Raw genomic sequence first — 69,915 nt, 5'->3', positions numbered from 1 at the left:
TAAAATAATTTCAAAATATTAAGAAAAATATCATTCATAAAAATTATAATCCCACATGGATTAGGAGAAATCAAGATAAACGTTATTTGTAAAAATTTTAATTCTAACAAGATCAGGAAAAATCAATATAAACATTATTTATAATAATCATAATTCTTAATTAATTAAAATTATTTTATATTTATTTATAAATAAGCAGATGCTTATTTTTTTAGAAATACTTCTCTAATATTAATTTTATCATTTTTAGTGACTGAATTAAGTATCAGAGTATTTGTACAGAGATCTTCTTACTTATTTTGATTGTTTTCTTATTTTTATAGATTTAGATAATTTGACGACGACTTGTCAGTCAAATAAATTTATTGTTATATTTAGATAATAAAAAAAATTATAATAAATTTATACCATTTTTAAATAAATAATTATTAAGTTACCAAATTAAATAGAGCTCAGTATTCCCGTACTCAGCCGAGCTGATCCATCGGATCCAGATCCAGCGGTGAGAACCCCGACTACCAATTTCTCACCGTCGGATAATCCGAGCGGAAGATCCAACGGCCAGGAGTACTCTCAAGAGGCTTTAAAGTCAATACGGAGCCTCACTGCTTTCTTTCTCTCTCTCGCTCTCTCGCGTTAGGAAAGGCTTCTCAGGGTTCGTATTCTTCTTCTCTCCGCGTCCACCGATCCGGCTCGCGTGATTTCTGGCCTTCCGACCGGTTCAGTTCGTCGTATGTTAGGGCTTCAAGCAGGGTTCTCCACCTGAATACGCGTCGAGCTTCGATTTGGTTGGAGTTAATTGATCAACGGTTTCATTGTCGGTACACGCGTTCGACTTGCTGGCTGTGTTGTATTACTTGTTTTGTGTGAACTTTCGTTACTCGGTGGCATTTATCCTCGCTTTGGACGCTGATTGGCTAAGTGATTACGCTGTTTGAAACTCCAGGACGGTTTTTGGGTCGGGATTTCAAGGTTAGGGTTTATGTGAATTTCTACTAGTTGCTTTCAGTGTTTTATTGCTAATGGGTTTATCTGCGTGTATTGGGGTTTCGCAAAAACCAGAGGACGCAGAGGCCGTATTTGAGACGTGAGACCTACTCGTTGATTCATTGAATTTTCCAAACCATATTAGTCACTTATAATTCAGAGAATGCATGCGTTTTCGTCTTAGTTTTATCAGATTCGCCTTAAAATAGAGAAGTGAGGGAGAAAACAACAGAAATATTGTATGGATTTATTACTAACTCTAAACCCTAAAGTATTTATTTACGTTATTACATGTTATTATGAGGTATACTGAAGTATGCAGTTTCACCTTAAGCTTCCCACAATCTAAATCTGCAGAATTAAGCAAGTTATGCAGAAGTTTACTGCATAGTCAGACTGGGAATTGAGTTACGAGTGGATAATGGCAAAGAAGGATAGGTTTCCTGGAGTATGTGCTCCTGGTTTTGCTCCTAACTGTGAGTCGGAAGGCTCTGGTAGCTCTGGACAGGTTGACACAGAGATCACTGCTTCAGAGGATTCAAGTGCTCCAAGGAGGAAATGCATTAATTTGAATTTTGCCACGCACGATGGCTTTGGTGTTCCTTTTCAAGTCCTCCCTTTATCAAAAATGGCACCTTCGGAGAGAAGGGATTTAGTAAAGAGATTGAGAGCTGAACTTGAGCAGATTCGTATCCTCCAAAAAAGAGTTGAGTTGCAACGAACAAGTGTTGTCGCACTATCATCATCAAGTGATATTCTTAGTTGTAGTAACGCACAAAATGGGACTGCGGTAGATAACTTGAAGAAACCATCAGGGTTGAATTCAGGGCCAGGGAAGAAAGGACAGCCTCCAGGACAGAAGGGGCGTGGCTGGAAGCGTGGTACTTCGGGGAGGTTTGAGTCTGCAGGTCAGGCATCGAGGACAACCACTCCAAGTACACTTTTGCTTAAACAGTGTGGGGAATTGCTGAAAAAGTTAATGCAACATCAGCATGCTTGGGTTTTCAATTCTCCTGTTGATGTAGTAAGGCTGAACATCCCTGATTATTTCACTGTTATAAAGCATCCAATGGATTTAGGGACAATAAGGAGCAAACTTGCTTCAAGTGTGTACTCTAGTCCATTGGACTTTGCCACTGATGTCAGACTAACCTTCTCCAATGCCATGACTTACAATCCTCCTGAAAATGATGTGCACCTTATGGCTGATACTCTTAGTAAATTTTTTGAAATAAGATGGAAAGTTATTGAAAAGAAACTTCCTAAAGATTCCCAGTTGTTTCCAGAAAAATTAGGTATACATGAAGAAAAGGAGAGAAGACAGCCAATGCCTCCATCAAAAAAGGCAAAAATCATGTCAATGCACCATAAAGTCATGCGAGACCCTGTTAAACAGATTATGACAGATGAGGAGAAACATAAGTTAAGTAGAGAACTGGAGGCTCAGCTGGAGGAGTTGCCAGATAGCATTGTTGAGTTTCTGAGAGAGCGGATTTCAAATGAAAAGGTAACTGGAGAGGATGAGATTGAAATTGATATTAATGATCTCAGTCACGATGCCTTGTTCACATTGCGGAAGCTTCTTGATGATTATCTGAAAGAAAAACAACAGCACCAGGCAAAAGCTGAACCTTGTGAAATAGAGGTATGCACTTATATGCCCTCTAAAATGAAAGTCAATACCTCTGACTAAGAGTACTTCTATGTTCTATCATGAGATATCTGTTCTCCACTTTGGTTGCAGTTACTTCATGAATCTGGGCCTAGCAATTCATCCATGCAATTGTGCAAAGGTCATCACCATTTCTTTTGGTTAGGACTGAATTGCTGACATCTTTATTGCCAGTGCCACTATCATTGTAGCTGATATTGTGATTTTTCAGGGAATGATCCTATTGATGAAGATATTGATGTTGGTGGGAGTGAGCCTCCTGTCTCTAGCTGTCCGCTAGTAGAGATTAAAAAAGTTACAGGCCCTAGAAGCAGTAAATGTGTCAGTTCAGGCAGCCCCAGAGGCAATTCTGGTTTGTTTTCCCACATTCTATTTGACTCTTGATTCCCCTCCGCAGCTAAGTAAAGAGCTCTTTGTGAAAATATATACTGCTATTTGAGCTTTTCTAGGGGACAATATTACTGTGATCTTTTAAATCTTTCTGTTATGCCTTGGAAACCAACTCAACAGCTGCAAATATCTTATTTGTTTTGTATAACCCTTTTCAATTGTTGTCATGTATGTTCGTATAGTTTTCAAAACAGTAATTAGCCTTCCTGCACTCTGTTTGTGCATGTCAAAGCCCATATTGTCCACAGTGGAATGGTGCATCGGGCTCCCCCACTATTTGCACATATATAAAAAAGGGCCACCCTGGTGCATGAAGCTCCTCAGTTTGCAAGGATTAGGGAAGGGTTGTTTTTGTCAACCTTACACTTGTTTTTAAAAGAGTTGGTTTCCACAATGCAGACCTATGATGTTAGTATCATTACTATTGCTACCAAGGCTCACCTTCTTATTTGTACGCATAAAAGTGGAAAAAGAAAATCAGAACATACTCATATCTGATATCCTGTCAAAGAGTTTGCTACGGGGGCAGCACCTTGCATCCTCAGTAGTGTCATTCCCATTGGGTCTCATAGGGTCTCCATAAGTGCTTTAATTATGCAGGCTGATACTTGGGATGCTATTTCCCCACTGACCATCTCCTTCAACCACCCCAATCCAATTGTTCAATGGCAACAGGCTGCCCATGATCCAAGTGAGCCCCTGCAATGACATCTCACTTGGCCACCCCAGCTAACACTAGACAAAACCAAGAATTGGCATATAAATTATAATGCTATTCTGTGATCTAAAAGAGTGATTGGGTGAATAGGAACCTTTGAGATCCGGGTAGGAATTAATTTAATATTGTGAAAAGAGTGGTTGGGCCAAGAATACATGTGCACACACTTTTTGCAAATAGATACATTGATGAATTACACGCCTGTGTTTATGTATCCCTTATTCCCGTACTTGGGGAGGGGGGATGCGGATGTTATATTCATGTTTAGTTCTTTTGTGATGATTATTCTGGCAAGAAGCAACTGATCAAGTAATTATGGTGGCGCCAAAAAGGACTACTAGAGCAGTGGCTGTGGGGGTAGGAAATTTTTTCTTTTTGAACAGTGGGTACTTTAGACAAGGATCATTTCAGTACACTGAATCCACAGTGGGTCATCTAAGTGCTCTGCATTTGTAGCTGGCGGGTGTTGGTTAGGGCTAGTTTCTTAAAATCTTAGTCTTCATCCATACCTGAACCTGATAGGTTTCCTATGTTTCTCCCCCAGCCCACCCCTAATTTTTTATTGCTACTCTGGATCTATACTAGGTCATTTTAGGGCATTGTATCTATAGTGGGCTGGTGTGGGGTAACTCAGGGTTCTTAAATTTTAGTCTTGGTCCTTGCCTGAACCAAATGGGTTCTTATGTTTCTTCTGCAGACCCATCCTTAAAAGTATTTATTGCATTCCAACCATTCTACTGGGGCGGGCTTCCCTATTTCTTGTTGTTCCAATGAATATTTTATTAACTTCCACTGATAACAACTCCCAGCCTTAATTCCCATGTTTGCCACTCAAAATTTAATTTCTCTATAAATTATGATGAACAAACATGAAATTTTCTTTTTTGTTTTTTTGGGTGTGAGCTTCATTGTCATTCAAAACCTTGTTGTTTTAGCTTTAGAATGCTTTCTAGTCATGATTCATGAATTCCTTCTGTTTGGGCTTACCCCTTGTGTCTTTGTTTACTGTCGTGTTTTACTTTTTTCAGCTCCTTCCAAGCCTTACTATCCGAGGATGGGTTGTTACATATAAATGGCAGCACTTCGTATGTTTTAATATGTCATATAATACATTAGAGTTTTTTTGTTTTGGAGAGAGGGGGGTGGGGGTGGGGTGGGGGGGGTCTAAACTTGTATGACATGTATCATGCAACGGCCATTATCATTATTGGGGCTTATAGACTGGTTCTTTCATCTTGTCAATGCTGACTCTCTTGGGAGAAAGGCCCTTGCTGTTTATATATCCTTTTTTGTTGAAATTAGGACTGTCAAACAAAGAGCAACCCGAAGAGAATTCCTAGTCGAATTCTTGCACACTCACAGAACTTAGAAACCAATTAAGAAAACAGACAAAACGGAAATTGCAGAAAGATAAAACAAACCAACAAGGAGACGAGATTTATCCTGGTTCGGAATGCCTTTGGCAAACCTACATCCAGCAGTCAACACCCACACAGAGCAGCCTTTTATTAGGATGAAAACGATCAGTACATCAAGCCTCTAAACCCTCATCTATATCCCCGAGTACATGCACACATTCTCCCAAGAATGCACAAGACTAAACTCAGCCTTTCTCTTCTCAAGAATGAAAAACCAGCACTCGATCATAGACAATATTAGAAGCTCTCTCGGAATGATTCTCGACTGCCTCCCATGCCCTCTTATTTATAGAATGGGCGGACATCCCAATATAACTAACTACTATTGGGATATTACAATTAGACTCTCTAAATTACTAAGTAATTACACTTGGTAATTTTAACCCTAATTGTTCTAATCTTCCAGCCGAAGAATCTTCAACACTTTACTGATCTTCTACTGCATAAACTCTAAGCAAACTCAACATTTTTAAATTGTTTCACACTACGTTTTTGACTACCCTGCCCTTCGTATAATGAATGCCATGAAATGTTAGGATTATAAACTTAAAGCATGTTTGTGAGTCTTGAAATATCAGGATTCTAAAAATAAATCATGGTTATGAATGATACACCTTTTCCATCTTTATTGATTTTTTCAATAACTTGCTTGGGCTCTATTTGTGAGAGCGTTAGTAATGGAATGGAAAAGATGAAATGGAATGTAAAATGTTTTACCTTATTTGGGAGAGGATGGGATGAAAAGTAATGTAAATATTTTCTCTTGCTTGAGATAGCAATGGGAATGAATGAAATAAAAAATAAATAAATTAAACAACGAATGACATGTAGTCCCCTCTTAATCGAAATATAGAGTTTTGTCAAGTCAAGTCAAAGGCAAATTTTAACTTTTGTAAAGTTATTAAGGTTAAAATGTTGCCAATACACAAAAAATAAACTTTTATATCAATTTTCATTCCATCCATTCTCTATTTAGGGGAGACAAAAAAATAGTGTTTGGAGGAAAATGGATGGAAAGTATATTCATATTACTATTATTATTTCTCTGAAATGGGAGAGTTCTTGCCCACTCATTTCCATTCCAATCCCCATCTTCCATGCGCATTGTTAGAGAATATGTTAGGAATTTTTGCTGTTGCATTCTAGATTTCATTATGCCGTGTTGGCATTTGTCTTGATCTGCTCATAGGTAGTACAAGCTTATGATATTTGTATGGTAACTTGAATGGTCTGGCTTTGGTTTATCACATCTGATATCCAACATAAACAAGAAGGAATTTAATTGATTTGATTAGATGTGATGAGCCTTGAAGACTATACTTACTCCACAGTTAGGCAATTCCCCCTCCTGCTTCCCTAGCTTTTTTTTTTGGGGGGGATGGGGGGTGGGGGGAGAGGAAAAAAAGGGAGGAAAAAGAATGTTGGAAAGGGTAGTGTCTGCTGATTGAGCTATTGGCCTTTCTCTGGATAAACTATGTTGGTTGCTTATTGAGCTGGAAAAGAATGCTGGGATGGAATTAACATAATACTGCCTTGTGCCAACTACCGAGTTTTTCTAGCTTTTCTGTTTAAGGGGATAGCTTATGATTGATGTTGAAAAGGGATCCTGCATGGCCTTGTTAACATTTCCAAAGATGTGCTACTAAAGCAGTGTCCTGTATACAAACTGCTTCAAGTCTATCAAGTGTGCTTCATAAATGTTCACTCTTTTGGGGATTACTTTTTCACCTTAAAATTCAAATCATGGCTTATTAAGGTGGAATCTATGTTATGGATAGATGTATAAATTTATTGGTAGAGGTTAGGATACTAGTGTGGTACAAAGTTTCATGGAAATTTCAATCATCCAGGAAAAAACACTGCAATTTTTTTGATTAAAAAACCTATCAAAGTTTAATATAAGTGTTTATATATTCTTGAGTTCAATGGTGATAGGTAATTGGGAGATACAAAGCCTTAGGTCATAGTTTATTGATTTCTTATTAAGATGGATTTTTTTTTTCTCTATTTGCATAGGTTAAGCCTCTTTAGTTCAGCTAATCTTTTATTCAAAAAATTTAAGTTTGTTTGTTTGTTTCTGTCATTTTTGCCAAGTTGATATGTTTATTTTTATTTTCTTGTTGATATCTAGTTAATTGATGTCAATTGTTATAATTGCCTGTTTGCTTCCTTATATTACATCTATACTGTTCTTTTTGTCTTATTAATTATCACTGTTTTCGTGTGTTTGTTACATTTGCAGATTCAGATTCTAGGAGTTCTTCTGAAAGTGAATCAGATGGTGACAAAGCTTCTACTCCAGTAAAACTACCAAAGGTAAGGGTTGAATTTATTTAGCTGTTGTTATTATGACATGTTATTTGATCTCAGTTATGGTGTCCTTACTCCATGACTACTTGCTTACAGGACAGCTCAGGTCCTGGCACAGATCTAGATGAAAAGGCAGGTGCGATTGACTTGCTAGATGAAAATCGTGAGTGACTTCAAAATTTTCTGATTCCTATTGTGATGGTGCTTTATTGTGTTTGTCTGCTGTGTAGAAGTTTGTGTCACCTGTTGGGTTTTTTTGCATGATTTTGGCTTCCACATTTTACTGCAACAATTTGTCATGGTTTTGATGTCTATAAAGAAATGGCTCTGCATTCCCTTGCAAGAAGACTCTAATTCAAGTTTGATTAATTTAGCTAATGAAAAGACATGTACTAATTACTGGAAGTATTGGACAACCAATTTCTGTAGTCCTATAAACTCTTAACTGTTGGAAAAAATTATAAATTGCTTCATAAATTATTTGATAATAAGTTTATTCTTGATTTTCGATTACTATCACTATCTTGTGACTTCTGGAAGAATGATAGGACATCCATACTTATGGTGAATGGGTCATTTATCTTCTCCAGAATAAGTTATATACTGTTTTTGATGTGAGTAATTGCTGTGGAGCTCCATTTCCTTACTAGTATTTTACTGCCAGGACGCAGTCCTTGATACAATGCACATTCATCTTTATGTTCTTACTTCAATAATTTTTGTAGTTTATAAAATTTGATTAATTATTTAGTACTAGAATTATGTATACAAACCAAAAGAACAAAGTTGCTTTTCATTAGAAGAATACTAATTAATAGAGATTTTAAGTTGGTCAAAATGTACTGTCAAGAGGGCCAAGTTATATAACATGAACATCTACTACAAACTCCAATTACTGGCCCACTTATCTCTGACTGCATGTCTTGTGAGAAATTAGTTTGAGATCTTGTTAGTGCACGGGAGATGATGAGGCATTGTTGCTTCCCTACTTTTTTCCTTCTCCTTGGTATAAGCTTTTAGATTCTCAGTATGGCTTAGAAATGTTGTCTTGCTTAAGGAGCCCCTTGCCCATACCTGTGCAGAATCTGTCAGTGGTCTGGATCAACTCGGACAAATTTCCCAGAAGCCAGACTCTGTTGATTCAGATTGCCGCCAGGATGGTAAGCATGATGTGCATGCAATGGATTGTTGCTTTCTTTTTATACTAGAGGTAGTATCTTACCTATTCTCGTGATATTTAGGGGAGGCTGGCCCGGGTGAAAGACAAGTTTCACCTGAGAGGCTCTACAGGGCTGCTGTATTGAAAAACCGATTTGCTGATACCATATTGAAAGCTCGGGAAAAGACACTTGGCCAGGTTGATTGAATGATTATGTTTATTATAATTTATGATATTTGGACCAGTTTATTCTTTCAGTGTGTTATCTTTTGTGGATAATGGGGGTGCACAATTTGCTTTGGCTGAAATTAGCGGGAAAAGGGGGATCCTGAGAAACAATGTCGTGAGAGAGAGGAACTTGAAATGCAGAAAAGGAAAGGTATAGAACTGTGAAATCTTACTGTTTTTTTTTCCCCTTATTATTTCGTTTAAATCAGTATGTTCGTTCATGAAGGTGGATGGATTGGATGATCATCATTCTTAGCATCTGTTTTAATGTGTCACCAGAAAAGGCTCGATTGCAGGCTGAAGCGAAGGCTGCCGAAGATGCTCGTAGGCAAGCTGAAGCTAAAGCAGCAGCTGAAGCCAAACGAAAGAGAGAGCTTGAAAGAGAGGCAGCTAGGCAGGCACTACTGAAGGTAAATAGAATATATTGGTTTAGAAAACTATACCACCTAAGGCTCAGTCCTCCATGCATCTCATATTGGACTTTTGTGCCCGTGTGCAGATGGAAAAGACTGTTGAAATTAATGAGAATTCTAGGTTTCTTGAAGACTTGGAGATGTTAAGTGCTGCCCCTGCTGAACAATTGCCAAGCTCTGTGGACGAGACGAGCCCTGATCATTCCGTAGATGGACTGGGCAGTTTCAAGTTCCGGTGTAGTAATCCTTTGGAACAACTTGGATTGTTTATGAAATTGGACGAGGAGGAAGAAGAAGTCGATCCACCGAATGCTCCAAACATTGTTGATGATGTAGAGGAAGGACAAATTGATTAATTCCGTGGCTGTTGCTGCCTCAATCTATGGAGCAAAAACTGAATATGATTCAGTCATGACTGTGTTGCATCGGCATGCATCTTATGTAATGTTCTACATACAGGCGACGTGACGTTTCCAGAAAACCTTAAAACTAGTCTAGTATGATTTCGGTGGAGTGCTGGAGCGACCTGGTTGGTATAAGAGTGTGATGGGCTCCTGCATTCATAGTAGACGAAAGTGTTTAGAATGTCAGAACTAGTTGTTTCTATCAAAGCCTTTCTAAATCAACAGCAGCAGATCTGTAGTGTCAAGGCGCATGGATTTCTCATTTTCTAGTATAGGATTTCTTGCCCTTGCCCTTGCCCTCACTAGTATACCAGGATTAATGCATGTTACATTCAGAGAAAAAAAAAGAAAAAAGAAAGGGAAGTTTGTGCTTGTGCTTGAGGTGGTGTTTGGGTGGACGCTAATTTGTTAAGAGTATCATTAATCTTGTGGTGTACTTGCATAATGTATTATGTTTTGACTGCTATTAGCTGTCCTGTCATAATCATCTTACCAGTTCTTCGTCTTGTGTTGTACTCCATTTATATTATTTTTATCCTTGCTGCTGCAATCATGTCTGGATGGAGAGAGGGATGAGGGTTTAAAATTTATCACACTTGTTGAGATTAAGACACTGTTGTAGTGTGTTTACCTTCTTCTTCTGGATTTTGAGGTATGATGATCAATATATTATTGTTCTAATTTGTCTTCACAAGGTTTCAGAGTTGAACCAACATTCTTATTGCTGGATTGCTCCCGGAATAAATTGTCTCCTTATTAGCTTAATTACAGGACTTTTATAAAAATGTATGTTAAGACTATTATTGCAACAATTTAACCCAAAAAACTCACCCACCCTCTCCTGCCCCCCCTCAGATAGATGGTTGTGTTCTTGGCCTCCTATAAAGCCTCTCCCTCCATAAAAACAGTATTAATTTTGAGGTTGGCCACATGTTTTTTTTTTTTTTTTTTATGTTATTTGATATCATCATGTTTTGGGATGAACAACAAAGTTGGTTATTATTACTAAAAATATTTTATAATTTTACTTATATTATCGATGAATGGGATATCATCAACAGACTTTTAAGCTTCATTCTAACACTAATAGAAGAGGTAGGTATGAGATTATACCATACAAAATCTGGTTATAAGACCACCCATAATATATATCAAGTGATGGAAGTTGGTACTAAAATTAATCAAGAGTGTTAATAAAATCCAGTGCAAGTTTAGAATTGGGTTTAGGCTTAACATATTTTTTTAATAGCTCAATTAAACATCTATTTATAAAATTATGTTAAATATCCAAAACGAATATATTTCGCAGGAATGTTCCCCTACCTCAAATCACATGCTAAATACTGATTTTTTTTTTTAATTTTGTAGATATATATATATATATTTTTAGATTACGCGTTATCACTCGTGCTCCCGCTACTTGACTCCACAATTTCAACAAGAGAGGTAAATCAGGGGATCCAGCAGGCAAATTTCGACCCTTAGTACAACTGCAAATATGAGTGGCAAGCATTTTTCATATTCAGGGTCGCTCCTTATCTACTGAACTATCTCCTAACTAGGGGTCGAACACGGGATCTGAGAGCCCAAAGAGCAACACCCCAGCGAGTTATTCCTTTGCCAGTCGATCTACGCCCGGAGGGCAATTTTGTAGATATTCTTATATATATGTTACATGTATATATATATATATATATAGTTTTGATTTTTAAAATAATGTTGGTTAGTTTATACTTTTATATTAAACGACACTAATGTGATAATTTAAATATAATAATTATGTAGAACCCATTCTATCAAATTGTTACATTGAAAGAATTATATGGATGACTCTCACATAATCATTATATTTGAGTTGGTATATCAACATTATTTAAGAGATCAAAACTCTAATATATATACATATATATTTATTTATGTAGCATGCTCAAAAGTTATTAAACATGTTTATTTTTCTTTTTATTTATTACAAAATACCATCTGTTTTAGAACTTTTTTTTCCCCTACGTCTTTTACCCGCAATGCCAACTTTTCAACCTTTATTTTGTTAAATAATGAAATATGCAAAACTAAATATTTAAATTATCTTAAAAAGGCAATTACATGATAGTTGAGAAAGCATCGTATTTATACATAATTGATTTTCTTTATTTGAAAAATAATGAAAATGGATGGAATGAAATAGAGTATTAAACAACAAATGAGAGAGAGTATAATGAAGTGAAGGGTAAACTTGAAATTTTATAAAATATTAAAGTTAATTTTAAAAAATAAGAAATAAATTTCCAATTTATTTTTCATTCTATGGAAATGCTCTTTCTACACTCAAAAAATTACTAGCATAATATTTACAACAAAAATTAGTAAAATTTTTATGCAAAATTAGTTGATAATTTTGTGAAGGAAAGAAATGACATTAGCTTCTTAATTATATCTATTTCGTGTACAAATAACATTATTGTTCATTATTTATTCTATCTAATTCTCTTGGACTTCGAGGGAGACAAAAAAAAAAAAAAAGGTCCTTGAAATAAAATAGATAATAAATGTTTTTATTGTTTCCATTCCATTCAGTTCTGTTACTGTTGCCATTTTCAAACAAATATTTCATTGTACTAATGATACTATATTATTTTACTAACCCAACATCACTAACTAATTATATCATGATATATGTGATATCATTTAGATTTTCCAGATACAATACGATGCTATTTCCAATGTTTTGTTTTCCATGGAAAAATTTCCCGGGAAACAGGTCCTTGTTTTACACAACTGAAACAGCCCCAAGCCCCAAATAGTAAAAGAAACAGACGCAGAAATCAGCAAACTTGCAGAAAATGAGGTGCTTCTATTTAAAATGACTTGGAAAATTGCATCACAACAGCCAAACTTCAGACAGAAAGTTAAGCAGCAACCATCAGAAGTAAAAAAACAAAAGATAGAAAGCAAACTACATAACTTGTTGACCTGCAGAAAGAGGCTGCCTTGGCATTCTGTTCCCTTAATAACCCCAAGGCTCATACATACTTATGCAATCTAATTGTTCATACATGCCACAGACATGGCAGGACCCTAGTAGTAACTTTCTCTGGCTCTTGCATGCAATCTGGTATTTTCACAAATAGGCCTGATTAAGGACTGGTTCATCAATCAGGCTCTTCTTGAAATAACCTTGTTTCTGAATCAATTTTCTGTTCCATCGATGGAGATTTGATTGGTGGAAGATGGTCCTGCAATATCATTCTCAATATAGATACCTTTCTGTTTGTCCAAGGAATTTGGTGAGGGCACTGGCGACTTTGAGAATGATCTAGAATGCGACCGAGATGGAACAGAAACGTGCGGCGTGGCCAGCATAACACCATGCAGTAATCCTGATGCAAACTTCTTCTTTGCATTTGGACTTGGAAGGTTGCTTCTTACTGCAAGTGTTCTCTTGTTGTTTGGAAGACAAGAGGGCTTCAGAAACTTTTGCCGGAGTGATACTGGAGTTCCAGCTGAACTTCCATCGGTCATTCTGTTCATCCTCTCGTTCTTTCTATCTTTCGTCTTGGGCCAAAGGAGCAGGCGTTTCAAATGCTTTGCGGCATGATTTAGAGAAGCTGGCTTTTTGTAGTTTGATTTCGATGCTTTGTTGTTTTCCATGGTTGAGTCATGTGTACTCGGTTCAGCTGATGAGCTTGACCCGGGACTGCTACTGTTATCTGATGCCTTTTCCATGCCTGTGTGTAGAAATATTTCTGTATCAGAGATCTTAAAAGAAGTTCCAGGACTTCCCATAGTTGTCATCCTTAAGTTGGAGGCTATGGTTTTTCTTGCTGTATCGTCCTGACAACTGAAGATTCCACCAGCCGAAATCAACTGTCTGGTCAGTGTGTCTGATGATGCAGAACTTGGCCGCTGCTTGAGGATATCAAGTGCCGTCATGCCATTTGAATCCCGGTTGTTCACATCAATTGAGCGGACACTCATCAGTTGCTCTACTAGATCAGAATGAATGTTGGCAGTAACAGCCAAATGAAGAGCAGTTCTACCGCCATTGTTTTTGGCATTTATGATGTCTTCTGTTTTGAACAGTTTTCCACATACTAACTGCTTCATTAGCTCAACTTGTTTATCCAATCTGCGGAAACTTGGAGCTTGAAAGCCCAACACAGCCATATGCAGGAAAGTTTCTCCAGCATTATTTCTTAGATAAATGGATGAGGGAGATGCAAGAATTAGAGCTTCAACCACAGCTAATTGGCCTCTGTGGGCAGCTACATGCAATGCTGTGTTTCCATGGTGGTCGGTGGAGTTGATGATATCAAAGGATGCTATAAGATCTTTCGCTACCTGCACGGACAACAAAATCAGTTATAACGGAAAATCTGATCAAGTTAGTCTTCTTCCTTTGGGAGAATAGCCAATGAGAATTCCGGATGTACAATCTCACAGATTTTGATGCTTTTATTTTTTAACATGGTATCATCCTGCAAAAAGTGAAGATGAATGAACTATATCTTCTCTAACAGACATCTATACAATTATGCAATATGACCATTTGCAAGACCATAACCTCAAATCAACACTACAACCTTCTCTTCGATTTGATTTTCAACCTAGAGTAGGCCCACCGAAGAACCCACTGAATAGTGAATATTGGTCAAAAATAAATATGACACCCTATATTTTCAAAAAAGGAGCATAGGCTAGGAAGGATGCAAGTGTCAACATAAAGACGGAACAGGACTTTAACTTATCGAATATCCAGGTAAACAACTATTTAGCTGATCCTAATACAACAACAGATGAATCAAATTCTTAGGATGGCCTCAAGACGCGTCTCATTTCATTCTCAATGTGCAGGAATTTCACATCTATTACTCCAACTGCACCAAAAATTAGCTCCTAAAGTCTAGTAGTAGATTCATTAGTAATATGACAGTGTTATGTAGAAACGGAATAGAACAAGCAGTATATGCGTTTGCAAAATAAAATCATAGTTGGCCGGTGCATAAACAGTGGGATGACCATCACCAGCTTCTTCAGATCCTAGTATACAAAAGGCATCCCAATGCTACCTGCTTTGCAATAGTCGGGGTGATGTATTTTTATTTTATACAGAGGCAATTTCCACATCTCGAACTAATGACCTTCCAGCCACAAAGGAGCAGCTCAGGGTTGCTTGCCCTCAAATACTACTACTACATTGGACCAAAATCATAACTAGGAAATATTGGAGAGCTTAATCATACAGCAAATTTAAGTAAAGAAACAGAGTGGGAATCTTAAAATTGGATGGTAATGAAAATCCCAATTTTTGATGTGCCATTGCCAAACAAAAACTGAGGATTTCAAGATTTTGAGGCCAAAGAGTGGAAGGGTGAAATTCCATGAACCACATGTTACAGGATCTCACCTCAGTCTGACCTCTGCTAGCTGCAGCATGCAAGATAGTTGATCCCTGAGTATCTCTATAAGCCAAAACATCAGAGCAATCAACAAGAAGCTCCTTCAAGATCTTCAAATTCCCTCCTCTTGCAGCAGCATGAACAGCTCTATTCATCATCTCCCACTTATAACCAGAAGGGATCTCTCCAATTTGCTCCTCCAACTCTACGCCATCGTCGCCGCCCAAAAACCTCGGCGACACTGCAAAATAAAAAATAAGCCTGAAAACCTCAGGATTCTTACTCCTGGCGGCGGCATAGAGTATATCAGTGACACCATATTCCCCTTCACCAAATATAAGCAGAGGGTCTCTCTCGAGCAGTTCCTGGATAAAACCCAAGTCCCCAGCAGAGGCTGCAGTGTACAAAAGCCACCCGCCATAGCCACCTTGGATGAGCGAGTTTTTGCCCCTCTTGGCTTCACACTCAGAAAAGAGCTTCCTGGCAACCTGAGAGCGGCACTGGGAGGAATCATCGAGCAGTTGATGGTCATCCCAGACTGTCTCAAGGCGCCGTATTCGCCGGAGAGAGGTGAGCTTGATGAGGTGATTGCCGTCGAGTCGGAGCAGCTCCCTGACCAAATCGTAGTGGCCATTGGCGGCTGCCCAATCTATCGGCGAAGCGTACCACCACTGGTCTCCGGTGCTTTCCCATCTCAGAGGGAAGTATGAAGGCGGCATTGGCAACCGCAATGGAGGATAGTCAAGTCACTTTGGATTGGGTTCTGAATCCGAAAGCAAATGGGGCAATGGCGCCGCTGGAATCTAATCTATTGCTCTGGGGGGAATTCAAGAAGGTGGTAAAGCGCACAATATTATCCTTACTTTGGAAAAGTAAACCACCAACTTGTTTGGATCCGGTTTCGGTCAGTTCGATTCAGTTAAATTCGGTTCAAGTAGATCCGAGACATACCTTTTTGAGGAAAAAAATATTCAGTCTACAGGAAAAGGGAGAAGACAACCCCACTCTGTCAAATCTTACAGAAAGCACTATTAGACAATTCAAAGTGGACTATTGCATCTGTATGTATATATATATATATATATATATAGGCACCACAGTCATCTCAAAATAGTTTTAAGGTATAGAGCTAGAGATAGAGAAGATGCCAAAACTTTTTATATTTTCTTTTTATCAATTTTGAAGACAACACACAATCATAAGCGTTTCTTGGTGTCTCAAATGCATGTTACAGATTTTTAGGGGTTTATTTTTTTTTATTTATTTTATTTACTCATTTATTTAATAAATTTTTCATGTATATTTTATGTCGAAAGTTTATTTTAACAAACACTACTTAAATAAATTTTATTTCTATGTTTCAAAATATCATTTTTTCAAAATTATCTGAACTTTAAATGAGTAAATAACATCATCCATTTATTAACTCATTGTCATTCCTTTACATTATAAATATACTGTTTTTAATGATTTTTATTTTTATCTCAAAATACTTTTTTTGCAATTAATTTTTAATGATTTTTACAACGAGCTACTATGTTGCTTACATCAAGTCGAGCAACAGTGGGTGGATGTGTGGGTCCCACTGCCCTCATAAGGTCCGTGCCTCCCTCTCAATTTGTCCATATCAAACAAATGTTATGTTGTATCAAACAAATGTTATGTTGTTAAAGAATGGTATATGTATAGCCAATGCCACCATTATCAAGTTTTGGATGAGAGAGCTCTGCAAGCTTTTTTGCTCACTGGAAAACACTGCTTCAGGCAGAGGCAGTCCAAGACCAAAACAGACAGAGACAGGCATGTGGGAAGTGGCCTTCAAACAAAACTTTTAATAAGCACTGCATTTGGCCTGCATGCCTGGTGGTGGTGGTGGTGGGTTGCATCCTCTTGCTTTAAGAGCAATTTTGCATTATTTGATGTCGACATCCTTCTGTCTCCACTACCTCTTTTTTCTTCTTCTTTCATGTGGGACAACACTGTTGACCTATTAAAAGACTATCTTTAATATACGAGACTCTGAAAGCTGGGAGAGAGTCATTTTCAATTTATAAAAAAAAAAATTTAAAAAATCATAGATAAAAATGAGTGAGAAAAATGGAATAATTGCAAATGGGATAGAGTTTGATGGAAGGAGTGGGAAGTTGGGTGGGAGGCAGGGAGATGTGGCTGTGGACCCAACTGAATAATTCAATGGGCTCTTGTGTTTTGCATGATGAAAGAGTATCAACATGTTGAACATTCACAATTCTCACATAAAATAATGACACCAAGAAAAGTCCCTAAAAGAACTTAATAATTATAAAATATAATGATCATGTCATTCTATATGAATATGAATTCTCTGTGCAAATGTCACTTATCCTGTAAATATATAACTTCCCTCTTCCTATCTCTATATGTGCACTTGCTTTGTCTTGCTGTTCCCAGTGACTTCCTACAAGGCTGGATAATTCCCCCAGAAGATATCAGTTATATGAATGAAACCAAGAGGTGCAGGTGGAACAGATGCAAATAGTAGGATCAATTCATGATTATGAATGATATCTAGACTTGCAATTTGAGAGTATAAGGATCAAATATTAACCAAAACAAGGTGAAAGGAAACAGGAACTTAGCTCTCCATTTGGCAGATACAGATTCTACCCACCAGTGACAACCTAGTCAGCTTTAAAGAAGTGACTTAAATAGAAAATATCTTGAACACTTCAAAAATATATAGTAAAATACCCCTGTTATCTGAAAGTTGTATCAAATTCTCTTCTATTCATTTTTATATTCAGTTTTATATCCTGACAAAGCTAACAGGCACATAATTTTGCCATCTTCCCTTTTTACATTATCAAATTTATATTTCTTCTTTTATATTCTCTGGCCAGCAACAGTCAACAGGTGAGCTCTCATAGGGGAGGCCGGGTTTTCAGCCCAAATATCAATATGGGTTAGGCGTGAATCCATATATAGGTTAGCTGAACCCAGATCTTCATTTTAGTTTGGTGAATCAAGACGTTGGTTTGTGAAAAATCCAAACACCCATTTGGTAGTGGTCACAGGGTAAAGATAAAGAAGAAAAAACTAAAGAAGAGGTCGTCAATCTTGTTGGTCAATGGTGCACCCAGATGATGGAGAAGAAACACCAGATTTGAGTTCAATCAAATCCAAATCTGAGAAGGATCAGATCTGGGTTCAATCCAACCTGAATCTAGAGGACCCAAAAAAAGAAGCATCACATTTGGGTTTGGGAGAAAAAAAGAAGTGAAGAAGACGATGATAATTGAGTCAGCTGGACAAAAGAGTTATTGTTGGAAGTATTGTCTGGCCAGCAGTGGAAGATTTTGTTCAACAAGGGAAAAGAACCTAGTAAAGAAAAAGAGGGAAAGGATGATATTTTGATCTTTTTACATTTGGATTCTCTAGTCCCTAGAACATAAGCCCAAGGGAAAATTAGACAAATTGATGCATACTAGGATTAAATTTGTATTCCATCTTCAAACATGTTGACATCAATACGTTTCTATTCAAAATTATAACAATAGTCAAATGGTAAGGAGAACTCAATATAACTTTCAAGAAGGGTAATTAGTATAGATTTCTGAAATATAAAAGATATTTGCCATTTAGGGAGCATTTGGTACGGGAGAAGTTTTTAAATTCCTAAAATTCATGATTCTTGGAAATGCTCATGGAAATCTTTGATTCTCAAGATTTATGCAATTCTATGTTTGGATAGATTTAAACATTCTCAGGAATGTTGAGTATTTTTTTCTGAGAATCTTATATTACTATGTTTGGTTTAAATGTAACATTCTTAAAAATTCATATTCTTTTTTCAAAATTATCTTTATTTAATTTTTTATTTAAAAATGATAATTTTTTTTTACTATATAAAATATTGGGACCACAATATCTTTAGAAAATAAAAAAATATTATTTTTTTACACATTATGTATATATATATATATGCATGTGTATATATATATACAATATATATACATAATATATATGTTTTTGTGAATATCTACTTTAATATATATAATATTTTATAATAAATAATATAAATATATTATAATATATTTTTATATTTAATATATAAATATATTATATATATATAATATGTTTGTATGAGGTTATAAAAAAATAAGAGTGTTTTAATTTTTTTATTTGTTAAAAACATTTCTAAGTCCATGAAAAACTTGAATTCCCAACCCCCATGAAAATCTTTTTGTGAAAAAATTACTTAAAAATCATTCTCGAGAATCCTATTTCTCAGGATTCTTTTTATAAAAAAGTTGTACCAAATATATAAATAGAAATTCCCAACCTAACATTCTTAAGAATCTTAAAATTTCTCCTGTACCAATCGGCCCTTAAGGTCTTAATAAGTAGTGCCAAGTGTAAATTTACCCTAGAACATAATTAAGAAACTAGTGGAGTAGACACCACGCCTCTTGCTAGTCAAGAATACACTCTCATCAATACCAAAACACTACTAAGCAGTAGCCAACCAAATACTTATTTTCCTGGCATAAAAAACAACTAATCAATTTATGAGATCATATCTTCTCTGTCATCACTTTCATTTATGACTAAACCACCAAAAGATCATAGCTCTAGCATTAATGACAGAGAAGCATCCCAAAAATAGTAAAACACAGAGCTTGCACAAGAAAATTTTCCAAGAAAAAATCATTGCTAAAAGCCTCTGATTAGTTTTTTGCCTTCATAGAATTATTTTCCTTGATCCTGGCTCGGTTGTCCAACTTAACAAAGCGCTTGAGATCTTCATACGGGAGAGTTTCAATGTTTTTCCTTCTTAACTCACTCAGTGCTGGGCGTTTGTCAAGAAGATGCCACAGCCATTCAGGGTACTCTGAGTCAGGCAAGATTTTGGGATCCACACCATCCTTGAGGATATTGGCACCAACAACTGTAGTGGACTTGACTTCTTTGCTTAGTGTTGATGCTTTTGGGGCATCAGCAGCTGCACCTCCTTTAGAGCCCTTCTTTGCCTTGCCACCCCCCGCAGCAAACATTCTGCGCCCTTCCACCCTGATTACCTCCTTCACAACACTTCTCATTTTGATGTGGTTCATTGCCATCTTGGTATCCCAGCAACAGAAATGCTAATGGCTAGAATGAAAAATCAGATGCATAAATAAGTACTTGGGCAGGAGAAAACATTGCTCTACACTTCTGCCATTATATATATTAGAGACTCTTGTGTATGATATGAATTATAAGAGCCTTACAAAAGATAAAACCAAAAATAAAAGTGATTAGCAAGCTAGAATTCATGTATGTGGGGGATTAAAGGTTGATATGTTGTTTTATTAGTTTCGGAAAGAAAAACTAGAGAATATGAAAGCTGGTTTTACTCCTACACATACAACTATCAAATACACAAGAACATTGGAAAGTTTATCATCAAAAAACATGCATATGAACATATGTTGTTTTATTAGTTTCAGAAAGAAAGACTAGAGAATATGAAAGTTAGTTTTACTCCTACATACAACTATCAAATACACAAGAACATTGGAAGCTTTTCCTACAAAATACATGAATATGAACATATGCAATTCTTCCCCAACAACTGAACAACATAAATTCCAATAAGCAGGTTGCTAGAAACAACTTGCCATTTCCATAAGACATACACAGTGTCAATAAGAGAAAGAAAAATTGAGAATCTGTAAACAGTCCTACTTATAAGTCCCATATTATTCACAAAAACTCTACTTTGACTTCTGACCAAATATATAATTATCTATACAAGCAACGAGAACTAGGGGGGCATGCAATGGGTGTTTGGGTGCTTTGGAAGGTGTTTTTCAAATTGTAACGACCCTAGGGTTTGGCTAGGGTTTAGGGAGTAAAATTGGTAAGAGTGTGGAAAAGAAAGAGCAGAAAGGGAGGGAGAGAAAGAACATAACAGAACAGAAAGAATTGAGGGAGAAGAGAGAAAGCCGAGGGAGAGCTAGGAGAATTAAGAGAGGGAAATGGAATTCAATTATCATTCAAAAGCTGCCATCCTCTAACTATTACAGCCTATTTATAGGCTTACAATTGAAGGTACTAACGATTATAACAGAAATACAAAGATAAAGGAAAACACGTAATATGTATGACTATTGTATCCTTGAGAATTCCTTGAGGTTGTGACAATCCCCTTTCCTTGAAAGGTTTCTTATCCCCAAGAAACTTATTCCAACCAAGCCATTGTTTCTTCATCCAATGCCTATCTTCATCATTTGGTTTCTCTTTCGCCTTTTCTTGTTATTATCTCCTATTTCCCTTTTCTTTTTCCTCAACAGTAATAGTCCTATGACTTACTGCAACACCAAGTCCAGTCATCCACCTCTTCCCTATTGCCATTGAAAATGGTTCCAATTGACCTGTCATCCCTGCAACCATATCATTTCCAATCATAGAGAAGAATCCCAACTTTTCTGTAGGCCAAAATTGAATTTGACACTGCAGTTCTCCAACTAATACCAAAGGATACAACCCTTCTCCAATATCCGAACTCCTAAACCATCTAGCAACAACCTCTTTTTCCATCATCTTTTGAACTGCATGGCTGTTCTCCTGTTTTGTCAGCTTCAATTGTACATACTCAGTCTCTTGCTTCTTTCTTTGATTAAAGTCCTCGTTGCAAGGCTGTCTTTCATTAGTGGCATGGAACTTATCTGCAACTCCATCCCTATCTTCCATTGCTACTTCATCAACTTCGATGTCAACTCCCTTAGAGCCATTGTAAACGTGTTCGGTATCAACTCCCTTAGTTATATGTGGTCTGTTACAAATTTGCGAGCTGCTCTTACGATAACTTCCCGATGGCAATCCATGCTTTCTGCAAATGGCTTCTAGTGCCAATTCTCGCAGCCTTGCTTTCTCCATCGCTTGTTCCACCGTAGTCAGGCAAAACATCTTCACACTAAGCCTTAGTGCATCGTTAAGACCAGTAATGAATTTGTTGAGCTTTACCTAGAGTTTTTCAATTGGAAGATCAGTGGAAACTATTAAACAGTTAGGGTTTTTTAAGCTAAAGTGTCATTAATGTAAATTTTGGGGTCTAACTATAAATTCCCTGTAGTTGTTAGTTTTAAACGGGTTCCACCTCCTCTATAAATAAGAGGGCAAGGCGGCAGTCGAGCATGATCTTCTTTTTTCTTTTCAAGTTCTTGGTTACTATTGTGAGTACCTTTGTTCTAGAGAAAGTGAGACTTGTGTATTGAGTTCTTGCGCTTTCTTGGAGTGAATAAGAGATTGTACTTGAGCAATAGGATTGTATGAGGGCTTGGGTTTTGTACTGATCAATTTCTTCTCAATAAAAGCTGCTCGATTGGGGTGTTGGACTACTGGATGTAGAGCCAATTAAATTGGCTTGAACCAAGATAAATCTACTGTGTCTCCTTTATGGTTTGATCTTTTCAATTCTGTTAATTTCTTTTTGCTATTCATTTTCTGTTCTTATAATTCCACTACATCTGTGAGTATTGGAGAGGGTTTATGAGAGGGTTTTTTCACCTAAGGGTATAATTCAAAACTCCTAAGGTTAACAATTTGGTATTAGAGCCACCCCTATGATCAAGAACCGCTTTCTTGCAAGGTTTCCTTATATTTCTTGTTGATTTAATCTACCTATTATTTACGATCATGGCTGCAACAAGAAATGATGTAGAGAAATTCACTGGCCATAATGATTTTGGCCTTTGGAGGATTAAAATGAAAGCTTTACTAGTGAACTTAGGATTGAATTCAGCCTTAGAAGAGGAAGAAAAATTACCTGAAACCCTCTCGGCAGACAAAAACAAGAAAGGTTAAAACAGAGGGAGGAAATAGATGAGAAGGCCTATAATACATCGATTCTTAGCCTTGGTGATAAACTGATAAGGTTTTAAGAGAACTATCCAAGATGATCACTGCCCTATCCCTATGGAATAGGTTAGAGACTCTATACCTAACCAAGACCCTTTCTACTTAGTTGTTCTTAAAAATCCCGCTTCTTCTCATTTAGAATGGGAGAAGGTCAGAAATTGCATGACCATATTGATGATTTTACAAAGCTGTGTTTGGACCTAGAGAACATAGATATTAAGTATGATGATGAGGACAAGGCCCTCGTCCTCTTGCACTCTTTACCTAAGACCTATGAGACCTTTGTTGACATACTAAAGCATGGTAGGGAAAACCTTTCATTAGATGATGTAATTGGAGCTTTAAACTCCAAGGAACTGCAACAAAAGGTAGAGGTCAAGAGTTCTCCAGGAGATGCCCTAGTAGCCAGGTCTAGGCCAGAAAAGGGGGATCAAAGAAATAGGGGCGGGGGAAGATCTAAGTCTAGAAATAGTAGGAGATCTGTTAGGTGTTTTTTGTGTCATGAAGAGGGTCATATTAAGAGGAATTGCCCAAACAAGAAAAAGGAATTTCAAGAAAAATCTAGCCCCGAATGTTCTAGCACCATGAGTGAATTCAGCTATGATAGTTCAGGAGTTCTATAGTTTTTTTCTTTCTAGGCATGCAGTAAAAGTAGCACAAGGCCTAGGTTTAGAATGCTCTTATCATAGGTAATATATATTTTCATATAGTCATGGTGGAGGGGTGGAATAGGTTTTGTCTAGGCAACAATTGAGGTCAAGGGAATTGGAGATGAGAGAATAAGATGCATGGTGGAGCTGTTCCAGATTATTAGAAGCTGTAAAATATGTCCCTGTTTTAATAGAAAGCCTAATGTCCTTAGGAATAATTAGATAGTGAGAATTGGAGTCCTAAGAGTTGCTAGGATCTCTTATAGAGATGGAAGCAACCCTCAAGAATAGAGGTTATGTGGTGCATGCTTGCAGGTTCTATGGATAAGCTGCAGCCACTAAGGATAGCCCATGATAAGTTAGGTTAGGGCATTTCTTGAGGATGGCTCACAATGGTGCATGCTTCTGCTTCAAAAGTCATACTAGAATGGCCAGAATTCACTGCCGATAATTGTCAGAATTACTCAATAGAGAGAATCGCCGAGGAACGATAGCTTTGATACCAAATGTTATGACCCTAGGGTTTGGCTAGGGTTTAGGAAGTAAATTGGTAAGAGCGTGGAAAGAAAGAGTAGAAAGGGAGGGAGAGAAAGAATAGAACAGAATTGAGGGAGAAGAGAGAGTTGAGGGAGAGCTAGGAGAATTAAGAGAGGGAAATGGAATTCAATTATCATTCAAAAGCTGCCATCCTCTAACTACTACAACCTATTTATAGGCTTACAATTGAAGGTGCTAACAATTATAACAGAAATACAAAGGCAAAGGAAAATATGTAATATGTATGACTATTGTATCCTTGGGAATTCCTTGAGGTCGTGACACAAAGTAAACCAAGATAGGCAATTTTCCTAAATTCCAAACCACAAACCACACACTATGTGCTCAAAACCACCCAACCCAAACCATAGCTTAGCAGTTTGGGTGGCTTAAAATAAGGTTCACCTCTTCAAAACATCCTATCATACTAGAAATTAGCAAGCTAATAATCAATAAAAAATAAACAATACAGCCTGACTATAATTGTTACTAAGCATTCACAATGAAAACGCATCAATGCTGTCATTTTCTTTTGTGTGTTTGTACATAACAGTGTGTTTGTTAGCAAAGGAAACAAACCCCAACAGTCTGAACCAAAACTCAAATAGCAGCCGAAAATATCAAAACAAGATATCGCAGAACAAAACATTGGCACTCGGCAAAAAAAAACCAGAATCAAACTAGTTATAAATCCCCCCAAAGCAATTAAGACCACAAACAAAACCAACAAGAAGTTACACAGAAGCCTCAAACCTCCAGCAGAAAGGACGGAACAGCAAAACGGCAAAGAAAATCAAAACAGACCAATGCCCAGTAAGAAAATCGACAGAGACACGAAAACAGTAAGCACTCAAATTGCACAGGAGCAAAGAAAAAATGAAGAATACGGCCTTGAAAGTTTGAAACCACCCCATTGAACAGATTTTGCATTGAATTTTTTACTGAAAAATGAAAAGATATGCATGTCCATCTGAGAATATAGCTATTCCAAAGAAAAAGCCATGAATCAAAGAAATATAGAGCAATAGGACTGACCAACGTCTTCAACTCAAAGGAAAAACCTAAACGGAACCCCCTGAAGCGCGAGAAGAAGAAACGAATCCCATACCAGTTTGTGTTCGTGAATCGACGGGAGCACCGAGCCACCGGGCGGCAAGGGGGAACGATAATAAGGGGACGGTCGGTCGGAGAGATAGAGAGGAGCTGTAAGCTGTGACGAAGGTAAACTTGAGAGAGGTAAGGGTTTGCAGAGGGGCCAAAGCCCTCGAATCAGATGGTGGATACAAGGACTGATACAGGTATGGTTGTCAAATGGGTGATGCTACAGAGCAATGGAAAAATGGAATTTTACGGGCTATGGGCCGAATTACAGTTGAAGTGAATTGGGTTGGGCCCAAACCTTAAAAGCCCAACTCCTTGCCACGTCATATTTGTGCAGCTGTTAGGGTTTTAGTTCTGTCTTCCAAGTTCCAAGCAAAAACCCTCTCCAATTTGGTTTCTTTCTTCTTCAGAGTTGTCCATTTCTGTCTCTGCAATTCGGTGAGAATGGGAAGCAGTCAAGCGGCAGTGTCGTTCCTGACGAACCTCACCAGGGCGGCGTTCGCCTTGGGCGTGGGGGCCACAGTCGTCAACGCTTCCCTCTACAACGTCGACGGCGGCCAGCGGGCGGTGCTCTTCGACCGATTCCGAGGCGTCATCGACGAGACCATCGGCGAAGGCACTCATTTCCTCATCCCGTGGCTCCAGAAGCCCTTCATCTTCGACATCCGGACCAGGCCCCACACCTTCTCCTCCATCTCCGGCACCAAGGATCTCCAGATGGTTAACCTAACCCTCCGCCTCCTCTCTCGACCGGAAGTCTCTCAGCTCCCCCGGATATTCCAAACCCTGGGCCTCGAGTACGACGAGAAGGTCCTTCCTTCAATCGGTAACGAAGTCCTTAAGGCCGTCGTCGCCCAGTTCAACGCCGATCAGCTCCTCACCGAGCGTCCTCACGTCTCTGCTTTGGTCCGGGAGAGTCTCATTCGCCGTGCGAAGGACTTCAACATCGTGCTTGACGACGTGGCTATTACGCACCTGTCGTATGGGTCTGAGTTCTCCAAGGCCGTGGAGCAGAAGCAGGTGGCGCAGCAGGAGGCGGAGCGGTCCAAGTTTGTGGTGGCCAAGGCTGAGCAGGAGCGGCGGGCTGCGATTATCAGGGCCGAGGGAGAGAGCGAGTCCGCGAAGTTGATTTCGGACGCCACGTCGGCGGTTGGAATGGGGTTGATCGAGCTCAGGAGGATTGAGGCTTCTAGGGAGGTGGCGGCAACTTTGTCCAAGACGCCGAATGTTGTTTACCTGCCTAGTGGAAACAATATGTTACTGGGTTTGAATCCTTCCATGGTTGGCCGCTAAAGAAAGGTGAGCTCAACGATCGTATTGTTCACTGTAATAGTTTCACCGTGCACGAATGCTTGCGACACTTAAAACCACCTTTTCTGGTGCCTCTGTGAGTGGCTACGAGACTCTTTTCTTCAATTTATAAGCTAGAGACAAAGAGAGAGTTAGAGAACACTCTCGTATTCTCTTGAATTTGGTTAATTACACCAAAGGAGAATATTTTTCTTTATAGTTCTTTTTTTTTTCAATGAATGAGTTAGGTCAATTTGATCGTGCTGTCGCAATGCATTTTCTAAAGTGCCGAAACTTTTAACTATTCTAGATGGTTATTTTATACAACATATAAAGCCTTAATCCCACAATGTCGGTTTGGCTACCAGAATTCTAGCTCACCAATCATTTTTTATCTTTGGCTCTACATGTTTATTTTTAATAATAAATTTGTATATTTCATGCTTATCAAATGTGCACATAGTTAGTTTAGAGCGGTGGCATGCGCATACCTACCTGGTGGAGTGGCGCCTATCATGATATAATTCACGCAGTGTCCGTGCAACATGCACACACAAGATGATTTGACAACTTGTAATGTTTTTTTATTTTTATTTTCATTTGAAGTGTTGCCATCCTTGATGACTCTTTGATTAAGGGGACTTCAACTTGTTTCTCAAAAATCATTAAATTTGACACCGTCCTAGCAAATTTTATCCCCAATTCTCTTTTACTTAATGAGAAACTATTTATAAGTCTTTGTAAAAAGGTTGGTATTTGATCTGCTAGAATTTCTTCAATTTGTCACTTTTATACCTTGGCTATTAAAGTTTGCCTAGTTTGCAGAGGGTCTTTTCTGTCTGGTTGATACGACTTGAGATAATTAACATGAAAGATTGGATGGATCTTCATCCAAGATGCAGGGTCATATTAAATGCACATTTGCTAATTGTCCTTTCTATTATTACTTATTCCTTATGCTTACTTATGGATTGTGACCTTGCTTTTGTTAAAATTTACAATTACTCTATCTCCAGCCTTGATGTTTAGTGGTTGCTTGTCTTCATTTGCCCATTTCTTCATCTTGTTAGCTGTTTTGATGATGTGAGCTTGAATTATGTCCACACCCTTGTGCGCCAGTCTCTTGCAAATTAAAAAGCTCTTGGGGAGCTTTCTTGCATTCCATTGTATGGGGCAGCAAGAGCTTTCTTGAATAAGTTAACATCCCTCCATTTTGGGGGGCAGCAATGGCTAGTGGCCAATTATAACCTCAAAAGCATATTTCTATGTCAATTTACTATTTTTGGGCATTAAAACTTTGTTTAGCAATATTAAGTACTATGCTTAATTTCATTAGTTTGAACTTTGAATTGACAGTGTGAATTGATAGTGTTACATAGATTCTCTTTCAACATGAATGGCATTTTCTATGTGAAGCTCCCTTTTAAGTCCTTCCATGATTGGATGTGACATTGTCTCTGTTGCATCTCCTCACACTTGATATGCTGGCATGCCACCAGAGCCAGCATAGCATCCTATATGAACAGTCATCATTGTCAGTTTGCGGTCTTTGACTTATGTGGCACTGAAGTATTGCTTTATGTCAAAGAGTAAGATGTCAATTCGCCTAGTATCCCAGGCACCTCTATCACATTCATGTCAGTTGCCTCATCATACATTGTCTTCACCTGTGTTGGTGCCTCCCAAGGCACCCCATAATTGTGCTATAGACTTGTCACAAAATTAACTTCAAAAACACTATTAAAGTGTTTTTGCATGTTGGCACAATTCTAGCATCTTCCAATTCTTGCTATGGACTTTTCAGCTCTAGTTGAAACGCTTTCTTGTCTAGGGCATATTTTGCTCTAGCAACTTTGACTGTCTTGTTAGCTTTTCAGTGCTTTAAATCATGTAGGGCCTATTCTCTTTACTATTTTTAGGTCATTTTCAGTTTTCAATTTTTTGAAACGGTGAAAACGTGTTTACTTTGCTGTTTTCAAAAACAAGGAAAAATTTTATAAAGGAAACCCAAAATGCCAAAAAGTCATTTTGGCTGTTTCGAGCCAAAACAAGTGCAAAATCTGAAAATGCGGAAAATGGCCTTTCGACCGATCTCACGTCCCAATCTCGCACAACAGCAACCGTTCTCTTCCTTCTCTCTTCTCTTCTTCCTTCTCTCTTCTTCTGACCAGCGGTGGTTGCCAGCAACCGTTGGTGGCAGTGTTTGTGGCTGGTTTAGGCTATTAATTGAATAAAATATCATAAAATAATTTTTCTCAAAATTCTAAAGTAAACATGTTTTCCAGTTTTCTGTTTTGAGAAATAGTTTTTCAGAATGATAAAAAGAATGCATTTTCAAAAATCTCAAAACACAAAACTGAAAATGAATTCAAAACTTAAAATTGAAAACTGAAATGCGAAGAGAACACCACCGTAGCTTTCCTCTGGTTACTAGGTTATATTTACAAATCCATTCCCTTGACTATCTAAGGCCTCGATTCATTGGGCTTGGATGATCATCTTGACATGGTAGGATTTGTTGTTGTGACACGAAATGTAATACGCTAAGACATCGTAAATAATAATCGTAATTTTGGTATTTTAAGACCTTAGAGAAATTATTAGAATTTTAGTGTTTATCGGTAAATTTAATAGGGTAAGGTATATTTATTTATATTGTAATTAAATTTACTTATATTGCATAAAGTATATAGTTTAAATAGTTAAATTCATATTGTATAAGGTACAGTTAAAAAATATATCAGAAATTATATTATGTATTAAATTGGGATTTTTCTTATAATATACTATTATATAAATATATATGTATATTGTATATGATAAATTTGTATATATGCATGTATGTATTATATATATATAAAAAAAAATCAGAAAATCAGCAAAATCAGGAGCAGGCGCGATGGCCATGCTCTAGTCGTGCCTGCAACAAGCCATCAGAGGGTGAGGGGCGGCATTAATGTCGCTATGGCCGACGGGATGGTCGTCTAGGACACGTGGGTGCCTTGATGGGACAGCTCGCGGCGGATTTTGGCTATAAATAGCCGCGTTCGAGCAGCCCCATTTCATCGAAAATTTTACTTCATAGATTGGGAGATTAGGGCAGTGTTTGGGAGAGTGGTGAGTGGGATTCGTATCCTTGTGTCATGGGCAAGTTTTTTGGAGCATTTGGTGGCCAACAAAGCAAAGGAAATGGGGAATCGAAGCCTCATCGAAAAATCGCGCGGTTGCCGGAGCCGAGCCTTCAAATGCCAAATCAAGGTATTTTTGTTATTTTTTTCTAAATTCTAAGGCTATATTCGGGTTCGGGGGGTTGGAAATAGGGGGAAAGGAAGCTTCTTTTGAAGCTTGGAGGCTTGGCAGGGTCGCTGACGGTGAATTGGCCGTTGAAGAAGACGACCCAGGGGGTGGTCGGGCACGTGGGCCACACGCGCACGCTAGGTAGGAAAGAAATAAAAAAGAAAAGAAAAGAAAAGAAGAAAAATAAAAGAAAATAAGAAAAGTTTTGCAAAAAATTTTTGAAAAAATTCCCAAAAAACTAGAATCTCGTTTATGCCTTATTTTGGGAAATTTTTTTGAAAAATACTAAATTAATTATTTATTTAAGTGATTTTGTTAATATGGAAATAAGGAAAAAATAGGAATTTTATATGAAAAATTACAAGAAAATTCCATAAGGCTAGAAATATCATTTTAAGAATATTAGTGAAGAGAAATTGGGTTATATGAGGGTTTAGATATTTATCATGAATTTCTGAGAAAATAAAACTTAGAAAATAAGGAGAAATTGTGGAAATTATGAAAATTATGAGAAAAATAGTAAATTGATATCCTGGAATAAATTTAATGTTTTAGGAATCCTTGGGGTGCGAGGATTGGGAAATAGCTCGTTTGACACATTAATTGAGGTCGTCACGCTTATCGAGGCAACTTAATTGAGAAAAGTAAGTATATTGTTACAAGTTTAGTACGGTTATAAATGGTTATATTTAAACCCGATTTTTGGGAATGCTTTCATCATATTGTGATGCTTTGATATGTATTCATCACGTAGATTGCACACATGACATGCTATGAAATGCATATGTACACGTTGATATCATTGATCACATGCATCGTGGCCGTAGGGAGTGCGAACTAGCATCGTTACTGTATCAAGGGTGCCCCCATACACCCCGGCTTTGAAAGAGGCGGCCGTAAAAATGGTAGGTAGTATGAAGGGTGTAGTTGACACCTACGATGAGTAAGACATTGCATACACATGTTAAAGCATCTTGTACCCTTACTTAGATGGTTCATCATTTAATTTGGGTTTTTGCCCCTGGAATATATTCAACGTTCCAGTCAGAACTTGCAGTGATGGTACGGAAGTCAAAGATGTGTAACGACATGAGTCGTCGAAGAATGAGCAAGTGTACCATGTTATGTTTCAAGTATTATGTACGTTAAAATTATCTTTATAAACTTATGTATCATGGGAACTTTGTAACAAGTACTATGTTCGGTTATCTATGTATAAGATGCTATGATCAGGTTCGATTTTAGCTTCCACTTTATGTGATACTGTTTAAACCTAGTGTGTGAACTGTTTCGCCTAGCACTAGATAGGTTTAAGGGAATTTCGGAAATAAATAAATTTTGCCGTGAAAAAAAAAATAAGTCTCAAATTTCCTAGGTTATAACACGCCCTAGGTAAGTGGGGGTGTTACATGAAATATGTCTGAAGTTGTAGTCTTGTGGAATCAAGTTGAAGTTACTGAAATATGAGTTGCAAATAAGTTATAGGCCACTAAGGTCATTATGGCTCCTATATTGTCATAAGCTGAAGCTTGCAATTATTCTCATGTGGCGCTGTCATTACCCTAGGGTTTCAACAGAGAAATTAGGGCCAATTGTAGGAAGAATTAGGGAAGAATTGGACAAAGAGTGGGAGAATTAGAGAGAATCAGAAGGGAAAGATAGGAAGAGAGGCTGAAGGGAAGAGAAGACAAGTCCGAGAGCGAGGGAGATAATTTGGGAGAGAGGAGAACAAATGTTTCAATTCATATTTTCCATATTCCCCACAGCAACAGCTTAGTAGCTTAATATAGCTACCACCACAGCTTGCAATCAGCCTATTGGTTATTCCTCTTAACAATATTAACAGCTCCTCTAAACCACCTAACTTGCATTTAACAGCCTATTGTTACAACCAACTGTTAACCCTACTGTCTACTATTACAACCATCCATACTAACTATCTAACTACTGTAGGGTCCTAACAGGCACTTCAATTATCTTTCATTCTGTTGGTTTGGCTACTTTAGAATTTTTCACTCTCCTGAGTTTTGTTGTGTAAGCTTGAGACAAAAAGAGAGAATGATCTTGTCTTTTCAAGAACCTAGGTTGATAACAAATAAGAAGGGTACCTCCATTTGTAGGTTCCTTCTTTATTGAGCAGTTTAGATTAATTTGACCCTCCGGTTACAACTTACAAAGGATTACCTAAAGTGGCCGAGGTAAGTATCCAATGAGTAGTTTGGATTAATTTGATCCTCTGGTTATAACATAAGATATATATATATATATATATACTTCATTATTTTCTAGTGTACTCTTAAGGCTTTGCTTGGGAGATAGTTAGTAATGGACTGGAAATGAGTGGAATGGAATGAAATTTTTTTCTCCTTGTTTGGGAGAGTATGAGATGGAAAGTTATGTAAATTGTTTCTTCTTATTTTGGAGAGCAATAGAAATGTATGGAATGGAAGGATATTGAATGACCATTAACACCCTTTTAATAGAAAGATAAGAGTGTTATTAAGTCAAAGGCAAACTTGAACTTTTAAAACACTATTAAGGTTGAGATTGTCAATACACAAAATTAAGTTTTCCTTCTATTTCATTCCATTCCATTCATTCTTTGCCAATTTGCGAGAGACAAAAAAATAGGCTTTGAATTCCATTTCTTTCCATAACTCGTCTCTCCCAAGTGAGGAGAATGCTCCAGTATCCATTTCTATTCCATCCCCATCCCAGATGCCCTGTAAGTTAGTTTACAATTGTCTCTCTCGATGCTTTCAGTGGCATAGTGCCTGGCATGTGTGCCTCCACCAAGTACTCTAGGTTTGATTCAAGTGATAATTTGGTGACCTGTCCATTTTGCCTAACATACATATGTATCCTGTCTAGGTTGAAAGATCTCTGGAGTAGGCTGTTAACATCGTTCTAGTCCCATTTTTGCTGCAACCTTAATCGATGTGCAATTTGATGAATTGGATTCTGATTGTGAGTTCGTGTTTCTGCTTATTGTGAATTGAGCAGAGAACAGCTCTAGATTGTGTTTTTATATTCTCTACTTCATTATATTATGTACATGTCATTCTTAGCAAAAACTGAATGCATAAATAGTGTATAAAATGGTATAGAAACATAAAACATGAATAGCATTTCCTTGTCATAATATATCTATATGGAATTGTGTTGAGCCAACTCTCTCATATTAATTAAGTTTTGATGATTAACAAAAAGAGAATTTTTAATATACAAATTATAATATTTTTAGTGATTAACAAAAAGAGTATTTTTCTTAAATATTTTAATTATAATATCGAATTATTTTTTATTAATTTATAAAATATTTTTTTATGTATTACCAAAAATATTATTTTCTGTTGAAAATATTTCTAAATATATTTTAGATTAATTTATAAAATATTTTCATAGCATATGCATTATTAAAAATATTATTTTCTATTAAAAATATTTTTTAAATATATTTTAGATTAATTTATATAATATTTTTATAGCATATGTATCTTAAAAAATATTTTAACAACTAGGTGCATGGCTTGAATTTGAACCCAAGACCTCCACTTAGTCCTTACCTTCCCTTGCCAACTAATCTATAAGCTTCTTTAGTCACATGTGTGCACATATTAAATTTAAGCTATACTAAACTTTTTTGCCTATAACAGTCAGACTTTTTACCGTTGGAAAAGTGCTCAAAATGCTTATAAATACCTCCCAAACACATTTTTTGAATATCCAAGTGCTTCCATTGCATATCCAAAGCACTCGAAAGCTCTCAAATGCTCTCAAGCAAAGCATCCAAGCAATCCAAGGCTCTCGAAGCATTATTGCACATCCACCGAATAGCCACAAGGCAAAAGGAGAAAAATTCTTCAAGTCTTTTTCGATAAATCTGAACTTTCTCCATTTGAGGTTATAAATTTATTTATTTATTTAAATATTATTGTGTTGTATAATTTGTTCTTAATTGCTCATTTGTGTCCAAGTGTGGACAAATTATTTGTAACATTTAAATTACCATTGTAAATTGTATAAGTTTTCTAGAATCATTAAAATCTAGGTGAATCTAGTTTCCAAGGTAAGTTAGGAAGAAAACCTTGGTGTAGTGGTTACTTAGAACCTATTGTAATTTAGGTTTGTGTCTAGTTTTTAAGGTGAGCTAATGTGAAAATTTTGGTGATTTTGATTTAGTGGAATCCCAAGGGTGGTTAGAACTTGGAAGAGTGGATTAGGTGTGTGTGGAAATACCGAATCACTATAAATTGTGTTGTGCCTCGTATTTTTTATTCTTGTTATATTTTGTGGCTTGTATTAATTATTAATCTCAAATATAATTTATTATATTTATCAAATATATATTTTTAAATAATTATTAATCAAGAATATTTATTAAAAGGGAGAAAATTTTCAATTACTCAATTCACCCCCCCCCCCCCCCCCCCCCCCCCCTTGAGTAGCCTAAGGGACCAACAAATTGTACTGCTTTCTTTTTTGTCACTGTCCCCCCCCCCTTCATAGAAGTGGATTCAACCATGTGATGAAGAAGGTGGGGTTGTGGATCAATCAATGAAAAGGATTTGGGTTTGACAGTTTGAACTCATTGCCTTGGTGGTGCAATTGAATTTTAGGGACCTGTATCATATTATAAGTGGGTAATAATTTCTTCTTCCATTTGTAGTAGGTGCTTGCATCCATCGTATTAAATCTCTCGTTCATGATTGACATTTACAAAAATTTTGAAATAGATTTAGCACATATAATGTATGAATATGAGTTATACACATTAAACTATGCGGCATTCTCCTAATGCTGTTGATTTTATCAGGATTGATTCTACTGATTGTTGGAGGTTTAGGAATTTTTTTATGCTTTATTTTTAATTTTTTTTTGTCCTGGAAAATCTTTTTATAAGTCAGATCTTTTGCTGAAGATTGGTGTCTTTGATATATAGAAACAGTGAAATGGGTGTTGTATCTGATATGAATTCTGCATGTCAAATTGCAGTGCCCCCCTGTATCATATTATAAGTGGGTAATAATTTCTTCTTCCATTTGTAGTAGGTGCCTGCATCCATCGTGTTAAATCTCTCGTTCATGATTGACATTTACAAAAATTTTGAAATAGATTTAGCACATATAATGTATGAATATGAGTTATACACATTAAACTATGCGGCATTCTCCTGATGCTGTTGATTTTATCGGATTGATTCTACTGATTGTTGGAGGTTTAGGAATTTTTTTATGCTTTATTTTTTATTTTTTTTGGTCCTGGAAAATCTTTTTATAAGTCAGATCTTTTGCTGAAGATTGGTGTATGAATTCCGCATGTCAAATTGCAGTGCCCCCCCCCCCCCCCCCCCCCCCCCCCCCCCCGCCGGCACGGGGCACTGCACACACACTCAATTGGTGTTGATTTGGTTGATGCCAAGTCTAATTGATTGTTGATTTTTAGGATTACTTTTTCTTTTTATCTCCATCTTTTCTTTTCATTTTCTTTTGTTATTGTGCGGATGTTTTATATGAACTGGATGGTAATCAATATATTATGAGATTCCAATAGTTAATAATCTTGTGACTTTTGGCTCATATATTTTTAGTGAATGCTCTTTTGAGAACTTACATGCTTATGCGATTCTGGTGCACTAGAATGCATTGAATCATTGATGCAATAGTGTTAATTTTGTAGGTTAAATCTGTTTAAATCAATGATTTGAACTGTCTTAATTGATTTAGTTCGTCTTTTAAGATTTTGGTGGTATATGGGTATGTATAGCAAATGAAATATATTTGGACTTTTTGTGTGTGCATTTTCCCATGTGTTTTTTTCCTCATTTTCCCTATCCTTTTTTGTCTTGTGTGCGTATAGGTTGACATCTTTGTGGTGTTAATTCTTCTTCTAGGATAGATAAAAAAAAAAAAGCCACTTCTGCTTTTGATTGTATTATGTAATTAAATCAATTGGAGTGTATCACTAGTTGTGCATATTTTGGTCATATAAGTATTCACAGCTAGCAATATACTGATGTATGGCTCAGTTATTCTCATTAAAAGTCATTTACTTTCTAACTTCAGCAACTGGGCTGTATTTTGAGCATAGTTACATGTGGTACATTCTGTGTCATGGTGTGGGTTATGTTATTATCATGCTAATCTTGTTGGACGAAGGGGATAGGCTTATTGCTTGGTTTCTTATTTTGGGTAGTGGTACACATTTTATGGTTGTACTTGGGTCAAAATTAGTTGGATTGATACTGTACTATTATAAAAGCTAGTTTGTTTAGTTTTGTTTTGAATTCTTTTTTTGCTATTGTACAACTTATGCATTGAATAATACAATGCAAAGGGATTTAGGTTGACTATAATTCACAATACAATAGAATATTCAAGTGAAGTAGGCAAGCTTTCTTTTCTTTATTTCTTCCCCGGTTTTGAATTGTTTTAACTGATTTCATGCATTGGTTGGTACTCTGAAGAACCACGATGTGGAATGTAGTGCAATCCAGATCGTGGTTCTAGAGGGGGAGGAGTGAACCTGGTTACTACTATATTATGGTTTTGAGTTGGTTAATGTGTAATGAGACATTTTTGGACATGAGCTAGTCTACGATGTTTGAAACAATCACAATGCCCCCCACCCTCACCCTCACCCTCCCTCCCATTCTTCATTTGTCGTTTCAGCTTTTTGTTAGGTTGTGCCATGCTGTCTTTGTGGCTGACTCCGTTTTCAGTCTCTCCCCGCATCCTTGATTCTTACTTCTTGTCTTTGATCACACAGGGCTGCTTGTTATAACTAAGACCTGTTGTTACAGAACCGAGGGCGAGCGGTCTCATCTTTTTCGCGCGTCGGCTGGCTGGAATTCCAAGCTTTTGGGAGGGGGGGGAGGCCATCTTCTTTGGTGGTTTTGTCATGTTTTTTTTAGAACAAAACATGTTGATAATAGCCCCATTGTTGGAGACTGACCATATCCATCCCACGAACTTTTCATCTTATTCTTGTGAAGAAGGGAGAACTTTATCAGAGTCGAATAATAAATTTTCAGGTTATTCGTTTCCAATTTTAAATCTCGAGGTTTTCTTTCGTTTTCAATTGGTCGAAGCCTGATCGCTCATGCCAGTTTGATTTATTACATTGTTACCTTTTTTTTTGTTTACTTATTTAAAAAATAAAAAAATGGAATTTAGAACATTGTTTCCATTTTGGAAAATAGATAATTTTTATTTTTAAAACAACAGAGTTTTTCGTTTCATTTTGACTAACTAGTCGACTTCTTCATCAACCCATTGATAATGGATGGGTGTTGTCTTTGTTGTGATGCCTATTTTGGGCACGAGGACAAATGGACGAAATTGAATGAACCTAATAAAACAATTTAGGTGTAGGGAGGGCATTTCCAGCTTAATAAAGCAAGCATGGTGATGAGTGATCGACGGCCAAGGCAAGGAAAATTGGCATAACCAAAAGGACACTACCCATCTACCATCTAATATATATATATATATATATATATACCCAGATCCCATATTATGATTATGTATTCACAATCCTAATAGAGTTGATAAAAGGAAAGGAATTATTTTTTACAGAATAACTTGCAACTAATCTCTATTAGTCTCTCAGGATTCTCACCCCCTGGTACATTCCTTCTGCCCTGAGATCATCCAAATTAAACAAGGTCCTATAGCAGCCGCCATTTATCTCCCTCAAACCTGTAAGGCCATTTCGAGTGAGGTAATCCCCATATTCATCAGCCGTATACAGAATTATGTCCTCAGTTCGAACTACTGCGTGACCAGACTCATCGTAGAGGCATACTTTTATCGGGAGTCCTGCAAAATGCCAGAGCCAATGCTAATGCTAATGCTAATAATGCTGCTATGAAAAAGTGGCAGACGAGTGAAAGGTTGTGATTTGTACCCTCATCAAACTGCAGATTGTAAGTGCCAAACGGTACGCTCCTGTCAAAGCTCCATACAACATTATTGTCATCCTCCAACCAAAACGGCCGTTTAGATCTTATGCCAAAAGTAGACCTGATCGCCTCCTTGATTGCCTCTGCAGTTGCATCTACCGAAATCCTTCTAGTGACTTCGCCCCACTTCACCGTTATGATCCTCCCGCCATAATTAGTTTGGCCCTCGCAGCCTGCCTTGCAAAATATGAAATGAATAAAATAAGGCGTAAGAGGAATGGTTCTCTGTTTTCTTAATAATGAAAGGAATAGAGGCATAAACTAATTCAAAAGCATCTAACCAAAAGTGAATCACTAGAATCAATAGTTCATTTTTCTGTATGCACGGAAATCAATAAGAAGACTGATCATTTGTCTACATGCAAATATCGGAAGCTGCATCACAAGCATGTACGCAGAAAACGTAAAGGGTCATAGAAGCCCTATGAAATAATAAATTAATCTACAGCAACCCCCCATTAAAGATATTAACACAAAATTTCAAAATAAATGCACATGAATGTAACAGTTAAAATTAAATTACAGCTGCCATACCCCCCCCCCCCCCCCCCCCCCCCCAAAAAAAAAAAGGGGGGGGTATCCTATCCGCATCAGAGATTGAGACAAGGTGAAAATTAATATATATGATAGAATTACAACTATGGCGGCCTTGTTAAAACAGAAAAGAACATAGGATAATTTTAGCCAACTGAAAATTATCACCAAATTTTGAAAGACAGTATTGCAGTTAAACAAACAAGAGAAAGGGAGCATTAAACAGGCACCATTTGCAGGGGTTTCCCTCCAATTCCAAGGGGGTACTCCAGCAGCCGCAACTGCTTCAGCTGCAGTAATGGCTAGAGGGTCACCATTGTGATCCAAAGATCTTTCGAGGTTGACGGTTGATTGGCCACCAGCTGAACACAGAAAAGGGTATTTCATAAAGTCAAGCCTACAAGTCAACGAGAGGAATGAACAGATAAGATAGACTTTAAGTCAAAACTGCTATCCGTGCAATGTCATTTGCTTCCATGTATGCCTTCTAAAAGTCAATAAGATAATAGGATAACGTTTGAATCATTGCAAGATGAGCGGATGAAAGTGTTCGATGAGTAATGACATCCAATACACGTATGACAAATAACGACATCCAAAACGTGTTTGATGGAGTATCGGCATCCAAAATTTGTTTGACAAGTGCTACCATGACATGCATTCGACAAGTAACGACATCCCATCCAACACGTGTTTGTTGAGCAATGACATCTTCAACTGTTTAACATGGCCAATGAATTGTTAGAAGTGTCCATGATTCTAGGGAATAGTACTATGAGAATTTATCTAAACCACAACATGAATTGGTAATAAGAACATTCAGGTCAAATTTGCTAGTCTTTTGTAAAAAAGACAAATAATCAATCGCTATATTATTTAGATTATTATTAAGCAGGCCATATTTCAGCTCAACACACCAACATCTTCATCTATAAATAGAGTTCTTAAAGAAAGGTTTGCCATAATAACAAAAAAGGCAATAGAATACATAACAATTGAAAGAAACATATAATTAATTTGTGTGACATCCTTACTAAACTTGAAAAACACTTTAGTTCTATGCAAGCCATTTCTGAAGCCAAAAAGTCAGACATGCACCATTAACTCGGGGGAAAAAAATCTGGGGTGAAATGAATCAGGAAGTACCTTCTACTGGTCCATATGGGATGTTGCCATCCTCCAGGCCTGAAGAAAGAGTAACAATACAATCATTTACCAGAACCAGCATTGATTGCAAGAAAAGATAAGGATATTAAATAAAGTCAATTGCTAATTAATATCCTAACGCAACTAAATGGAAACACCAATAGCAATCAAATTCTAAAACATAAAAAAGCCAGCGATGGCCCCAGGACTCCTGCAACTCTTTGCTTTTTTGGTAAAGCCAAGGAAATGAGAAAAAAATAAATAAATAGGCATTTTTCAGAAAATACATTTTTTTAGTTGGGCTGAAAAAATTCTGTTCTTAACTGCTTTTCTTTGGTAGAGCCAGGAAATAAGAAGAAAACATTTAGGCATTTATCAGAAAATTCCTTCTTTTTTTTTTTTTTTGAGCCAGCATGCAAAAGTGAACCAAGTAATTTTGTAATCTATTTTCCTTTTCCATCCACCCAACAAATCCCATATCTAAACATAACTGTAACAGTTTTAATCTTGCAAAAGATAGATGCAAATGCAACCCAAGGAAAGTCGTGATGGAGAGTACTAATGGGGATCAAAACCAAAATTAAACCTTAGAATAAAATCTAGCCATTGTTAGATTAGTACCTTAACAGTTGGTAAGCAATTTCAGAAGCAAAATTAAGCCCTTCTTTTGCTTTTCTACTAATTTTTTTGAAAAAAAAAAAAAAGCCTGAGAAGAAACTCGGAAATGCTTTATTCTCCAATCCGACATACCATTTCCAAATCCGTAATCACAGATGAGGCAGAAACAAAGTTGATCAAAGCAAATAAAACCAGAACTCAACAATGCATCCAATAACTACCTTTATCCGGGAACTGAAGGAACAGGTCGACTTTGGAAGAGACGGGGCACTTGTAAGCACCACTGCTGGTCCTATCTCTGAGTAGGTCTTCAAGCTCCTTATAGTACGACATTTTGGCCGAGGCACTGCTCCTATCCTGGTGCTGCTTGGCCTTCTTGAACTCCTTCAACAGGTTCCTCCACTTGTCCGTGCACATAGTGGCGGAGCGATCAAACCCTTTGTCCTTCATCTTGGTGGAGATTTGATGCCAAAGATGCTTGTTGGACTTGGAGGTGTTGAAGAGGGAGTCGACCTCCCGGCGGAAGGCGATGAGGCTCCGAGTCTCCTCGTGCACCCAAGTCTCCGCCCTCTTCTTTGGCGCTCTCATCTCGGCGTCTTCCCCGCCGCTGTCGCCAAGAATCATCTGGTCCTGCTGCTGGTGGTGGTGGTTAAAATTGCTAGCCGGCAGCTCGACATTGGAGGGGACTCCGATCACCATCCCCCTATTCCCTCCTTCCCGGCAGAAATCAACCGGAAGAGGCTTCTCCGACAGATACATATACTGATATACCTCCGCCGAATCTCAAACCCTAACTTCGATGAGTAGCTTCACGGCAAAGGCAAGCAATATGGCTACGAATATACATACATACATACATACATACATAGAGAGAGAGAGAGAGAGAGAGAGGGGTACAACTGGAAGCGGGCGGGGCGATCTTTATCTTTATCTGGGAGGAGAGAATAGCGGCGGCGGTGATAGTATGATGAGGCGATCGTGGCCGTGGATTGAATGGAAGATGGACTGTGGTCTGAGCGTTGCGGTTGTAGAGTCGGTCGCTTGTGATCTGACGCTCTGCTTTTGCTGACGTAGGGTCCCCGGTTTTTCCGCTGTCGTTTCCGACCGATTTCCGGGATCGCTGCCACGTTTTAATTCGACAAAAACGATTGCGTAAATTGCACATGCATTTGATTTGGCTCTTCTCTTCTTTCTTTTTTTATTCTTTTTTTTTATATAAAAGCCTCTTAATACGCTAAACCTTGTTTTAGAGTTTGGAGTGATTTTGTCTAAAATATAGAGAATTGAAAAGAGACTGTTGCGTATTGAACTAAAATTTGAGTTTGAAATAAAATAGTTTGATTTGAAGAATCTTCTTTTAGTGCTTCAAAATGTGCTACGCTATAGTTGGACGTCACCCTAGAGCTTAAAATCTAATCTGTCTTTGCAAAATCTAAAAAATATACCTAGATAACTGTAAAAAATAGTTTAAAATACATAAGAATATGCTACTTGTAGAGAATGGATTTAGAATAAATAGAAATATGTTATTTGTAAAGAACAACTAGAGAAAGACAGGGTTTATAGAAAATTTTATTTTATTTTTTTATAATATTTTTTCTCTCTCTTCCACGTACTCAGACATCCCATTTTTCCCTGAGTTCATTCTTTTTTAAAATCTTCTCCCTCTCTCTCTCTCTTTCTCTCTCAAACTTGTATCTGCCAATCGCATCGCTGCTTCCCCGTCAACGCCTATTGAACTGTCGTTGCCCCCACCAACACTGCTCGAACCGTTGTCGCCCCCACACGATCGGCTACAGAAACTCGCCACTGCGAGAGAGAATTGAAGAGACATTTGGCGACAACAGTGATGATGAGAGAGAGAAATCAGGGACATGAAAAAATATTGAACACAAATCGGGGTCAAGGGAGAAATCGAGACCAAGGTAAGTTTGTAAGTCTTCAAAAGTTAGGCAGGCGTCGATTGGGCCTGATGCCTAAGGTGTCGATTTGCTTGTATTTGCGATAACTAGGGGTCATCTAACGCCTCGACAGTGCCTAAGCCACCTTTTAAAACACTGATCTTCTTAGCTAAAGAATGTTCAAAAAACTTTCTCAGTTTCACCTCACTAAGAAATAGCTGAAGGTGCTTTGATCCCCTTAATAAGCACTCCTTAAGGTGTTCCCATGCAAAAGCTCAAACCTTTCATCTTAAATATTCATAAAATTACTAATATGTCTTTTGCACATCAACACACGTCCCTAAAAATAAGAGGTTTTATCTTTTCAAATAAGATATACAAGGTGCAATTATTCTACAATATCTATTTTGTTACTTCTTACAAACTCTTAACTTAATTATGAGAGGATTTGTACAAGAAATACCGTCCGACCTTGATTAGTTCTTTTCTTGTAAGGAATAGAGCAGCTTAAAATAAATACCTGAATACATAAATTCTATTATTATTGTATAAAAACAACAATAGAGATAAACAAAGTTATTAAAAGGGTCAATAGATTGCTGCGGGGCATTTATAGATAAAAATGAACAAAGGGGAGGTATACTAACTGTCGTATCACAGTGGACAGTGGTGGAAGAAGGCATTGGTGGTGGCATGTAATATGGTGACAACAAGGCACAGATGATGATCAAACGAGAGTGAGCCTAGTGAGGAGGAAGGGGAGATAATAGAGAAAATGATAAAATTGACAACCCTTAAAGAAGAAAGATGTGAGATCTTAAGGTCTTGGGACAGAGAGGGATTGAGGGGAAACAGAGAAAGGAGGAAAGGTTCGGTGAAAGGGAGAGACACAGAAAGTGAAGCAGAGAAGTCGAGTCGCCGATGGGGCTTCCATGGCAGACGGAGATGGAGATTGGGAAAGGGGGCTGTGTGTGATGGTGGAAATGGGCAGATCGGTGAAGACGGATAACGGATGAGGCAGAGGCGGTGTCGGTGGTTCAGTGGAGATACAGAGAAGAGGATTATGTGGATAGAGAGAACGGAAAAGAAAGACGGAGGGAGAGAACAGAGGCGGGCGGCTAGTGACGATGGTGCTCATGGCGGCGTCGCTGGTAGAGAGGAAGTGGAGAGATCAGAGGGTCGGCAGGTGCGAGAGATGGCGGTGGGTCTACGGATACGACGTGGCAACCGAAGAGGAAGGGGAAGAGGAAGAGGCGGAGGGAAACGAAGCAGTGGGCTGCCGTGACCGACGCTGACAGTGGAGGCAGCCGGCGACGGTAGCCAAAAGTGAAAGCATACCAATTCGGTGTCGCAATATCTCCAGAAATGAATCAAAATTATAATCGACAACAATGAAAAAGCAACAAAAACATCAAAAGCCTCAATAATAATCAAAATTATAATAATCACTCCCGACAACAACGAAAGCAAAAGGCAAAAGGCAAAATATCAAACCTATATGTCAACCAAATACTCTCTCTCTCTATATATATATATACATAGAGAGTACAGAGAGAAGGAAGCTATAGCTAGCTATAAGCTAACATTAAAGTTGAAACTCAGGGAAGGAAGTGAACTCAGAAAAAAGGGGAAAAAAACTCTAGGCACCATTCTTCTCCATTCTAGACGCCGTTTCATTAGCAACCAGTTTATCTATAATCCTCTTCAGCGCAGGAGCACTTGACACACATCTTTTGTCCTCGAAGCAGGATCGACCTTCTTCCGCCGCCTTGCACAGCCGGGGATCCAATGGCACCTTCCCCAGGAATGGCACGCCCATCTCGCAGCACATCTTTGCAGCCCCACCACCACTGGAATCGAACACCTCACTCCAAGCGAGCACATCCAGCATTTCTGGTGCCTTCTCCCGCAGGTACCCCATAGCCCATTCCGTGACGTCTCTCTGTTCGTCTGTCTCTGTCGCCCTCATGAATTTCAAGTCAGACACCGGCTGGCACAAGCCACTCATGTTCTCCACCACGCCAACAACTTCTAGTCCGACTTTCTTGCAGAAACTCACTTCTTTCCTGACGTCGATCAGAGAAACCTGTTGTGGGGTCGTGACGACGATTGCACCATCTATCCCTGTTGCCTGGAGAAACTGAACGATTGAAATGTGTTCGTCTGAGGTCCCAGGCGGGGCATCTACTACTAGAAAATCAAGCTCCCCCCAGTAGACATCCTTTAGGAATTGCTTGATGAGCCCGTTCTTCCGTGGACCTCTCCATATGACAGCCTCGTCTGGGTTGGGCAGCATGAAACCGATCGACATGACCCCAAGGTTGGATTCAACATAGACAGGAGACCATCCGAGGTTACTCTGGTGGATTTCCTGGCCTTCCAGACCAAGCATCTTCGGGATGCTTGGGCCGCATATATCAATATCAAGGAGACCCACCTGGAAGTCCATAGCAGCTAGGGCAAAGGCAAGTTGAGCAGAGAATGTGCTCTTACCAACTCCGCCTTTCCCAGATAGAACAAGTATTTTATGTTTCACCGTAGCCATTCTTTCTGCAATTGAGACCAAGTCTGGGGAAAAGGCAAGAACAAGAAACGATAAAATACAGGAAAAATAATCCCAGGCATAGAAACTCTATAAGACCCACTTCGCATTGCCAAAAAAGTATACTCCAAACCCAACAATTTAAGTTCTAAATTCACTATTGACATTGCTGAGGCATTTTTCTCATTAATACATTGTTCTTATCCTTCCTCTCTTCAGTGTTCTATTGAGGCCTATCCTGTGAAAGTACTCAAATTGGTCAAGTGACTCATTCTTCAGTTTTATCATAAACATAATTAGTCACCTCCGATTACATAAACAATAGTTCAAAACACGCTCAAACATAAGGCCTTTCCACTTCTATAGAAACATCGGTACCAGAAACATCTACCCTTGAAAGAATTTCATTAAAGAAAAAGAGGGAATAAGAAAAGAACTTGATTGCTGTGACCATATTAGCAAGGTGCACGTCGACAAGACCACTAATATATACATATATATATATATAGAGAGAGAGAGACCTGGGTCAGGGCCCTTAGGAGCAGTGGCACAAATTTGCTGATTAGGGCAACCTTCACAGGCATCGGATTTCCCCGCAGATTCTGATTGGGGACCTGGGCAATCTACAATTTTCCCAGAAAATTAGTCTATTGCGAGAAAAACAAATGAAGAAAGAAGCAAGAGACACGATACAGATAAATTATAGAAAGGAAGAAGAAGAATTATTTACGTTCGTTGGCATTTTCGGGGATTTCGTTGGAGCCACCACCGTTCTCCATCTGCTCTCTGCAACTTTTTCTTCTCTCTTCTTCTTCCCTTTCTCTCTCGCTGTCACCAAAAAATGGGAAAACCCGATTAAGAATAATAATAATAATAGAAGGAAATACGTATATACACCGCCACCAAAAGACAACACCGTCTTAGCCACCAAATCCAACTCCAAGTTCTTCTTCCGTGTGAATTGATTCTTAATTTATTAAATAAATAAATATTGACCAATCGTATTCCCATTCATGCCATCAACACAAGACTGGTCAAATAGTATTTTACTTTTATTTTTCTTTTTTTGACAAAACGAATTACCGTTCTGGAAGGTTCCTGTTGCTAGGCCCGGTGGGAATGTTCAAATTTTAAATTTTCAATAAAATCTATTCATTCTTGTTCTTGTTGCGAGAAACAAAAATTTTCAACCTTTCCCTAAACAAAATCAAATTTCAACCCGTCACGTCACTTATCCTTTTCATGACTAAAATGATTATTTAAACATAAGAGAATAAATACATTTATGAGATGAGCGAATAAGATGAAAAAAATTTACAGCAAAAGAGAGAATAAAAGCAAAGAAATTTGGTGGAGATTTTTAAATTATGACAAAAGATACAATGATATCACAAAGAAATATGGTCATAGACAGATAGATGTGTGTGACGATCTAGAATTTATGTAACCGACTCTACCTAATGAAATTAAGACCTAAAATTATTGTTGTTGTCATCGTTAATTTCATTACAAAACAAGAATAAATACGAGTTTTCCCTAACTCAAGTCTCATATACTCAGACTAACTGTTGTTAAATCACGGCTGCACAGCCCTAAAGGTAGCATGGCAAATGAAAGATTTCATCCAATCTTTCATAGAAGATCCCATTTCCTTCCACCTCATACTCAATTTCTTCAGCAGATAACTTGACACATTACTACTGCATTAAATTTTATGTTCTCCAGTTACTAACAAATAACAATGCCCAATTAGCCATCCATATGAAGAAGAAGCTCATCACCAAAGCATCAAACAGAGTTTAGTACATTAAACCAACAACAACAACATTCATGCTCTGAGTCTCTGACAAATAAAGCAGTCAATCCAGAGATTACAGTCTGAACCAAAACTCCTATAGCAGCTGAAAATGTCAAAACAAGATACCACAGAACAAAACATTGGGACTCAGCAAAAAATCCAGAATCAGACTAATTAGAAATCTCCCCAAAGCAATTAAGTCCACAAACAGAACCAAAAACAAGCTACACAGAAGCCTCAAACCTCCAACAGAAAGGATGGTACAGAAAAAAATCAAACCAATGCCCAGTAAGAAAATCAACAGACATGAAAACAGTAAGCAGTCAAATTGCACAGGAGTAAAAAAAAAAATGAAGAATACGGCCTTGAAAGTTTAAAACCACCACATAGAACAGATTTTGCATTTAGTTTTTTTACTGAAAAATGAAAAGATACAAATGCCCATCTGAGAATATACTTATACCAAAGAAAAAACCATGAATCAAAGAAATATGGAGCAATAGGACTGACCAACGTCTCCAACTCATAACAAAAGCCTAAATCAAAAACCCTGAAGCGCGAAAAGAAGAAATGAATTCCATTCCTGATCAATAGGCTGCCAAGCAGAGAGAGAGAGAGAGAGCCCCCCCCGGGGGGGGGGTTTCCGATTTCAGCTTAGGGCTTGCATTAGTTAGTGGGCTGGGCCATGTCCCTTGTGCCCTTACACTTGCTTTCAAGTTAGGTTGCATGGAAATGAAAATGAGAAACGAATACGATATGAAAAGAAAATGAGGAAATGGCATTTTTCAAAAAAAGTAAGAAAGGTAACGCGCGGAAACGCATATTGATCAGGAATGTTGTTGGTAGTGGACTTGGTTGATTAATTTAGTAGTGCCACATCAGCTATGATCTCTTGGACATCAACCAAGTTCACTATCACGTAATCAACACATCAATCAAGTTCACACTTCAATTCATTCCCAGACTAAAGCCTAGCAACTTGAATCAGTACAATTAAGAGGAACGAAGAAGATAGAGAGATGACAGAGTCGTTAAAAGCATTGCAATTGCCTGCCCGGGGGGGAACGGAGTCAGCTATGCTAAATGCTAAGCATCTATTGGGTTGAAATGAGGGGGGGGGGGGGGGGGGGGGGGGGGGTGGATAACAGAGTCAGCTATGCTAAATGCTAAGCATCTATTGGGTTGAAATGAGGGTGGGGAGGGGGGGGGGGGGGGATGGATAACAGAGTCAGCTATGCTAAATGCTAAGCATCTATTGGGTTGAAATGAGGGGGGAGATGGATAACAAAGTCAGCTATGCTAAATGCTAAGCATCTATTGGGTTGAAATGAGGGGGGAGATGGATAACAAAGTCAGCTATGCTAAATGCTAAGCATCTATTGGGTTGAAATGAGAGTGGGCACATCCCTTTAACTACCACCGGATAAATTTCACTTTCAAATTAAGAAAACCAACACTAATTCAGTTTGTAATAATTCTGAATGAGTTTATTTGATCAAACAGGGGCAGCCTCAAAATTAGGGTGACACGAATCAACAACCCTAGCAAGAAAAGGTTCCCATCACTCTGAAAGATTATAACAACACAATCAAATTATCACAGCGAAAGCAAAATCATTAGCCTACGGACAGGAATCAGACCCTTTCAAGTCAAAACGAAGCAATACGAGAATCACCAGAAATAAGACCAAGAAACAGACAACAGAAGAAAAACAAAAGAAATCATACCCCCTTCAAGCAGAATCGACGGCGGCACCGAGCAATCGGAGTTTGTGATTGTGAATCGACGGCGGCAAGGGATAGCGACGATCAACTGGGCGGCAAGGGGGAACGATGATAAGGGGATGGTCAGCGATAGAGAGCAGCTGTAAGCTGTGACGAAGGCAGGCCTGAGAAAAGGGTTCGCAGACGGCAGCCCTCGAATCAAAATTAATATTACGCGGGTTCGCGGACGGAACCGCCTTTCCCATTTTTCTATATTTTTTAATATTATTAAATGTTTTAAAATTATAAAAACGGTACAAAATTATATTTTTAGTGTTTTTTGATTTTTTGATACAGAAAACGTTTCGTAAAAGTTGAAACAATACTCCCGAAGCGTTTTCATACATCATAAGACTACAAAGCAAGGGGAGAAAAAGAGATGTGAGGATTCTGACTTAGATTTAAGCTTTATGTTAGTTGGATACTCAAAATAGCTGTAGTATACGAAAAAAATGTAATACGGTATCTCAATTTGGGTAAGTGAACAATTGATTTTTTTCTTTTTTAATGGGTAGAAGCACAAATATATGAAAATAAAATTAAAAGGAGAATAAAAGTGTCGAATGAGCCTTGTAAAATACAAGTAAACATAAAACACAAACACGTGGTTGTCAAATATGTTTAGGGTATCACAAAAAAATATGGTCATTGACATGTGTGTGAAGATCTAAAATTTATGTAACCAAGTCTATCTGATGAAATTAAGACCTAAATTATTATTGTTATCATCGTTAATTTTATTTAACAATAGAATAAATATGATTTTTTTAACTCAAGTCTCGTAAATTCAAACTAATCGTTGTTAAATCATGGTGCATAGCATGGCGAATGAAAGATTTCATCCAATATTTCATCAAAGATCCCATTTCATCCACCTCATACTCATTTTTTTTAGTAGATAACTTAACACACTACTACTACTTTAAAATTTAAGCTTAAATCTTAAAAATACCCTTGAATCCGGCCATTTTAGCCGTGACATCCTTAAGTCAAACTTTAACCTATTGTATTTCTCAAGTGTCTAATTTTGCAATAATTAGCAATTCTTTGTCTAGTTATGCAACGCGTTCAGTCACATGAATAAATGAGTATTTAATTGTTATAAAATTAGATGGTTGAGGGGGTATAATAGGTCAAAGTATGAGTTAGAGATGCCACATGACTAAAATGGTAAAATTCAAGAGTATTTTTATGCTTTAAGCCTTATTTTAAGGTAATAATTAATAAATTATAATAAATTTATTTTAATTTTATACTATTTGTTTTAATTATAATTTTTTAATAAAATATTATAAAATAAAAATATTTTATAACTAAAATCAAGATATAATAAATATAACTTTAACCATTATCCTTAACATTTAAAGTAATAGTTAACATTATTCTTTTTGTTTATTTTTATTTTCATTTGACATAGATATTTTAAATTTTGTAATTTAAAATAATTGTTTACATAACTATTAGTTTAAATTTAACTATTTTTTTAATATAAAATCAAGATCAAATTAAACTCCAGTTTAAATGTGTTATGATTAGGAGCTATTAGAAACCAAGTCAAGACTTATATTTTGTTAATCTCTTCTCACTCCTCGCCCGGAAATCAAAACCCACAATAAAATAAAGATAACAGATAATGAAAATAGCAAAAAAATGAAATAAAAGAACAATCAAACTAATCATGAGGCACAAAATTATCCTGATTCGGACTGCAAAGTGCAATCCTACATCCAGCCTTCTCTCCGAGAGATAAAATCACTAGAAACCGCTTGAAACAAGATACAATAATCTTCTTTCTCTCCCTCACATAAGTTCACTGCTCACTTAAGAGAATACAATAACTAATTTTATCTCCAAGTCTTTCTCTCTCTCTCTCTCGACAGTATCACTTGAATTTAGAGAACAATATAATGATTTTGATGTTATGACCAACTTGAGCCTCTCACCTCCTATTTATAAACAATAGGGAGACGCCAATTACAAGGTTTAGAACTTAGCCTGTATAAAAGACTAACATACCTCTCATAATAAAATAACTAAGTTAACTAATATAACTTGAAACAAAAAAAATAGTCGGAACAAAACATTCTTCACTCTAACAAATTCTTCTCTTCAACTTCTAAAAATAATCCTCCATGCAAAAACCCAACAAAATGTTTTTAATTGTTATTATTATAATCAAATAATAAATTTTAAATTTTAAATATCAAATAATATGATTAATTATCTGTTGTTCTAATTTTGAAAGTTTTTCTTAAAAACGATTTTCTATTTTCTAGTGTTTGGTTGAAAAAAAATTGAAAAATATTTTACACTAATATCTTTACGTGCATACATATGCATATATATACAAACACATGCACACATAAACATATATCCATACAACGTGTCCACTCACGATACTTGTTGACTAGACAAAAGAGTGTCTAATTGTTGTAAAATTAAATAATTGACAGACATAATGAGTCAAAATTTAAGTTAAGGATGTCGCACGATCAATGTAACAAAATTCAGGAGTATTTCTATGCTTTAATCCTTAAAATTTATGTTCTGCAGTCACTAACAAATAACAAATTAGCCATCCATACGGAGGAGAAGCTCATCACCAAAGCATCAAATTGAGTTTATTACATTAAAACAGCAACATTCATGCTATGACAAATAAAGCAGTCGATCCAGAGATTACAGTTGATGCAAATACAACAGGGCGCTAAGAGATGCATGGAAGAGTCTTAATCCAGTATGCAGCAATGCAAGCATTATATAGGCTTCTACAAGGTTGGCGGGATCCAGACATAGCCATGTGTTGGAACATAGCCGGCTCTTTCTAGCAGCTGATCTGCTTCCGCAGGGCCCCGGCTGCCCGGCTTATATTGATTTGGCTTGAACTCTCCATTATCGATTCTGTGTAGCAAGGGTGTGAAAATCTCCCAAGCAGCCTGGCATTGAAAAAGGACTCAGAAATGTAAAATTTGTGGGATTGGTAGTGAATTATATATCACAGATACGTGTATCAAAAGCAAGCAGTGCATTGCATTGCTTGCTGTTTGTCTACCTTTAGCTCGTCTCTGCGAACAAAATGCTGCTGATCTCCCCGTATCCTGTGAGACCAAAAGACGAAGGATGTAACAGCAAGATAATACAGGGCATGGCAGAAGGGTCATGCAATGTGGGGATAAACAAGGATGTCAATCATATATACGTGTCAAGGATTAAACGCTCGTAGGCCTCTGGAATAGGTACTCCTTGGTAACGTTGCCTGTATGACAAGTCCAGTTCGCTTTGAATGGTCGACATTTCCAGCCCAGGCTGCTTGACCTGCACGGGGGAGTTATAGGTCAGGAAATGTGAATTTCAACGCATTCTTCTGCCAATAATTTTCTAGAAAGTTTATGCCACCATGCTTCCAAACAAAAGTGCAATACGAATGGCAATGTGCAAGAGAAGGGGATGCAGGAAGGCAGACATAAATGTAACCAAAACAGAGTACAATGGATCATATATGATGTTTCCTATGAGTACAAGTTTGTGAATATGATATTTACAGGAAACACCAGGAAGAAAATAAACTTTGATGCACTATATGGAAGCTTTGAAAAATTAAACGCTGAGACATACCAGAGATTCTACTTATCCAGAGGATCTTGAGCACAAGGTCTTCATTAATTTCAACTCGTGCACGAGTTTCCTCGCATTGCAAGGGTTGGGGAAGGGAAATTTTGCGCACTACCTTCCTCTTGCTTTTTTGCAATGAGAAACCAAGAGATCCTTGTGTCTGAGGGCTGAACAAAGCTTATCTAGTAACTAATAAGTTACTGGCACCAAAAGTTGATATAGCTCTCAAGTCAGAAGGGAGAGAATCAATAATGGGGCAGAATCACGAGTCTTAGGGTCTAGCCATCTAGGTGGTGTTTGATGCAAGATCCAATTAGATCAATATGTGAAGTGTAGGTGACAATGACAAATGGTGTTGTTCTTTAGGTGCAGGATAGACCTACAACCAATAAAGTCATTTTTCATTCATAGGCGAGACAGGTAGCTCCACCAGACATTGCAGAAGGATTGTAGGTGGCTGTCTAACCAAAGCTGTGTTAGAGAGAACAAGTTTTTCTTATTATCTAATGCCTATATCTCAATGACCAGCTAAGGCATAGGATGACAGAGGTACTGCCTTTGGACTGATTCTAGAATCCATCCTCCCAAGGGTCCAAGCAGAAGGAAATTTGACCTCTACATCATTCCTGTAACCCAATGCATTTGAGGCATAAGAGTTGAGGACATACATATGAGAAGATGATCTTGACTGGGGAACATATGGATCCTTCCAAGCTTGCACATGGAGATCATACAAAATGAAGCCCTGATTGCTTGCTGTAGAATATTGTCACCATCAAGATCTAATAAGGTATATATATGGTACTTAGTTGCACTTCATTTTGGATTATTGGATGACCGTGGCTAAGTACTTACATCACTCTAACACGCTGCATAAGCCTCCTATATCAAGTGCCATCAATGTGGCTCCCGTCTCCATGCACGGCACATGAGTGCCTCCAAGAGCTCTCTTTTCTGGAATCGATCATATCCCATGATTACCTCAATTACAAGCTTGGCCCAGCTGTACGACTATACCCACCTCACTGTAAGGATGCTCAAGACACCAACTGAATTTATTATTGATATATTTGTCATTATAAGCATTGACTTTAAACTTATTTGTCCCTATCTATTAGTAAATACATGTCAAATTACATCCAATCTTGTTTGCATGATGATGTCATCATTTATTCTTTTACATGGAGTAGTGGATGTTAAACACGTGTACCTATGTTTGTGAGTTTTCATCCAAGAGATTTCTTGTAATAGATTGGTTTAGTTAAATGTCACAGTTTCGATTTTAGTAATTTATTGTGTTCACCAATTATTTGATAAGAATGTAAAATGAAATAATATCAATATTACTTGTTTATTACTTAGCACTATATGAGTTCATTTTTTCACCATTTCGGAAATATTTTTTTTATTTTTTTTACCAACAAAATAACTATACAATTACATACTGTGCATAAAATTGTAACTATAAATAAGATATAACTGTTTGCACCAATGTTTATGAATTTGGAACTTCAAGTCAAATTCGCATTTTATTAAAGAGTATTCAAATTTTTATTTTAATTATTTACTTAAGAATTAAATATCTAAACTCTACCCCCACCTTACAAAAGCCCTAGATCTGCTCCTGTAGTCTTATGCCTAATAATATTTGGGGATAACCCCCACTTCAACAATGAAGACACACATGACATCATAATCAATTACTGCCTAAAACATTAAAGGATAGGAATAGTAAGTAACTCCAATAAAATCATGACCAAAATACACAAAAACAATCACATACCGTAAGCTTTATGTACATAGCCTCTAAAGGTTGCAGACGTATTACAAATTCATTTCTTCCTTGCTTTTGACCTGAAAAATTGATTTACAAGACAATCTTAATGCCAATAATTGATAAATGATTAGATATCAATGATTAGAAATGACAACTGTTATATAGAGTAACAATAAGTGGAATTATCACAATGAACTGATGACTGAGCTATTTCTGAGTTATGTTGTAGAATATTGGAATGAAAAGACTAGTTACCCTTGTGGACCAGGTTTGAACCTTGTTTTTCCCTATTTTTCAATTAGACGGTCTGTTTTTCTTTTTTACCAGACTGAAGATAGGAACATAAATTACTAGCCAATCAATTATAAGGGTGAGTCCATATGAGCCATTTAAGCACCTATGCTGCACTCACGTGCACATGCTGACACAATCACAAAAACTGACATGCTTATACACAGAATTTTTGTTTCTACTTTCCATGCACCAAAGTATAGGCTTTGTTTGACTTGTAAAAGACATCATAATTCATGCATGGAATAGATGAATGATATGGTGGAAGTAGCAGCACACAACATAATCAACAAAAGAATGCTTTTGAATTGACCTCCATAACATCGTCATGTCTCAAGAGCAGTACTTTAACGAAACTAAGTCAGTTAAGGCTAGTCACAATCAAAAGTTACTAGTTAGTGCTCCACTTTTTTTTTTTTTTTTTTCTTTTCTATATCTTTATATCAGTAAGAACAAAATTATGTATCGTATTATGTACACAATGCCATAATAATAATAATGAACCCACTCATTGTGTCTAGGCTAAGGGCCTGTGGTGCACTCAAGATAATGAATTTCTAAGACAGATTGCATAAAGAAGCTCTAGCGGGTCTGATGCCATACATCTGAATATATCACCAGGAACATCTTTAAACTGAATACGAATTTCTGCCTTCCTCGACTCTAATGCTTTCCCGGCCTTGAGTACAAAAGGAACACCTGCATGCAGCAAGCAAGATTCATGAAGATGGCACACAGTAACAACAAATTGAACTCAGGCATTGCTTTCCAATTGATCTATTGCCTAAGCAATACACAAGTGCAATTATCAAGTCTGAATACATGCAAGAAATTTCCTGATTCAACAGCTCAGTTTCTTCAATGGTAAGGCAATCTAAAACCAAAGTTTAAAGAGCATATAATTAGTAGTGTCTTATCATACCTGCCCATCTTTCATTGTGAATTCTCAGAATCACAGTTGCAAAAGTGGGCGTGTTCGAGTTGTCAGGAACTGTTGGATCATCTCTGTACCCATCATATTGTCCAAGAACAACTTCTTCATCTTTAATTGGAAGCACAGATTGAAGAACCTGAACAGAAAAAGGAATGCATGATAAATGCAAAGGTGAAATGGATATTACTTTAATGTTAGTAAAGACCTATATCTCCTTGAAATAAGACGGCAATAAAAGATTGTTCCTTCTTTTCCATTTACTTATTCCCCATTCCATACTAAAAAGAAAGAGAAAAGCACAAATAAAATTTCAATATTATTCTCATTCTTTACATTAGCTGCTAAAGGCATTGAAGAGTTTTTATTCTTTTGAGCAGACAGGTGGAAAATGATATTGGGATGCCTTAGTCTTCTATCAAGTTTCTTGAAGCATATGCATATAAGACGTCAAAGAATACAATAAAGTAGTAGACAAGTTTCTCACAAGAAAGTAATTGTGTTAAGCACCTTCACTTTCTCATCTCGAATATGTTCAGGTTTAAGGGAAACAGGCTTCTCCATGGCAACCAGGCAAAGAACCTGCAGTAGGTGAAAACATACATTTCTTTTATATGACAAGTAAAAGAGAAACCAACCAGTGAGAAAATGTGGTCAGATATATTTGTCTCAAAGCAAATGCAACTAAAACAATGGCTGCCCAACCCCATGGAATGATAATTAGTGATTCATAATTGCAAATATTTGTAACATCAAGTGGTTTTAAGATCATTCACATGGGTAGCAGAAGGTAAATGTGGAATTGTCTTTTCTTTACAGCAACAATCCATTTTGACCCTGATAGAACTTACCAGACATATTTCTGGTTTTTGAGGATGGAAAAAAAAAAATTTTGGACATATCTGGTTTTGGGGAATGCAACTGTAAGTGATTATATTGGAGTTCAAAATTGAACTGGCTTAGAGACTGGCCTTTAGAAGGCTAAAGTTGAGAGACAGGGGGCAGGAGCAATGTCATAGAAAAGGACTATATGTCTTAAGTAAAAAATATTCATTGAATTTTGCAGAAAAAAAGGAAACAATTGAAATCATTCATCAAAATTCAGGCCTGACAACTACACAGCTGTTTGCATTTCTAGGATCTGCTAGGGAGTACATGGGTGCACAGCAAAAACTTGAAGAGAATGTTTTCATAATGCCCAAGGGATCCTTCAATACTTCAATTATAATAGAAAATGGACATAATTAGAACAAATAAAACTATTTATGAGACAAACTATGTAAAGTCACATTACTATACACAACTACTAGGATTTTACAAATTAACCAACATGTCTTATAACATGCAGAAGATATTCAGTGATTCCAGTGTAATGACGTTATCAATTAGACATTATCCACTACAACTTGATTTCATAGCCTTACCTGCAGCAGGTGATTTTGAATAATATCACGGATGATTCTGCAAAAAAGAAAAAGAAAAAAAAAAAACTGATAAACAGACTGTCTAATGCTACCAATTCTCAAAAACATGAAGAATGTGGAAAAAGATTTACATTAATTCTTCAGGATATTTTGCATGAAAACTAATGTTTTTTTCTTGCACAGCTGTGAATAATGATAACAGATGGTAAATCTATGCTCCTTGATTTCTAAGCTGTAATGGAGAAATAAGGCAACAGTAGAACAGTGAACTCAAGATTCTTATTTTCCATATCCTAATAGACAAACACATTGCACCCAAAGACAATTACCTTTCATGGGATTCTTTATTTCTATGTTCTAATCAATGAAGAAATTATGCAGCAAAAATAACTCTGAGCTTCTATTGAACCTACCCATATTCATCAAAATACCCACCACGGCCTTCAGTTCCAAAATCCTCCCTAAACACAATCTGCAAGAAAAGAAAAGGAAAGGCCAAATAAGGGGAAGAAAAGGAAAATTGAAGTTCAAAGATGCGGAACATTGACTCATTAGTGAATTGTGACAAGATATATCAAAATAGACACTGAAAATGCACATTGCATTGAATGGACAACAATACTCTGGCATGGCCACAATTGTGATAAGAGTGTAAAATTACTAGTTAGAGGGAAATATACCACCCACTTGACTAGTTAGGGAAAAACAAAAACTTGAATATTTCATCAAATTATGAATTCATTGAAAATAAGTCACCGAGTCAAATCGTTACAGAATTAGTCAAACTTCACCAAGCATAATATCCAAGGTAGCATAGTAACTTCACCATAAGTCAACTGCTAAATCCAACACCAAAAACAAAACGAAAGAGCTCTAATTTCTGTGGGATATTTTGATATGGGAATCAAGAGGTACTACCCAATAAGAAGACAATCACAAAAGCGAAAAAGTAAAGCAGGTCCCCCAAAGCTTCTACTTGGGACCGTATCATGTTGTATAGGTTGGTTTCAAAATTTCAACTATGTGATGCAACACGACCATATCAATATCTTCATTTACCGCCATCACATGAAACTTTTCCATGATGATGTTAGAACTTTATCTCATCATTTTCTCACTAGAGGGTTATGTCAGGAAGGGTGTCTGGCATAAAATTTTGCCACATTGTTCTTTTGCATGGATTTGTATTGTCAATGTGACTTTTAGAAATTAAGTCATGTTATGAATGCCATGCCACCAACCCTTACTTGGTTATGGATTTGTATTGTCAATGTGACTTTTAGAAATTAAGTCATGTTATGAATGCCATGCCACCAACCCTTACTTGGTTGTGATAATAATGCAAACCTGTACATAAATTTTTTTTTTTCACGTGTTATTTTTTCTAATTGGGTATTAGGGGTATTTTGGTAATTTTCTGTTTTGGGGTATATTTTGGTGTAAGTTAGTTTTGGGTGTCTTTTTGTAAGAATGAGTGTTTTGTTGGGGTTCCTAAAAGATTAGTGAATTTTAGGAGGAGTTATTTGCAAAATAGGAGTTCCCGCCTCTTGGAAGCTTGAAGAGGTAGGACTTGGCTTCTCTTGGAAGCTTGAGAGCTGGTATAAATAGAGCCTCTAAGCCACTTTTAGGGGACTTTTTCCAGCATATTGAAGACAGCTCTACAGAAAGTTTCAGCTCCAAACCAGCTAGGGTTTTGAAGATTTGGAGGCTTAGGTTTTGAGGTTCAACCCCACAGTGCCTACCATCCCTCCATTGCTGCCATGGGCCAGCAAGAAGTTGCTGCTACTTTGCCATTCTAAATCTGAAAAGGGGTGATTTCAGTTGTTTTAGTGTGTTCTTTGCTATCCATTGTTTCAAGACTGCATTCTTCTTGTGTTTTTTGTTGTTTTTCTTTCCCTATTTGCATCAGATAAGGTGCAGGTGGTGATGATGATTCACCTTTTGAGAAACCTTGGTTAAATAAAATAAAAAGGAAAAGCAAGAAGTTACCTGTATGTTATCTATGTTATCACGATTCCAGAGTGGCAGAAAAAGCCGATTTGCAAAACGAAGCACCAACTGCAAAATTAAGCAGTATAAATGAAGAAATAAGGAACCTTGAATAATTCAGGAAAAATAAAAGAAAAAAGTGTTGGAAAATTTAGAAACGTATATTACCAAGTTCTGCACTAATTCCTTTCCCAAATAATGATCAATACGATAAATCTGTGGTTCATCAAAGAGTTCTCCAATCTGTGCACTCAGACGCTCAGCTGAGTCCAAATCCTTTCCAAAAGGCTTCTCAACAACAATTCGAGTCCATCCACCACGAGCAGCTGAAAAGGCTAATATGGAGTTAATGAATATCAGTAATTTGAGGTTCTATATCAGAAGGATTAACATAATCCAGTCTTATCACATTCCAGGTTGCTTTAATACAAAAAAAAGAAAAAAAAAACATAGCATATCTATTCACATGAAATTCCAGCAAGAAGAAGATCAAGGTGTGCACCAGAAAAACATCTAATCAGATTTTTAACTGCTGTTTTTCACAAGGCATGACATGTATCTAAAAAATACAAACAATAAATAATTTTATCTACGCATTATAACAATAATGGCAAATGCATCAAGATAATGATTGCTTGGATGACATTCCTATCAAAATACATTAAGAAAAGCTGAAACAAAGTTATCACTGTTCCACAAAAATAGCTGTGTAAGAATGACTAGTGACCTAATGAATCAAGATGGAGATCATCATGTGGCATTCACGTGCTTTCTACGCACAAGCACTCAGCTCAAATGCAAGGTATATTGGTGAGAGAAAATAGATTCCCAAACAAAAGCACTTACATTTATTCATACAACAATTCTTGATTATTTTGCAGACAGGTGGATATACTGAAGGAGGAAGTGCAAGATAAAAGAGTCTGCGCGATGATCCTTCCACAGTGTGTTTCCATAACTCATGCTCAGAGTCAGATATACACTTATCCAGTAATCGAAAGCCTTCCTCGGAATCATAGGAACCGCTTACATATTTTATCTACACAAAGCATTCAAGAAGGCAACAGAAACTTACTAGAAAGCACAATCGTGGTAATATAATACATATATATACATATTTATATATTCAAAATAATTTAATAAATGCACTAACCAATTGCAGAAAATTTGATATCTTTTCCACATATTCAGCTGAAGTAGCCTTGCCATGGACAAGATACCTGCAGCCATTAATTAAAAAACCTATCAATCTGTATGAATCAATCAACAAAACAACCACTGGAAAAATGAAAAAGGCCCTTCAATAAATTATGAGCTCACCCACGTAAGCGATCTCTTAACTCGTCATCTGAAATCTTGGTCCTCGCATAGCCGAAGATACGAACTTCTTCAGGATTTAAAAATCCCTGTAAATGCAGAGATAGCATACTAACTCAACAGTATTATGAAAAATGCAAGCATTACACTAATCAGGCAGCGTGACGTTAAAATCCCCATCAACCTGGCGGTAAAGGTTGAAGAGCGCTGGAAAAGTTTTTTTCTTGGCAAGATCACCCGAAGCGCCAAGCACAACAATGGAAAGGCACCCAGTTTCAGGAACAGTAATCAGAGAATTTGCTGAGCCAGATTCTTCATTTCTAAGACTTGCCCTTTTCTCAACGGCCCATCCTCCTGATGCCATCTTCTTCCAAGCTTGGTTAAAGAGCAAACAGAATTGGCTTACTTACTCCTATCAATCTGAAAAAGATAGGGAAATACATAACTGAACTTCACTCACTAACTCTGTGAAAACTTACTTCCATGGAAGAACCAGAAACATGAACATAGGGGAGATCAAGTAAAAGATTCCAAGTTATTGCTATAAACTGGAAAGAAATTAATCAAAGTTAGATGTGTAAAGATGAAGATGAATTGGGATAAACCTGTAGTGGCAGAAAGCAGGCGACAGAAAGTAACGGGGAACCCAGAACCAGAGTGGAGTAAAGGAGAAGAAAAACAATACAAAAAAGGGGGGGCGCCGATTGTTTATCCTATCATTCCTATGGAAGAGGTGGGTTCCATTCCTCTGAAATCCAACAGCAGACCCATCGCTTACCTCCACCATCTTCTTCTGGAAAGCCGTTGCCAGTTGTCGTCGGCCACATGCAGTTGATGAAATCGGACCGTCAAAAAATGAGGATAAATTGTGCTTAGATTCTGTTGCGTAGGTTCTTTACATTTACTTAGTTTCGCTAGGCTTTTAATTTTTGTAACTTCTAAGTTAAATAGTATTTAAATTACTATTTAAATTAGTTATAACGTTTAAGATAGATAATATTTAAGTTGATAATATGTTTGAATAAATATATTTTTAAATCATCAATTAATAGTTATGTATTTAATTTGAAATAGCTGACAAGCTATTACAATTTATGTGTTTAGTTTGAAATAGTTGATAAACTATTACAACTTGATAAAAAAATAAAAATAAACATATTATTAAATGATATAAGATTTTATTATTAAATATTAATAAATTATACATAATTATTAAAATATATTAATATATTATATATATAATATATTGTTATTATATATATATATACACACATATATACACACAAACGATAGCAGGGAGAAGGGGAGATGAAGCACCAATAACTATGAGTAGTTGTCGATGGGGCGATGGATGCGATTGACAGTGATGAACTTGAAATAAATCGGGATGACGAATAGGTTGCGACGGAGAAGACAATGGGAGCAGCGATGAGGGAGATGGCAACTGATGTTGTCGATTGTCCCAGGAAACGGTCGGTGGGGACGATGGCGATGGCTGATGGTGGCAACTAGAAGAGTTGAAGAAGAAGAAGAAGAAGCCAAGAGACAGAGGTTGAAGAAGAAGGCATAACTGAAAATTAGCAAAAAGATGAGGGTAAAATAGTAAAATGTTTGGTCAATCCAGCTTCAAAATAAGCAGCATTTTGTAAAAACTATTTCCCAATACCTTTTGCAAAATGATGTGGCAACAACGTTTAAGTTATCTAACTTAAACACTGGTGAGGTGCAGCTAAACACCTTACCAACTTTTCTTAAGAGCTTATAAGTGGTTAAACCGCTTTGCTAAACGAACCCATAGAATTGTAAAGTTTTTGTAATTTATATATTTTGTTCAAACACCTGATTCCTTAACTTTTAGTAACGTTAGTTAAATCATTTGATTCAATTTTAGTTACTTTTTTGATAAAAGAAATTATTTACTGAAAAATAAGAAATCGAAAAAAATGGAAATCTAACACAAAAATCTGTCTTTTTCGACAATGACCAACGATTATCTTATTTGATGGGTCTTTTTTTTTGTCATTGATATTAGTCGATAATAATAGTAACTCATAATGGTAAAACGAGGTTCATTGATAATAGTTGTGGTGAGTTTTCTTTTTTTATTCTGATAATAAAATAATGTTGTAATGAAGTAGTTATATTCATCAATGCTTAATCTTGTTAATTTTGACTAATTAGAATGGGACTCAAAATAATGTCAGGCGATGAGAATATAGTCATTGTTAGTGTCAATGAACGATGGGGAGGCATAAACTCAAAGTTAGAGCCATGATAGTTGATGGAAGTCTTCAATGGCGACAATGAAAAAAAAAAAAAAAAAAGAAGAGAAAGAGAGGTAGAGATGAGAGATAAGGTTAACCCATTGCCCATGGGCCACGACAATGGAGGTCCAATAATTGAAATGGGTTTTATATCTTGTGAAACTTTTCATCCTACCCAAGCAATAGCTATGGAGGCCGTCAACGACAAAGATGAACAAGATGGGAGAAAGAAAGATAGAAAGTGTTATGTGCATTTCTCGCATCACCCCGCATGGGCCAGACTCGGTCCGATAGACCGGCCCAATCACCCAAGGCCAAGAAGGCCCGGACGACCTCGTCAAGGAAGGTCCAGCCTCCACCAAAGATCCGGAACTCGTAAAGCGAGCATATGGCGAGCTCCCGGTAATCCCCCAACGAGCTCGGAGCAATCGACTAACGAGCTCCTGAAATATCCTCCAGATCGCTGGCCCATCCAGGTCGCTGGCCTAAAACCTCCAGCTCGCATGAGTGGCAAAGCTGTTGAGAAGTCAGAGGTAGGGTCCGATCACTTTATCTGTAACAGCCCATGCCCCTCGTAATGAGGACCCCACTCCCGGTCTTGTGAAGGCGATAAGAACTGTTTGTCCCCCATTATACAATCACTGTATTTTTATATATTATCTAAATTGTAAAAGCCCCTCAATATAAATGAGAATCAAAGAGACCATGAGGGGCAAGAAGGACAAAAAAAGAATAATGAGATACCGCCACTCTGGGAGAATAATCAGATGGCGGCCGTGGACTAGGCATCGTTCTGGCTGAACCACGTAAAAGATTTTGGTGTACACGCTTGGAACTTTGGGGGGGGGAGGGGTTCTTCCTTCCTTCTCGGTATTTTTGGATTGACTCACCGCGGCCCAAAACGAATCACGGTCGGCCGAAATCAAACGTCGACATTTTGGCGCTAGAGGAAGGGGCCGCTCTGATCAATAGCCATGGCTAGGGGAAGGAATACTCGAAGTTCCGAGGCGGCGGTCGACCCACCTGAAAATCACCACGACCGACCACGAGACTTACCACCAAATGGAGGACCCGTTGCCCCGACAGCCGATACTCCTTTGCCGCCGCCCGCCGGAGACGCTCCCGGCATACCATCACGGGTCCCTGTCCAGCCTACTGTCCAAATCACTGGGACAGGGACGATCCGGGACTGGCAGCAGCGCCAGGAAGCATTGGAGAATACGGTAATGCAACTCGCTGACGCGGTCAGAATTCTGGCCCAAGCTCAAGCACGGGCTGTCCACGACCCACCGGCGTCGCCTCGCAAGGTCCGCCAACCGCGGGAGGAGAGACACCCACCCGCGGAAGAGGATATCGGGGATAACTATCCGTCCCCATTTCACCGCTCCCCAGTCCGAGAAAGAAGCAGGCGATCGCAAGCCCAGCAATCAGTAGGACCGGACTCAACTGTGGAAGAGCTGTATCAAAGGGTGCGACAGCTGGAAGAACGACAAGGAGTCCGCAGCCAGAATAATGGCCGTGGGGATAGGACGCCGTTCACCAGAGAGATTGAGCTTGAACCCCTGCCGCGGAGGTTTAAGGTCCCGAGCATGCCACAATATAATGGGGACAGCGACCCCTATGATTACCTGGATGCGTACAACGTGCAAATGGATCTACAGACAACCAGCTCGCTGGCTAAATGTCGCGCCTTCCCAGCACTCTTAGGAGACATCCCCCAAGCATGGTTCAGGAGCCTTCCGCCTCGTAGCATCAACAGCTGGGAAGAGTGCCAACAGAGATTCCTTAACCAATACAGGGCTCTAAGGAGGCAGCTCGCGCCACCTTGCCACCTCGCCACCGTATTCCAGAAAGCAAACGAGCCACTAAGGGATTACATCGCCAGGTTCAGGCGCGAGGTGAGCAACGTCGAGGATCCCTCGGATGAAAGTATCCTAACGGCGATCTCCGCCGGCCTCCGAAAAGACGGAAAGCTCTACGAGAGCATCTACCGAACCCCGGTCAAAGACCTGGGAGAATTCTATGAACGAGCTTCCAAGGAAATCCGATGGGAAGACGCCTTCGGGACGAAGAAACCCGTCGGGTCGAGGGAAGAAGCTGGGGGCTCCAGCCAGAATAAGAAGGCACAACGAAGACGCCGGAAGAGAAGCTCGGGGGGAGCGCTCGAGCAATGAAGTGTTCAAGCGAGCTCGGAAGGTAGAGGGAGATGAGCGACCTCGTAGATCACAGCCCTTTGACAGCTACTGTGCCCTGTCAGACCCCCAAGAAAGGATCTTCGCCATCGAAAGGAACAAAAAGGAATTCGGGAAGCCCAACCCGTTGAGAACCCCAAACAAATTTCGAAACAAGGAAAAATTTTGCGCATACCACAACGAGACGGGTCACAACACCTCGGAATGCTGGGCCCTAAGGGACGCCATCGAAGATCTGATAAGAAGAGGTCGCTTGAAAGATTACGTGGTGCGGCCGACTAATCAACCAAGCCAGCCGCCGGTACAGCAGCAGCCCCCCACCAATGATGACCAATCACCGGCTGTACGAACCATCTACACGATCCATGGTGGGCCCCACCTCGCTGGATCCTCCCACAAATCCCGCGACAAATACATACGAGAGGCCAACCATGTCTTGCTAGCAAGATCGGGCGAACAGCCGGTTCCCGCGAAGCGGCCTAGGGGTAACCCAATCCCAGAGAAGATGTTTTTCTCGGAAGAAGACGCAAGAGACGTCCATTGGCCGCACAACGACGCACTCGTTATACGAGCCCAGGTCGGCAACTCCGAAGTGCGAAGGATAATGGTGGACATGGGCAGCTCGGTAAACGTAATGTACAGAGCATGCTTCGATCAGATGGGTTTGGGATCGGAACAGTTGAGCTCGTCCCCAGAGCCACTCTATGGGTTCACGGGGGACGCGGTGATTCCCGTCGGTCGGATCAGCCTTCCCCTCACCATCGGGGATGCGAACCGCCAGGCCACTACTTTGGCAGAATTCCTAATAATTGACTGCCCCTCAGCATACAACGTCGTACTCGGAAGGCCGGCGATGAACGACCTGGATCTAGTCACTTCAACCAGGTCGCTTACGGTGAAACTCCCGACCCCCGACGGTGTAGGGTGTGTACGAGGTGAGCAGCACCTCGCAAGACGTTGCTATGAGGACGCCCTGAAAATGGGAGCAAAGGGAAAGAAGGTAAATATCATCGCAAAAGTCGGTCCGCGATCAACCGGCCAATGGGAGGACTTGGATCCACGCGAGGTCGACTGCGAAAAACCCACCGGTCCCATGGAAGAGCCCGAAGATATCTCAGTCGGCGAGGCAGACGAGGAAAGACGCCTCAAGCTAGGCAAGAGTCTAGCCCCCGAGGTAAAATCCCAACTTACAGATTTCCTTAAAGCTAACCTTGATGTATTCGCATGGAACCACGAAGATATGGTGGGAATCGCCCTAGAAGTCATGTCACACAGGCTCAACGTAGATCCAAGCTACAGGCCAGTACGCCAAAAGAGGAGGCCAATGACTCCAGAGCGTTATGCCGCTCTTAAAGAAGAAGTGGACAAACTCTTGGCAAATAATTTCATCAAGGAAGCCCACTATCCGGTCTGGGTGGCCAACCCGGTCCTAGTAAAGAAGAAAAACGGGAAGTGGAGGACCTGCATCGACTTCACCGACCTGAACAAGGCCTGTCCTAAAGACAGCTTTCCTCTCCCCAGAATCGATCAGCTCGTGGATGCAACGGCTGGTCACCGCCTCCTCAGTTTCATGGATGCCTATTCAGGCTACAACCAGATCCCCATGAACCCCACGGACCAAGAGCACACCTCGTTCATAACCGACCGGGGGCTCTATTGTTACAAGGTCATGCCCTTTGGATTGAAGAATGCTGGCGCGACCTACCAGAGGCTGGTCAATACGATGTTCGAAACACTGATCGAAAAAACCATGGAAGTATACGTTGACGACATGCTGGTAAAATCCGAGCAAGTGACGGACCACGTTTCTGATCTAAGAGAAACGTTTGGAGTCCTCAGGAAATATCAGATGAAGCTCAACCCGCTCAAGTGCGCCTTCGGTGTAGCCTCTGGAAAATTTCTTGGGTTTATGGTAAACAACAGAGGCATTGAAGCCAACCCAGACAAAATTAAGGCTCTGCTCGACATGAGGTCGCCCATAAGAAAGAAGAAGGTGCAAAGCCTCAATGGTCAGGTCACGACTCTGAGCCGTTTCATTTCAAAGGCAACTGACAAGTGTGCCTCATTCTTCGAGCTTCTAAGGAAGGAGAAAGACTTCAGATGGACAGAAGAATGCGAGTTCGCATTCCAACAACTAAAGGAGTACATGGGACGGGCCCCATTGCTCGCCAAACCTAAGGAGGGAGAGAGGTTGACCTTGTACTTAGGAGTATCCCAACAGGCTCTCAACGAGGCCCTCGTTCGGGGGGAAGAAGGGGTGCAGCACCCCATTTATTACGTCTCCAAAAGCCTAATCGATGCAGAAACAAGGTACGCACCAATCGAAAAATTGGCTTACTGTCTAATAGTGGCATCAAGGAAGCTGCGACCCTATTTTCAAGCTCATGAGATCGAAGTCCTGACCAAATACCCATTGAAACAAATTCTCCAAAAACCAGATACCTCAGGCCGCTTACTAAAATGGTCTATTGAGCTCGCTCAGTTCGACATAAAGTACAAACCAAGGACGGCGATAAAGGGTCAAGCGTTAGCAGACTTCATTGCCGAGTTTACTGGGCCAATTGACGAGGAGCCGGAAAACCTGAAAGGACCGTCCTGGGAACTATACGTCGACGGATCATCGAACGAACAAGGAGCGGGAGCCGGGGTTATGCTAATAAGCCCCGAAGGTCACAAAATCCTCTGCGCCCTGAGGTTCGGTTTTTTGGCCACCAATAATGAATCCGAGTATGAAGCCTTATTAGCAGGACTCCGCCTGGCAAAGGAAATACGAGCTGAATTCTTGGAGATCTTCAGCGACTCTCAACTAGTTGTCAACCAGGTGCGGGGAGAATACCAGGCCAGAGACACGAAGATGGCAGCATACTTACAGAAGGTACGCGAACTTTTAGCCACTTTCGAAAAATATGAAATGCATCAAATCCCCCGTTCCCAGAACTCTCATGCGGACGCTCTGGCTCGCCTAGCAATTGCCCGGGACGCAGAATTCTTGGGGGATATACCTGTCGATTTTTTGGCCACCCCGAGCACTGAACAACGAGATGAAGCGCTACTGATCACGGCGCCCCAAAACTCATGGATGACCCCCATCTTGGAGTATCTGCAAGACGGGAAACTACCGGAAGACAAGCTGGAAGCACGTCGCCTGCGAGCTCAAGCCACCCGATATTGCATCTACGATGAAAGACTGTACAAGAGGGGATTCTCAGCCCCGCTCCTGAGGTGCATTGACGGCACCGATTGCCAGGCTGTGCTAGAAGAAATTCATGCAGGCCACTGCGGTAATCATGCAGGGGCACTCTCTCTGGCACAAAAGGCCCTCCGACAAGGGTTTTATTGGCCCCCCGTGAAGCAAGATGCCATAGAGACGGTCAAGAAATGCGAGAAGTGCCAAAGGTTCGCCAAGGTTCCGCGAGCTCCGCCGGCTTACCTGCAGCAGATGAGCAGCCTTTGGCCCTTTGCCATTTGGGACATGGATCTAATCGGGCCGCTGCCCACGGCTCGCGGAGGATGCAAACATGCCATAGTGGCAGTTGACTACTTCACCAAATGGGCAGAGGCCAAAGAGCTCGCACAGATCACCAGTGCAAAGACACAAGCTTTTACATGGGATAACATAATCTACAGATTCGGAGTGCCACAGCAAATAGTAACGGACAACGGAACCCAATTCACCAGCGAGCAATTCATCCAATTCTGCAAGTCAATGGGGATTCAAAAGAGTTTCACCGCCGTTGATCACCCCCAGGCCAATGGGCAGGTCGAAGCAGTCAACAAAATAATCAAGTAGACCCTGAAGACAAAGCTTTAGGCTAGAAAGGGGGCCTGGGTGGATGAACTGCAAACAGTGCTATGGACCTATCGGACAACAGCCCGAAGCAGCACTGGAGAAACCCCATTCTCAATGGCGTATGGGTCGGAGGCTATGATCCCCGCTGAGAATAAAGTGGCCAGCCACCGAAGGGCCACCTTCAGCTTAGATCGCAATAACGAGCTACTGGCGGCTAATCTGGACCTGCTCGAGGAATCAAGAGATGTAACTCGCGTGAGGATCGCCATTTATCAACAAAGGGTGGCACGATATTATAACAGGAAGGTCCGAATCCGATGTTACAACGTCGGAGATCCGGTACTACGTTTAGTACTGCCAGGAGCACGGGCGGCAAGCGATGGCACCTTAGGTCCTAACTGGGAAGGTCCATTTATCATCAAAGAAAATTTGAATAACGGAGCATATCATCTGGCAAACATGGACGGTCTCCCTCTCCCACGAGCTTGGAACGCAGAACACCTTCGTCCTTACTTCAGATAAATGTAATCGTTCTTGCCTATGCTCCGTCTTTTTCATTACGAATGACTTTCATGATTCTGGTCAGAATTTATGAACTTTCATTGCACTTTATTCTTATTGGTATTCGATTGAATGCCCCCGTAACGAGGGGTCGAGAAGCCATGGTTTGCAAGCTGAGGCCTAAATAACCTAGCCGCGGCGCTACGGTCAATGGCTTAACCGAGCATTCACCTTGGTCCCTCCCTCAGGTCGTGGTTTGCGAGCTGAGAACCAATCATCTTGACTTTATGTCATGGTTTGGAACCTACTGAGCAACCGCTTCCACAAGTAACCCCGAGCTTGGGTTCGCTAGCCAAGGTCCTTTTATCTTGGCTTAAAGCCATGGTCTGCAACCTACCTGGGTGTTCCCTCTCAGTTCAAATAAAACTTGTAGAAGCCACTGGGTGTTAGATGAGGCCGTAACGCGACCTACCTGGACACATATCCCGGCCGTACAAGTCAAATGAGATAACAAGCCATGGTGTGTTAGCTGGGGTCACTCTATGACCCGCCTGAACATATAACTTGGTGGTACAGGCTGCGCTTTCACTAGCTGGGGTCCTCCTATCTTGGCTTAAAGCCATGGTCTGCGACCTACCTGAGTGTTCGCTCCCAATTTATTGAAAACTTATTAAAGCCTCAACATGCCGGCCGAGGCCATGGCATAATCTCATATCCTAGCAAACTTTGCGTATTGGACCCTATCAGCTGAGGTCCGTCTTAACTTGGCTAAAAATAGAGCATTCGCGACCTACTAGGCACACGCCCTATAACGAGCTTCTCAGCCACTACATGTTAGACAAGATCACAAGGCCATCCGACTTTACATATATCTCGGGAAGGCTCTCGTTATTTCGTCAAAATATGCTGAACGGGGTTTCCTGGAAATTGCCTAAGTATGAGTGTTCGCGCTGATTATTACAACTATCATCAACGAGCTAGTTAAAGAGCGTTAGTCTACGAGCTGATAAAACTCCGGATCTACCAGGACCTATGTTCGAACAGTTCGTTATCAAGTTACATACTCAAAAGTTTCTTATCAGTGAATCTTTCAAAAATACGGGAGCTTTGTTGAAATGATTTTCAAGTTATACCATGAAGAAGTTACTTTCAAGTCACCTCATCGAAATTGATTCAAGAATCGTCATGCCGAAACCTCGTCAGAGTTAACTTGAATTCGCGAAGAAATCTGAGGCAACGTGCACAAAATGCCAATTTTTATTATTAGATGAAGCTCACGTTACAAAAAAAAAAAAAAAATACATGTGGGAATCCTAGCTAAGAGGGGCGTTCGGTTCTACAGGATCAACCTCGACAGGGCGAGCTTCAGTAGATAGGGTCGGCTGGAGATCGACCTCGACAGCCCCGGCTGGGCAAACCTCGGCAACCTCCACAGGAGGCTCCTTGGCAGTCTCACCAGGCTGAGCCGCGGCGACCCCGGATAGCTCGGCCTTGACCTGAGGAGCTTGCGTTGCGACCAAAAACGAGTCAAGGGGACTGGCATCATCAGCATCCTCCGCGGCCTCGGCAGCATACCGAGCCACCTCCTCGACAGCCTGCGCACCAAAGAAGGAGAAATCCATCTCAGGATGGTTCACCCAAAGGGTGTACAGAAATGCCGAGCAGGTGTCGGATCTGGTCTCCCTACGCGCCGCGTCCATCCGCTCTCCGA

At 38.8% G+C, this 69,915-nt stretch overlaps 7 protein-coding genes across 13 annotated transcripts; 2 read left to right on the top strand and 5 right to left on the bottom strand.

Annotated features, from left to right (window-relative positions):
* The first annotated feature begins 609 nt into the window (after positions 1–609).
* LOC127799292 (transcription factor GTE8) lies at positions 610–10,205 on the top strand. Of its 3 annotated transcripts, none has more exons than XM_052333205.1 (11): positions 610–972; positions 1,345–2,632; positions 2,732–2,780; positions 2,871–3,011; positions 7,428–7,501; positions 7,592–7,631; positions 8,578–8,655; positions 8,737–8,852; positions 8,967–9,033; positions 9,162–9,292; positions 9,382–10,205. In XM_052333205.1, exons 2-11 carry the CDS (start codon positions 1,409–1,411, stop codon positions 9,649–9,651), a joined length of 2,190 nt encoding a protein of 729 aa, XP_052189165.1. In that variant the 5' UTR covers positions 610–972; positions 1,345–1,408; the 3' UTR covers positions 9,652–10,205. The 3 variants fall into 3 exon arrangements, with proteins under 3 accessions (XP_052189165.1, XP_052189164.1, XP_052189166.1); XM_052333204.1 differs by having other exon boundaries at positions 7,592–7,658; XM_052333206.1 differs by lacking the exon at positions 9,382–10,205 and having other exon boundaries at positions 7,592–7,658; positions 9,109–9,245.
* Positions 10,206–12,590: 2,385 nt separating this feature from the next.
* On the bottom strand, positions 12,591–16,120 carry LOC127800739 (uncharacterized). The gene is made up of 2 exons (XM_052335525.1): positions 15,104–16,120; positions 12,591–14,037 (listed from the first exon to the last, which is right to left on the bottom strand). Exons 1-2 carry the CDS (start codon positions 15,812–15,814, stop codon positions 12,886–12,888), a joined length of 1,863 nt encoding a protein of 620 aa, XP_052191485.1. The 5' UTR covers positions 15,815–16,120; the 3' UTR covers positions 12,591–12,885.
* A 3,467-nt stretch (positions 16,121–19,587) lies between these two features.
* Positions 19,588–25,468, bottom strand: LOC127800694 (54S ribosomal protein L37, mitochondrial). Of its 2 annotated transcripts, none has more exons than XM_052335457.1 (2): positions 25,199–25,468; positions 19,588–20,225 (listed from the first exon to the last, which is right to left on the bottom strand). In XM_052335457.1, exon 2 carries the CDS (start codon positions 20,192–20,194, stop codon positions 19,802–19,804), a length of 393 nt encoding a protein of 130 aa, XP_052191417.1. In that variant the 5' UTR covers positions 20,195–20,225; positions 25,199–25,468; the 3' UTR covers positions 19,588–19,801. The 2 variants fall into 2 exon arrangements, with proteins under 2 accessions (XP_052191417.1, XP_052191416.1); XM_052335456.1 differs by having other exon boundaries at positions 25,272–25,466.
* Positions 25,469–25,616: 148 nt separating this feature from the next.
* On the top strand, positions 25,617–36,906 carry LOC127800693 (prohibitin-3, mitochondrial-like). Of its 2 annotated transcripts, none has more exons than XM_052335455.1 (2): positions 25,617–26,563; positions 36,654–36,906. In XM_052335455.1, the coding sequence occupies exon 1, from the start codon at positions 25,709–25,711 to the stop codon at positions 26,555–26,557; it is 849 nt and encodes a 282-aa protein (XP_052191415.1). In that variant the 5' UTR covers positions 25,617–25,708; the 3' UTR covers positions 26,558–26,563; positions 36,654–36,906. The 2 variants fall into 2 exon arrangements, with proteins under 2 accessions (XP_052191415.1, XP_052191413.1); XM_052335453.1 differs by having other exon boundaries at positions 25,618–26,563; positions 36,620–36,906.
* Positions 36,907–37,349: 443 nt separating this feature from the next.
* On the bottom strand, positions 37,350–41,265 carry LOC127800691 (trihelix transcription factor GT-1-like). 2 transcript variants are annotated; one of them, XM_052335450.1, is made up of 5 exons: positions 40,334–41,261; positions 39,495–39,533; positions 38,579–38,710; positions 37,760–37,987; positions 37,350–37,671 (listed from the first exon to the last, which is right to left on the bottom strand). In XM_052335450.1, the coding sequence occupies exons 1-5, from the start codon at positions 40,869–40,871 to the stop codon at positions 37,451–37,453; spliced, it is 1,158 nt and encodes a 385-aa protein (XP_052191410.1). In that variant the 5' UTR covers positions 40,872–41,261; the 3' UTR covers positions 37,350–37,450. The 2 variants fall into 2 exon arrangements, with proteins under 2 accessions (XP_052191410.1, XP_052191411.1); XM_052335451.1 differs by lacking the exon at positions 38,579–38,710 and having other exon boundaries at positions 40,334–41,265.
* Positions 41,266–43,405: 2,140 nt separating this feature from the next.
* Positions 43,406–48,259, bottom strand: LOC127800692 (cytosolic Fe-S cluster assembly factor NBP35). Its single transcript, XM_052335452.1, has 4 exons — positions 48,081–48,259; positions 45,286–45,383; positions 45,077–45,178; positions 43,406–44,581 (listed from the first exon to the last, which is right to left on the bottom strand). Exons 2-4 carry the CDS (start codon positions 45,332–45,334, stop codon positions 43,653–43,655), a joined length of 1,080 nt encoding a protein of 359 aa, XP_052191412.1. The 5' UTR covers positions 45,335–45,383; positions 48,081–48,259; the 3' UTR covers positions 43,406–43,652.
* Positions 48,260–50,715: 2,456 nt separating this feature from the next.
* On the bottom strand, positions 50,716–60,288 carry LOC127799932 (glucose-6-phosphate 1-dehydrogenase 6, cytoplasmic-like). Of its 2 annotated transcripts, none has more exons than XM_052334231.1 (16): positions 60,063–60,288; positions 59,642–59,877; positions 59,461–59,546; positions 59,294–59,360; positions 58,987–59,179; positions 58,309–58,475; positions 58,141–58,209; positions 56,565–56,623; positions 56,152–56,188; positions 55,238–55,309; positions 54,719–54,866; positions 54,400–54,495; positions 53,512–53,582; positions 51,316–51,431; positions 51,169–51,214; positions 50,716–51,052 (listed from the first exon to the last, which is right to left on the bottom strand). In XM_052334231.1, the coding sequence occupies exons 2-16, from the start codon at positions 59,819–59,821 to the stop codon at positions 50,885–50,887; spliced, it is 1,575 nt and encodes a 524-aa protein (XP_052190191.1). In that variant the 5' UTR covers positions 59,822–59,877; positions 60,063–60,288; the 3' UTR covers positions 50,716–50,884. The 2 variants fall into 2 exon arrangements, with proteins under 2 accessions (XP_052190191.1, XP_052190192.1); XM_052334232.1 differs by having other exon boundaries at positions 58,309–58,466.
* Positions 60,289–69,915: the final 9,627 nt, after the last annotated feature.

This window comes from Diospyros lotus, chromosome 4 (genome assembly GCF_014633365.1).
Source record: "Diospyros lotus cultivar Yz01 chromosome 4, ASM1463336v1, whole genome shotgun sequence".
Lineage (NCBI taxonomy): Eukaryota > Viridiplantae > Streptophyta > Magnoliopsida > Ericales > Ebenaceae > Diospyros > Diospyros lotus.
The sequence above is the reverse complement of the archived record's forward strand: the minus strand, read 5'-3'. Positions and strand labels throughout refer to the sequence as shown.

Excerpts from the sequence above, each read along its gene's own strand:
- LOC127799292 (XM_052333204.1), top strand. The coding sequence starts at position 1,409 with ATGGCAAAGAAGGATAGGTTTCCTGGAGTATGTGCTCCTGGTTTTGCT. Across the intron at positions 2,633-2,731 it reads CTGAACCTTGTGAAATAGAG|TTACTTCATGAATCTGGGCC; the intron begins GTATGCACTTAT and ends CTTTGGTTGCAG. Across the intron at positions 9,293-9,381 it reads CTAGGCAGGCACTACTGAAG|ATGGAAAAGACTGTTGAAAT; the intron begins GTAAATAGAATA and ends GCCCGTGTGCAG.
- LOC127800739 (XM_052335525.1), bottom strand. The coding sequence starts at position 15,814 with ATGCCGCCTTCATACTTCCCTCTGAGATGGGAAAGCACCGGAGACCAG. Across the intron at positions 14,038-15,103 it reads CTAGCAGAGGTCAGACTGAG|GTAGCGAAAGATCTTATAGC; the intron begins GTGAGATCCTGT and ends TTGTCCGTGCAG.
- LOC127800694 (XM_052335457.1), bottom strand. The coding sequence starts at position 20,194 with ATGGCAATGAACCACATCAAAATGAGAAGTGTTGTGAAGGAGGTAATC.
- LOC127800693 (XM_052335455.1), top strand. The coding sequence starts at position 25,709 with ATGGGAAGCAGTCAAGCGGCAGTGTCGTTCCTGACGAACCTCACCAGG.
- LOC127800691 (XM_052335450.1), bottom strand. The coding sequence starts at position 40,871 with ATGTATCTGTCGGAGAAGCCTCTTCCGGTTGATTTCTGCCGGGAAGGA. Across the intron at positions 38,711-39,494 it reads CCCATATGGACCAGTAGAAG|CTGGTGGCCAATCAACCGTC; the intron begins GTACTTCCTGAT and ends TTCTGTGTTCAG. Across the intron at positions 37,988-38,578 it reads GAGGGAAACCCCTGCAAATG|GCTGCGAGGGCCAAACTAAT; the intron begins GTGCCTGTTTAA and ends TTTGCAAGGCAG.
- LOC127800692 (XM_052335452.1), bottom strand. The coding sequence starts at position 45,334 with ATGGAGAACGGTGGTGGCTCCAACGAAATCCCCGAAAATGCCAACGAA. Across the intron at positions 45,179-45,285 it reads CCCCGAAAATGCCAACGAAC|ATTGCCCAGGTCCCCAATCA; the intron begins GTAAATAATTCT and ends GGAAAATTGTAG. Across the intron at positions 44,582-45,076 it reads TCCTAAGGGCCCTGACCCAG|ACTTGGTCTCAATTGCAGAA; the intron begins GTCTCTCTCTCT and ends CCTTTTCCCCAG.
- LOC127799932 (XM_052334231.1), bottom strand. The coding sequence starts at position 59,821 with ATGGCATCAGGAGGATGGGCCGTTGAGAAAAGGGCAAGTCTTAGAAAT. Across the intron at positions 59,180-59,293 it reads TATCAAATTTTCTGCAATTG|ATAAAATATGTAAGCGGTTC; the intron begins GTTAGTGCATTT and ends TGCTTTGTGTAG. Across the intron at positions 51,432-53,511 it reads CTATGTACATAAAGCTTACG|GTCAAGCAGCCTGGGCTGGA; the intron begins GTATGTGATTGT and ends TCCCCCGTGCAG.